The sequence below is a fragment of the Sciurus carolinensis genome, chromosome 19, assembly GCF_902686445.1.
Source record: "Sciurus carolinensis chromosome 19, mSciCar1.2, whole genome shotgun sequence".
Taxonomy (NCBI): Eukaryota; Metazoa; Chordata; class Mammalia; order Rodentia; family Sciuridae; genus Sciurus; species Sciurus carolinensis.
Genome location: NC_062231.1, coordinates 6,116,801 through 6,187,499, shown reverse-complemented (window position 1 = coordinate 6,187,499; position 70,699 = coordinate 6,116,801). Strand labels below are relative to the sequence as shown.

The window sequence follows — 70,699 nt, the reverse complement described above, 5'->3', positions numbered from 1 at the left end:
AGGGGTGTGGGAAGGGGGTCGGCAAGAGGATGCTTCCAGCACCAGTAAAGGACTCGATACAAGTCCGTGCATTGTCCACGCAGCATAGGCCACGAAAACCTAGCCCAGGGCTGGGGTCGGTTACGGGTCCTGTACCTGTAGCCGTTCAGCCAAAGCAGAATCGGAGGGTGTGGAGGGTCTCTTTCTGCAGGATGGGGAGGGAGGTGGGTGAGCAGCCAGTCTAGGGATTCAGCAGTAGCTGCATAGGCCGAGACTGGGGTTCCCCCGACCTCAGAGAGGCTTGGGGGTGCCGGACACCTCATCGGTCACTTCCCAGGTCCCAGGGGAAGCGGACGGGTGAAGGCCAGGGCCCAGCATTTCAGTATGTGTCTTCTCCTCCCTCAGGATCCACGTGGTTGGGAAGGGGTGAGTGTTTGCTTTTGGTGACGATGTTGGGGTGAAGTCTGGTCTTCCCCGCGGGGCCCTGGGAAAGGGGGCACTGGGAGAGGCTTCATGTGTGGTTCAGTCCCCTCTCTCCTCCCCGGTCACCCTGCCCCTTCATTTTTCTTGGGGAGCTGCCTTGTAGGAATATTAATTCCCAGAACCCTTCCATCCCTAAGCCCATGCTTTCTGCGCTGAACCCTCTGCTTTCCGGAAGCCTAAAGGCAGCTCCGCACAGGTCAGGTTCGGAGACCCAACAGGACCACAGCACACGGGAAAGCTGGGCCTGGCTGATTCCATCTGAAGAGCGGAAACTGAAGATCTTCAACTGAGTCTGCGCTTTGTTCTCTCTGGGTTGTTGGGGGTCAGCAAGTAGGAAGTGCTTGGCAGGGGATCTCAGAGAAGCCTCCACCCTGCAGGGATACCCGCCTAGGGAAGTCAGAAGACTGGGGAGGTTCAGAGCCCATGCCTCCGGACAGCGGGACTTTGCAGTGACATGAGGGGGACCTGGGTTACCCTCGAAGCCTGAAGACCCCAGAAACAAGAAATGCCGGTGGAGGAGAGATTTCTCTAGATCCCGGAGCCGGAAGGGGCGGGAATGCCTCTCCCGCATGGAACCACGCGTTCTGGGAGAGGAAATTCCAATGGGTTCCTTCTCCAAACACAAGAAAGCAGAGTTTGGAACAGGCGGCCTCAGAAGGGATAGCCGGGACAGGGCTTCCTCCGCGCTGCTCATGCAGCCAGCACTGGGGACAGGCAGTGTGGAATAAGGGGATCTGTCAGATGGAGGGATGGAGGCCATCTGAGTCTGCAAGCTGGAGAGCGCCCCTGGGAGGCTGGAAGGTCGGCCTCAGCGCCCTGTCTTCACCAGGGTTACCTGCCTAACTGCCCCTGCCAAAAGGCTGCAGGCAGGGAGCGGCTGACCACTGTCCCCTGCCTGAAATCCATGGGCCCTTCCCCTGCCAGCTGCTGCTCCCCTTCCCCCAGTCAGAAGGCAGGAAGGACGAGTCGGGGAGCGGGGAACAAAAGAGACCCTAACCCATAAAAGATGTAGGGTGCGCTCACTTGGGCTTCTAGAACACCAGCCACGGCCCCCTTCTTCCTCCCTCCCTCCCTCCCTGCTTCAGATGCGCTCGCCTCCACCTGCTGCTCCATGTCCAGGCTCCAGCGTGACCGGGAAACGGGGGTATCACACAAGCCCAAGCTGGGCGAACCCCAGGCCTCAGGCGCGCTAGGCAGGAACCACCCAGCCCCTGCCCCAGCCCCTCGGGACTCGCTCCTGGGCTGTTAATGACGGCAGAGTTCAACCCAAACGGCTCCGCGGTGCACAGAGCGCCTCTCCGCACCGCTCCCCACGGGAAGTCCGCGCTTTCTACACCGTGCGTCCTTGAAAATTTTGAGAAAATTTATATATATAATATACAAAATTATACATAGTTATGATTATATGATATACTATTATGTATATTAATTATAATATAATAATAAATTATTATAATAATAAATAATCATAATACATAATAATATAATAATAAATTATTATAATATTATTATGTATATTATTATGTATAATTACATAATATACTATTATGTATAATACTATACTATATTATGTATATACATAATATAGTATATATAGTATATATTATAAATATAATAGTATATAATATTAATATATAGTATGATATCTTATATACAATATAGTATGATATATTGATATATAATATAATATTTATTTTATATATAATTATAATTATATATGATATAGTATATTAATATATAATAATAATAGTATGATATATAGTAATATAATAGTACAATAAGATATACTATATTATGTATAATAATACTATTATGTATAATTATATAATATACTATTTTGTATATTGAGGCCCCTGGGCTCAATCCCAGTAAGTCCCCCCACAAAAAAGTTGTAATTATTACATAATTATATTTATATAATTACATAATAGTAATATAGCATATATTACATAATAGTAATATAGCATATAAATATGATTATATAATTATATGATTATAATATAATATGTAATTATATATATAATTCATATATATATGATTTGTATATATAAGTATGTTATATGTAATCATATATATAAATTACATATAATTTATATATAAATTTATGATTTATCTAATGAATAAATATATAAATATATGATTACCTATAATTATATAAGTATAATATAAATATATATTTATAAATATATATAATTATTATATATTTTATAATTATAATTATATAATCATATATATGATCATAATTATATATTTATAAATCATATAAATATAATTATATTATATATAATTATATGTATAATATATATTTTCTCAAAATTTTTATATAATAAAAATATATATATATATAAACTCTCCTCCCTTCTCTCCATCTCTGTGTGTACATATCGCCCTTTCCCTCCCCCTCCCTCTCTCTATGTACACATACATGCACATACATACATGTAGTGTGTGTCTCTATATTTCCCTTGTCAGACAGGTAAATAAATAAGTGAAAGGGACCAAGCAGGGCACAGAGGGACTGGAGCTCTGGTCCATTGGCATCATGAGTCCCTGTGGCCCCATCTTGCCAAGACTCCTGTTTATGGAAGAGAAAGCAGTAACGTGGAATTTTAGGTAAAACGTCTTGGTTGTAAATGACGGCAACTAAACGCAGGTAAACAAATGCAGGTGGCACATTTGTGTCATCCCAGCGGCTCAAGAGGCTGAGGCAGGAGGATTGCTAGTTGGAGGCCAGCCTCAGCCACTTAGTGAGGCCATCAGCAACTCACTGAGACCCTGTCTCTAAATAAAATGCAAAATAGGGCTGCAGATGTGACTTCGTGGTTGAGGGCCCCTGGGCTCAATCCCAGTGACCCCCACCCAAAAAAGATGTATAGGCTCTTGGACAATTATCCCAGAGAAATAAAAACGAGTGTTCACACAAATCCTGACACATAAGATGATGCATCATGCACACAAACTGGAAGCAGCACAGAGATCCTCATGGATAATGGTCAAATCACATTGTGGTACATTTACACCGTGGAACATTATTCACCAATAAAAAAGAGTGAACTGTTGACATACAACACACGTGAATCCCCAGGAAAGTATGCCCAGTGGCAGGGGGAGTAATCAGAAAAGGTTACTGCTATGGCGTGGTGTGGTTTTGAGTGCCCCCACCGAGACTCCATCGTGAGTACAGGCTTGGTCTCCAGGGTGACAGTATTGGAAAACGTTATGGGAACCTTTAAGAGGCAGGACTCGGTGGGAGGTCACTAGGGGCACACCTTCAGAAGGGACCATCGACCCCACTTTGTCTCCTTCCTGGGTCAAGATGTAACCCCTCCACCTGACTCACACTCCTGCACCTGCCATTGGACATTCACTATGACATCCTCACTAGAACTGAGCCAGTGCAGATGCCGTACCCCTGAACCACCAAAACTGTGAGCTAAATAAACTTTCCTCTTTATAACATTAGCTGCCTTGGGTATTGTGTTGTAGTAACAAAGCTGACTAATGTGAGTACATACTATATAATTGCATTACTATGATATTCTTGAAATGACCAAATGACAGAAAGGGAAACAGGTGAGTAATTGCCAGGGATGAGGGATGGGGTAAGGGGTGGGAGATGATTAGCCTATAAAGAGATAATTTGGAGCAAGGTGGAGTGGTGCACGCCTGTCATCCCAGCAGCTTGGGAGGCTAAGGCAGGAGGATCACAAGGTGGAGGCCAGTCTCAGAAACTTAATGAGGCCCTGAGCAATTCAGTGAGACCCTGTCCCTAAATAAAATATAAAAAGGGCTTGGGGTGTGGCTCAGTGTTCGACTGCTCCTGGGTTCAATCCCTGGTACTCCCCAATGCCCAAAAAAGAATATGGAGAATTCAGTTGGTGACAGACATATTTTGCATCTTGACTACATGTAGGTCAACTGTGTGGCTTCCCATGATGTTAATGCTGGGGGAAGCAAGTACCTGGGATTTCTCTGCATTATTTCTTACAACTGTAGGTGAATCCAGTTATCTCAAAGGAAAAAAAAAAAATACTTGATTGAACAAATTTTAAAAAGCAAAATATAATTAGGCCTCTGGAGAACGTCTGAGTGATCCCAGTTCACTGACTGCCTGCTGGCTTGCTTTAAAGTACTCAGGACTTTTTATTTTATTTTATTTTTTCCCCAGAAGACAGCAAGGGAAAAATAACAAAATAATGGCAAAAACATCCCCCCACCAATTGGAGATTTTTTTCAGTCTTTACATTGTCCTTCAACTTATCTCCCTTCCCTTGGTTCCTTCCGGTCATCAATAAATCTGGTGTCTGGGCCCAGCTGGCGGTCCTTGGTGGCTTCTTTGTGTGACTATTTCCACTCGGGCCCCTGAGCCCCTTTCCCTGGGTATCAGTGCTTTGTCGGAGACGCAGGGAGGCAACCAGGGACAGAGGCCTGGGCAGACCTTCGGGCCCCAGGCACAGAGGCCCTTCGGGACAGAAGAGGCCGCAGATTTGTGCGACACAGTTGTCTATCGAATCCAATATTTCCTGTGACTCCTTATCACTGCCTCCCAAGCTCTGTCATTTCCTAGCACCCTAAAATGTTTGTCTTTATAAATCCAAAATACCACCTGGACTGCTAATACCTCTTCCTCTTCCAATCCGACTGTTTTCGTATGTTTATTGAAGAAGCAAACTTTGCTGCTTCTGTTCGTAGAAAACCAGCATCAGCTGCCAAAACAGAAGTAGGCATAAAATAAATACAAGAGGACCAGGGGATGTCATTTGGTCACAGGGACGCGCTGCTTCCTGCTAAAAGCTCAGGCCTGTTTCTTCTTTAAAAAATTTTTGAGTAGTCGATGGACACAGTGCCTTCATTTTGTTTTATTTATTTTTGTATGTGGTGCTGAGAATCGAACCCAGTGCCTCGCACGTGCTAGGCAAATCTTCTACCTCTGAGACACAACCCCAGCCCTCAAGCCCTGGTCTTAAATGGGAAGATGCCACATCTGTGTCAGCATTAAAGATACAACTACAGTCACTTATGGCTTTCTTTGGAGAGCTGAGGATTGAGAGAGAGTTGTTAAGGCACCCAACTCTCCCTGGGGAGAGCTGTCCTGTTGAAGCTTAGCCACCCTCTTAGTCATTTTAAAGAATCATTTTATGGGCTGGGGTCGTGTGGCTCAGTGGTAGAGTGCTTGCCTAGCATGTGTGAAGCCCTGGGTACGATCCCCAGCACCACATTAAAAAATAAAAATTCAAAAACCTAAATAAAGGTATGGTGTCCATCTACAACTAAAAATATTTTTTAAAAAATCATTTTATAAGGCAGAACCTCAGTCACAAAATAACCTAATGAAGCCAAGCAGCTATCCAGTTCGGTGGCCACCATCTGAGACCAATTCTGTCCCTTCTACAATCAGCTTCCACCACCCTGTCTCATTTTGAAACGGATCTAAGACATCTGATCATCCTCATCTGTGTTGCAGTGTGTATCTCTCAGAGATAAGGACCTCTCTCTATATAATTCACACCACAATGCTATTATCAGGCCTAAAATCTTAATAATTCCTGAGTCGTGAAATACCCAGCTAGAGTTCAAATTTCCCACCGTCTCTCAAATACCCTAATCTCTCTCTCTCTCTCTTTTTTTTTATCATTTATGTTTAAAAATCAGGGTCGCCAGGTGTGGTAGCCCGCACCTCTGGTCCCGCTACTCGAGAGTCTGAAGCAGCAAGTCTGCTGAACCCCAGGAGAGCAAGATCCCATCCCCAAAAGAGTCAGGATGCAAACAAGGTTCCTGCCTTGCGGTTGGTGGAAACGTCTGGTCCGCATCCCCTGCCATTTCTCTTTTCTTTCTGCGACTTCAGGTCGGCCTATTATCTGTGCAATAGAGGGTGCATTTCAGAGCACCCCAAGCTGTAACCTGCCTCCCCTGGGTCCCACCCAAAGGCCCTGACCTGCAGGGAACCTGCTGCACCCGGCGTGGCGATTTCCTCCTTGCAATTCTGTCCTGAAGCGCTTTGTTCCCTTTGGCCTTGGGTCCTGGGGATCACAGCCAGGGAGGGCCTCACCCTGCGCGTGCTAGGCAAGCACTGAGCTGCACCCCAGCCCTGTCCTCAAATTTGGGGTCAGGATCCCCGGGAAGTTAGGAAACGGACACCCACCGCGGACCCACGCACCCTCTCTGAACTGGAATCTCAGCTTTGAGGAAGATACGGAGGCAGAGTCTGGGAGTGCTGGAATGTCCCCCGTCTGCCAGTCATCATGCTTAAAATAATGGCCTTCACTTAATTACAGACATCACCGCTTCTTATCGCTGCCCAGACCTGCTGTCCGCTGGGGGACGCGTTTTCTGTGTTGCACTTACTCCAACCGGAGAGGGTTTTCTTACGCTGACCACGTGCGTCTTCTGCCGGGATCCCTGACCTCCGGCCTCAGCTTCCTGAGAGCCACTCCCTTCGTCCCCACGGCATTGCCAGAGGACAAGAGCAGCGCAGTGAGTGATCTGCAGCCAGCTGGCCACGCCCCGCCGGCCTCCACCTGCGGGTGATTGCAGCTGCCTCCGGCGGACTCTGGCAGCCCAGGCTGGACACAGGAGGTCCTCGGACATCACCAGACGGCCCCTCCTGACCGTCCAGAGCTGCGCCGCCCACCTGGCTGCTCCCACGGTCCGTTCTGTGATGGCTGATCTTGCAGGTCACGTCGACTAGCTGTGGGTGGCCCAGACAGCTGGTCACCCGTTTGTTCTGAGTGTGTGTGCGTGCACATGCGTGGAAGAGCTGAGCATCTGGATCTGCGCACTGCGTGAAGATCCCCGCTCCCTGAGGGGCAGCAGGCAGCACCCAATTCACTAAGGACCCAAGCGGGACAAAATCAAAGATGGAATAAAGGCAAATTCACTCTCTGCTGGAGCTGGGGACACCTGTCTTTTGCCCCGGGACCCTGGAATGCCTGGATTTCAGGCCTCCAAACTCTGAGACGTAGACCAGTCACCCCTGCGCCCCCCGGTCCACCTTTCAGGCCTTCGGGCCAGACTGGGAGTTCCATCTCTGATTCCCTGGGTCTCAGATCTCAGTCTGGGACTGATGTATGCCACCCGCTTCCCTCATTCTCCAGCTTTGCGGATAACAAATTCTGGGACTTCTCAGCCACCGTAATGACACAGGATCCTCCCAATCCTACTCCTGGGTGGGTATCTATCTGGAAGAACCGAAGGCAGGACTTTTGCTCAACTGGGTTCACAGCAGCATCATTCACAATAGCCAAAAGACGGAAGCAACCCAAGTGTCCATCAGCAGACACACAGATGAGCAAAATACACCGTATGCATACAAGGGAACATTATTCAGCCTGGAAAAGGAAGGAAATTTTGTCAGAGGCTGTGACATGGAAGAACCTCTGAAGCACTATGCTAAGTGATATCAGTCAGTGACCAAGGTCAACTATGATATGATTATCGGATGTTTCTTGAGACTCTATAGAGAAATTCATAGGGACAGTTGAATGGCCGTTGTCAGGATCTGGGGTATAGCCTGGGGAGCTATTTTCTCATGGGTACAAAATTTTAGTTTTGTAGGACGAGAAAGTCTGGAAATTGGCTGCAGACCAAGTGAATCTATTTCGTGATCCTTGACTGTACTCTTTAAAATAGTTCAGATGGTAAATTTTGTGTTTTGTGTATTTACAATGATTTTTTTTTTAAAGTCATTTAAAAACCGACAGTAGCCACAGCTGTTCTTTAGAACTGAGACAGAGGTTTCTCCCGGACATTTTTTAATTATGCCGTGCATGGTAATAATACAACCTTCCAAATGCTGGGTGGACAGTGCACCCCCACGGCCTGCAACCACGGCAGACTGCGGCTCCCACAATGCACCGCGGGACACAGCTGACATTGACGTCCCCGCGCGTGCTGGCCAGGTCCCGGCTCCGCTGCTTGTCCACTGTGGCCCTGAGAAAGTTACTTAGTGGTGTTCTCCTCATGGACGCGGAGACCCTCCTGGTACCCAGCGCACGGATGGAACAAGGTTGATCACCATTCATGGACTCTGCCTAGCGGAGTTTCTAGAATAGTCCTTTTTCAAGTTTCAGTTCCTGGGAGATCTCACTCCTGCCATTCATCATCAGACAAAAACACCTCTTCAGATTCCTTTTAATTTGAACTATCTGCCAACATCTAAAGCTCGGGGTATTTCACGTGCAACCTGGTCTTATAACTTCTCTTGAAAAAATCAGAAGCTCTAACAACACTGGGCCCATATTCCCACACAGCCTTGGCAGAGGGCAGATGATTGGCAGCTGCTCTTTTTATTTTTATTTTCGGTACCAGGGATTGAACCCAGGAGCGCTTAACCACTGAGCCACATCCCCAGCCCTTTTTATGTTTTATTTAGAATCTTACTGAGTGGCTTAGGGTCTCACTAAATTGCCGAGGCTGGCCTCTACCTTACCATCCTCCTGCCTCAGCCTCCCCCATAGCTGGGATGACAGGCATGCCCCACTGGCAGCTGCCTTGTAGTGAAGGGTTTGCCATCTTTCCACTTTGCCACAGTCCCCACCATCCTCCAGACTCCCAGTCACCTTAATCATGGTCACGACCTGCCAGTCCAATAGGCCTAGGAGGGTGCAGCCCCTGTTCAAGAACCATCTATAACCTACCTCTCCGCCCTCCCTCGCCCTTACCTTTAGATGAATTAAATAAAAAATCACTTCCTCTCTCAAAGGACTCTCTCTGGACTGCAAAATGAGACCAACAATTTCCATTTCACAGGGGGTGCTGAGCTTACCAAAGGATACATTTAATATAAAAGCAGCTGGTAACCGTAAAAAAAAAAAGCTTGTAGTGGAAGTAATTGCTTATTCTCATGACGACAGAACAGTCGCTGTGCACGGCCCCCGGCAGGCGTCCTGGGGATGCAGCTCAGTTGGCAGAGTGCTTGCCTAGCATGCCCAGGGCATTAATCCCCAGCACCACCAAACCCCTCCCTCGCGCCAAAAAAAAAAAAAAAAAAAAAAAAGACAAAAAACAGAGAGGGGAGGGGGATGGAAGGAGGGGCCTGGGGCGTGGCTTCCGTCTCCCTCCCCCACACAATATGCAGCTGTTACTGCCTTGGCGGGTTCTTGTGCCCCATCAGATGACTCGGATAAAGGCCCCGTGCTTTGCAGGCGGGGACACATCTCTGCATGTCATCGCGTGTGGCAAGGGACTTCCAGTCGCTCCTGGCTCCTCCCCATCCGGTCACCACCCTGGGATGAGCTTTTTACCATGCTAATGAAGGTCACCTGCTGATGCTTAGTGACCATCCCTCACATGCACGTGCCCCTCTGCTGTCTAGAATTTACCCCCATCATCTGGAAGAGTCCCTAATATTATTCGCAGAACAGGGCAGACTCGTATGCTAAGTGGGTCTGAGGGAATGGCCTTGTTTTTCCTGGTTCTGGCTTCCGTCTGTCTCTGCTGATCACATGATCTTTGACGCCTCAGCTGACTTCCCAGCCTCCAATCTTCCATCTCCATGTTTGCTAGTTTTATTTTTTTAACCCAGAGGTGCTTAAACCATGGAGCCACCTCCCCAGCCCTTTTTCTATTTTATTTAGAGACAGGGTCTCACTGAGTTGCTTAGGGCCTCATTAAGTGGCTGAGGCTGGCCTCCAACTTGTGATCCTCCTGCCTCAGCCTCCCGAGTGGCTACAATTATAGGTTGGTGCCACCATGCCCAATTCAAGTGTGCTATCTTGATTCCATAGGCTTGGAAGTCTGATTTCCTTTTTGACTCCCAGTTTGGGCTATGTTTGTTAATCCCGTAGGCTGAGGGCTGGCTTAGCTGTCTCAGGACCAGCATCCTCTACGACTTCATTCTTCTGAGTGTAGTCCTTCCATCCCAAATGAGTAAGTGGAGCCCAGAGTGGACATGACACCTAAGTAAGAACTCACCCCGGGGACAAAGGACACGCTGGGAAGAGTCCATTTCCCACAGCACCACCCACACGACAATTAAGAGGAACTTCAGGTTTTCCATAATTTTCCATGATGGAAAGGAGGAAAGAAAGTCACAGTTTTCTTCTGCTAACCTCACACTTTCAGGTTGTTTTTCTTCCACCTGAGACTTCCTGTCAGCGGACAAGTGACTTCCGGTGAGAGACAGTAACTTCCTGTGAGATGCTCCAAGCTCCCTGGCAGCCAGAGAAGCAGGCTCACTTAACCCTTTCAATGGTCAGCCAGTTAAATGAATCTCAATATTCACCCATCAAGTCGTGAGCAACTGGAATGTTCTGTTCTTTCCGTTATTTTTTTTTTTTTTTTAAAAAGGGTCTTGCTAAGTTGCCCGGGCTGGCCTCAAACTTCAGATCTTCCTGCCTCAGCTTTCTGGTGTGGTTGGAATTCCACGCCTGGTTTGGAATGTCTTTTCAGACAGAACCTGACTTGGCTGAATAATTCGGGTTTGGGGGTTTTGCATCCATTTGAAACTTTGATGACCATAAATTTTAATCAGTTGGTGAAAGAGGAGGAGAACCCTTTTTCTGCCATTTTTATACTATGGGTGCTGATTGATTCTTGTGTTGAGAAAGGCAGGAATCATCCTTACTAGTAATTCCTTAGTTTCCCTCTTACTAATATTATCTCAAGAAAAAAAGGGACATTTTGGAGTACAACCTCTCGGCTGAAATTTGTCAGATTACTTGAGCTGGGTGAGGCGGTGCATGCCCATAATTGCATTACATTACAGGCTAAAACAGGAGGTTGCAAGTTGGAGGCCAACCTGAGCAATTTAGCAAGACACTGTCTCAGAAACAAAATGGCGGAGGAGAGGGGGTTGCCAGGTGTGCAGCTCAGTGGTACTTGAGCCAGTATGAGCAAGGAGGAAAAAGAAAATTAAGATGACTTGAACAGAGCTGGCATTGTGGCTCAATGGTAGAGTGCTTGCCTAGCATGTGTGAGGTTCCGGGTTCGAGTCTTGGCACCGCATATAAATAAAATAAAGGTCCACTGACACTAAAAAAAAAATAAATATTAAAAAAAAAAGAGTATGGTGTGAGATCTGTTGTGTTGTGTGGGGGCACAGGAAACGCCTCCAAATCCACCACCAGCATCACCATGAAAAGTTCCCTAGCTTAAACTGGCAAAGACTAAAGAGGAGAACAGGCATGCGCATTTATTAACGTGCAAAAGGGGGTAAATTACAGTGTGGGGGAGAATCCTCCACAAGCGTGCAGAATGCACAGTGGCCTGGGACAAGGTCAGCTGAGTGGCAGAACAGCAACGGCTTCTAGATGCTTCTCCAGGAGGCAGCCTGGCAGGGTACGCTGGGGAAACTAGCTCACATGGCGGAGGCGCAGAAGCAAACTGCAAGGGGAAGGGGCGGGGTCCCGATATCCCCTCCAAGGACACGCCCCCTTGACCTGACTTCCTTCCACTTGGCTCCACCTCTTAAAGGTCCAACCACTCCCAACAGTTCCGCCACTGTCCAAGTAGCCTTCTTACACACTGGCCTTTGGGTGACATTCCTAATCTAGACTGATAGCTCCTGAGGTGGCGTGGGATGTTCGCTTGTCACAGAACTGAGGGCCTTTCAGCAAAAAATGGGCTATATTTGAAAGCTGCAGAGTTGAGACCCCGAAAAGCAAAGACTTTAAAGAGCGGGTCCTTTAACAGGGTGGGGCGACTCAGGAGGCCGAGACCGGAGGATAGCAAGTTCAAAACCAGCCTCAGCAACTTAGGGAGGACCTAAGCAACTCAGTGAGCCCCTGTGTCTAAATAAAAAAAATAAAAAGGGCTAGGGATGTGGTTCAGTGGTTAAAGGTCCCTGGGTTCAATCCCCAGTACCAAGAAAAGGAAAACAAAAACAAAATATCAGGTCCCTTCCAGGTGCACCCCCTCCGAGTGCATTCAGCTTTATTTTATTTTTATTTTTATTTTTTAGTCGTAGATGGACAGAAGACCTTTATTTTATTTATTGATTATTGCTCGGTGCTGAGGATGGAACCCAGTGCCTCACACGTGCCAGGCGAGCGCTCTGCCACTGAGCCCCAGCTCCAGACCTGCGTTCAGCTTTTAATGGCTCAAGTGCTGTTTGCCTTTGTGATTTTTCCCCCCAGTGTGGAACCCGGGTCCTCATGCATCTCACACACACTAGGCAAGCCTGTGTCTGATCTTTAATCCTCATTAAAATACAAAGCAAAAGACGCAGCCACCGTGAAAGCCCTCTGATGACCCCCAGCAAATGCACACATTATTATTTCCACCTTCCAGAGGAGGACATTGACGACAGGGAGGTGGAGTCACGTGCTTTTGAACCCACAGAGCCTCATCCAGAATTTGGACCCCATGTATTTTCCTGTGCTTGGGGGCTGGTATCAGGGGTAAAGTTAGAATTCCCTTCATCCCCCAAAGGATGACAAAAAGGGTTTTTCTTGCCAGTTCATTCAATCATTTATGTTTCAGACAGGGAAATAGGTCGGATTCTTATTGAAAATATCTTCATGGTTTTTAGGTCTATGACCAGAAAAGTATGACTTGCGAAAAATAATCATTTTTTAAAAACATGATCTATTGGGATGACCATGAGTGTTTCCGGTCCACTAAATACCTGGTTTGAACATAAAGTGAGTTATAGGTTTTGACCGTGAGTAAAGTTATTGCCTGATTTCAATGTTGAACATCAGGGACAAGAGGATTCCTCACTGTCAGCAGAAAAAACAAACTCACACACAGTTTTAACCTCTATACCACTGGTGTCAGAAGTGGGTGTGGGTGTGTGCAAGTGTGTGTGTGTGTGTATTTGTGTGTGTAGGGTTTTTTTCCCATCCAGCAGGTAAGCAATGCTGCGTCAGGCGACACCATCCGGGAATTTGCTAACTGGGTTCTACTCTGACCTGGATACTAGGAAGAGACCAGAGGTTGATGGTTCAGTCCCCACCACCCTTCCGATGTGAATTGCAAATTCCAGACTGATTTACCTGTGCTTCTGACCCACTGAGTATAATTCATGGTTCCTGTGACATCCTTCTCAGATTCAAAGAATTTGCTAGAAGGCCTTTCAGAACTCAAGGAAACACTTTGTTTACTGCAAGAGTCTTACAAGTTCTGGCCCAGCAACTCAGGAGGAGAGCACTTTCTTAGCATACCTGAAGCTTAGCATCCCCTGTCCTGCAAAAATGAATAGATGATAGATAGATAGATAGATAGAGGATATTGCAAAGGATACAGATGAAGAGATGAATCTGGACAGCTATATCAGAGAAGCGCACACACACACACACACACACACACACATACACACACACATTTCTGACACCAGAAGCATAGATGTTAACACTGTGCGGAGTTCCCATGCCCTCCCCAGGCGTTCTACCTTCCAGAAACTTCCATGCGTTCTGCTCTCTGCCAGCACTCCCAACCCAATCATGTTGGGTTTTTATGGAGGCTTCCTTATCCAGTCACGATTGATCACCTCATCGGCTACTGGTGAGCCACTCAACTTTCGGTTAGCCAGTGGGTGGACAGTCGCCACCTTCCAATCTGACCTGGCTATTTTCCATGACCACACCCATCCCAGAGCCACCCCAGGGGCGGCCAGCCATTGATCCACTCATTAGCAGAACAAAAAGATGCATGCTTCTTTGCAGGTCTCAAGGGTCTTGGAAGTCATACGCCAGGGAGGGAGGGAAAAGTTGTATTCCAAGCTGAGACCCAGTGTGCATTTCCCAGTGTCCCCCCATCCCGGCCAGCCTGTCCTCTCAGTCTGCCTTCCGTGCACCCCACACCATCACCTTCCTCTACCCTCCCTCCATCCGCTGGTTTGAAGCCTACCCTCAGTGTGCCAGTCCGCCTGGTCCCCACCCTCTCCTCTCCTTGTCCTGTGTAGTCCCACAGAGACCCGTGGCCCCGGGACACAGCACAGCAGGAGAATCTGCAGCCCCTTTTACATTGACAGCCTTGCGCTGTCACTTACAAACCAGGAGACGTCGAGCCAGTGATTTGAACTCCCTTCTTGTCCTTGGAGAGTTGATTAGACCCTTTGAACCTTTTCCGATGCAAGCGTTTAGATGATTTGAGACGGGGTTACGTCCCAATGCCGAAGCAGCCCGGGATACATTGAAAATATCATAAGTGAAAAATGCATTTTAATAGACCTCTTCCTGAACATCAGAGCTGAGCAACACGGAGCGCTGGGGAATATGGTTTGATTCCCCTTGGGTTTCTTGCCTAACGGTGGCTCAGGGCTGCCATTGCCCTGCATCGTGTGAGAGTATAGTGCAGACAGCTCACCTGGGAAAAGATCAAAACACAAAGTATAAATTTTGCTGAATGCATGCCACTTTCTCACCGGCCTAAAGTAGAAAAATCACAGGTTGAACCATGACTAAGTCAGGGACCATCAGTATGGGGGTAGCTGGGGAGACGTGGGTAGGGAGGGTAGGGGGTAGATTGAATTTTTTTATTATTATTTTTAACTTTTTTGGTACCAGGGATTGAACCCAGGAGTGCTTAACCACTGAGCCACATCCCCAGCTCTTTTTTACTTTTCTATTTGGAGACAGGGTCTTGCTGAGTTTCTCAAGGCCTTGCTATGTGGCTGAGGCTGGCCTCCAACTTGCGATCCTCCTGCCTCAGCCTCCTGAATGCTGGGACTACGGGTGTGTGCCACTATACCCAGTTGAGATGGAGATTTAATATACAGAACAGACTCACCTGACTATGGAAGCTGAGAAGTCTCAAGATGTGTAATCAATAACCTGGAGACTGAGAAGAACCGGTACTGTGCTTCCACTCTGAGTCTAAAGGTCTGAGAACTTGGAGTCAATGGTGGAAGTTTCTATTGGAGGGCAAAAGACAAATGTCCCAGTTCAGACAGTCATTTAGGAAGAGTTCCCCTTCATTAATTTTGTTCTGGTCAGACCCTCAACTGATTGGACAAGGCTCACCCTCCTTACGGAGGGCAATCTGCTTTGTTCAAATCTATGGACTCAAATGTGCATCTCAACCAGAAACACCCTCCGGACACACCCACAATAATGCTTGACCCAATGTCTGGGCACCCCGTGGTCTGTGCTGAGAAGCAAGAGCAGAGTGACAGACTGGCAGCTGGGTGGATTGGATTGCGGGTAACAAGCACCACCCATAGCCATACAGGTGCAGCGGGTTTAAGGCATGGCAGGCCAGTGCCAAGGAGAGCCTATGCAAGCCTATCTGTCACCCTGTGGCAACCAGGCTTGCACACAGTAGGGATCCCCACTGCAAAAGCACAATCCAGAAAACCCTGCAGCCTAGACGACCCACCGCGCATGCGCCATTAATGACTTCAGCCTCCCGCTTGCTGAACTGCAGAGAAAATAGCAAACCAAATGGGACTCAAGAATTGAGCAAGAGACACTTCACAGAAGAAGATCTACAAGCAATCAACAACATATGAAAAAATGTTCACCATCTTTAGTAATAAGAGAAATGCAAATCAAAACTACACTAAGATTCCATCTCACCCCAATTAGAATGGCGATTATCAAGAACACAAGCAACAACAGGTGATGGCGAGGATGTGGGGAGAAAGGTACACTCATACATTGCTGGTGGGGCTGCAAATTAGTGCAGCCACTCTGGAAAGCAGTGTGGAGATTCCTCAGAAAGCTTGGAATGGAACCACCATTTGACCCAGCTATCCCACTCCTTGGCCTATACCCAAAGGACTTAAAATCAGCATACTACAGAGATGCAGCCACATCAATGCTCATAGCTGCTAAATTCACAATAGCCAGACTGTGGAACCAACCTAGATGCCCTTCAATAGATGAATGGATAAAGAAACTGTGTGTATATATATATATATATATACACACACACACACGATGGAATATTACTCAGTCATAAAGAATGATAAAATTATGGCATTTGCAGGCAAATGGATGAAATTGTAGAATATCATGCTAAGTGAGATAAGCCAATCTCAAAAATCCGAAAGACGAATGATCTCACTAATGAGTGGATGATGACACATAATGGGGGGTGGGGGGGCAAGAATGGAGGAAGGAGGGACTGTGTAGAGGGAAAAGAGAGGTGGGAGGTGTGGGGGGGAAGGAAAAATAATGGAATGAATCAAACATCATTACTCTATGTAAATGTATGAATATGCAAATGGTATGCTGTTACTCCATGTACAAAGAGAAACAACATGTATCCCATTTGTTTACAATAAAAATAAATTAAAAAAAAGAATTGAGCAAGAGCGTTAGGACACTTTCAAACCCTAATTAACATAAATCTGAACCAAGAGTTTTAGTACTTTTCCAAACCCTAATTAGCATAAGTTTGGACCATTTCCAGTGAAACCCCTCAGCCTAGTTCACTGCCCCTGAGAAAATCGACTGGATCGACTCTTGCAGCCCAAGCCTTCTGTTCCTGTTCAATGAACTCTGCTAAATCCACACTCATCCGGGTCTGTGGATTTCATTCTTTAAATTCATAAGACAAAAAAACCGGGAAGAAGAAATTCCTTGTCATTTGCTGGGATCTGCTGGATCACCAGGGGGTGAGCGTGACACCCTCAGGGGCCGCGGGCACCTCCTGAGCTGCACATGTCACTGCCTGTAGAATCGGAGACACTTTAGTCTCATCTGCCAGCAGCTATGGAGAATCCAGTTTAACCTCAAAACTCGGGTTTCAGCAAGACCTTGTCTCAAAAAATTTTGAAAAAGGTTGGAGATGTAGCTCAGGGGTACATCCATCCCCTGAGTTCAGCCCTTGGTATTGGGGACAGGAGGGGAAAAATATTAAAACTGTAAACAGCCCCTTTGCTGTTAAAAAGATTAAATTTGTAACAAAGTACTTCCCCAGAAAGAAAACTCCAGTTCAGGACAATTTATGCAGGGGACGCTATCAAATGATTACAAAATAAGTAATACAAATTTGCACAATCTCTTCCTGAGCATACATGGGGTAGAAATGTTTTCGCCCAGTGTCCCTGAGTTCAGGTCTCAGCACAAAAAAGGGTGTGTCCTAAAAAACTCACCATATAAGATTTACAAATGACTAATGGTCTTTTCCCAGTTTCTTTATAAAGCTCCAACAAATTAATACTGGAAAGTCTGATTTAAAAAAAAAATGAATTGTGAATGCATCAAAGAGTCATTAAATACACAAAAAAAGTACCCACCATCGCTCGGTGTATGGAGGAAATCAGGCACAGTCAGGCATAGGGATACACGTCTATAATCCCAGCGACTGGGGAGGATCACAAGTTCAAGGTCAGCAACTTAGTGAAGCCCTGAGCAACTTAGCAAGATACTGTGTCTAAATAAAAAATAATTTTAAAAAGGGTTGGGGTTGTGGCTCAGTGGTTAAGTGCCCCTGGGTTCAATCCCTGAAACAAGGAAGAACAGAATGAATGAATGAAGAAATGAAGAAATCAGGCATTTAAAGAATGTGGACGGGGTTGGGGCTGTAGCTCAGTGGCAGAGTGCTTTCCTAGCATGTGTGAGGGACTGGGTCTGATCATCGGCACCACATAAAAATAAATAAAGTAAAGGCATTGTGTCCATATACAACTAAAAAGTTTTTTTTTTTTTTTTTTTTAAAAAGAATGTGAACTGCCTTGGATGAGACAAAGGGGTATGAAGGGAAGGGAGGGGGGTGGGAATGGGAAAGACAGTGGAATGGATAGGACAGAACTTTCCTGTGTTCATCTATGAACACACAACCAGGGCAACTCCACGTCATGTCCCACCACAAGAACGGGGAGTGATACTCCATGTGTGTGTCCATGTGTGTGTGACAGGTCAGAATGCACTCTGCCGTCAAGGAGAGGTAAGAAGACCACACACACCTCCGACAGAGCACTAATCTCCAGGACACAGAAAGAACTCAAAAAACTTAACACCAAGAATACAAATAGCCCAATCAATAAATGGGTTAAGGGACTGAACAGACACTTTGCAGATTTACAATCGATCAACAAATATATGAAAAAAATGTTCATCATCTCTTGCAATTAGAGAAATGCAAATCAAAACTACTCTAAGATTTCATCTCACTCCAGTTAGAATGGCAAATATAAAGAATACAAGTAACAATCAATGTTGGCAAGGATGTGGGCAAAAAGGTCCACTCATACATTGTTGGTGGGACTGCAGCTTGGTTCAACCACTTTGGAAAGCAGAATGGAGATTCCTAAGAAAAATTGGAATGGAACCACCATTTGATCCAGCTATCTCACACCTGGGTTTATACCCAAAGGACTTAAAATCAGCATACTACAGTGACACAGCAACATTAATGTTTACAGCAGCTGAAGTCACAAGAGCAAAACTATGGCACCAACCTGGATGCACTTCAACAGATGAATGAATAAAGAAAATGTAGTATATATACACAATGGAATATTACTCAGCCTTAAAGAAGAATGAAATGATGGCATTTGCAGGTAAATGGATGGGACTGGAGAATATCATGCTAAGCCAAATAAGCCAATCCCAAATAACCAAAGGCTGAATGTTTTCCCTGATAAGTGGATACTGATCCATAGTGGGGGTGGGTAGGGAAGAACGAAGGAACTTTGTACAGAGTGGAAGGAAGGGAGGGGTGGGGAGATTGAGACAGACATTATTACCCTACATACATGTATGAAAAATTTTTTTTCATTATTTATCACTGTCAAAAAAAGTTAATAAAAAATACATAAAAGTTAAAATAAAATTAAATTTTAAAATATAGCTGAAAAGAACAAATGAAAAAATTTAAGAAAGAAAAGAATGTGGATTGTGTGATAACTAGTATTTGAATTTCCAGAGCAGTCCTGATGAATCCATCCCTTTAGCAGATACAGCGGCAGTGGCCTCTAGTGGAAAGGTAACTGCATTGAAAAGGGACTCACTTCTGAAATCACGGACAGATTCTGTATCTTAATTTGCATCCGAACACAGGCCATGCATCCTGAAGATCGCCATAGAATACCTCCATAGAAGTAAAATGGTTTTGCATTGAAATTTTATTTTTTCCTCCATGACTTTAGGAGTTTCATTTTTTAAAAAAATAAAGCCTAGCTATCACATAGCTCTCAAATTCCCAGATTAATTGCTTTTTGAACAAAGATGCTACCCCAAAAGTAGTAACGGAGGGTTCTCATTTTATCCCAAATCAGTTTCACTTAACCCAGCCCCACCCCTCAAACATCTTCCTTAGGTGTTTCTGGGTTTTGATGGGTCCTTCATTTGTTCCCACTCTGGTTCCACTGAGGCTCAATCATTGCTCCGGGAGGAGGTCCGAACCTGGGCCAAGCTTGCTATCCCGGCGTGCTCCGCGGCTGATCTTCATGGCTCTGGGTTCGCCCTAGGAGAGGGACAATGTTTCCCCCAAACTTTGTCTTCTTGGTCCCTGATGCAGCCTTTCTCTTGTAGGATGCATTGCAATTTTAAAACTTATCAACTAAAAGCATTTGAATACCCAACATGCTCCGATCTCCTGAGCATGGATATTAGGGAAATGCCAATCAAAACCACAGTGAGAGATTACCTCATGCCTTCTGGGTACCATTAAAAACAGGAAATCAGTCTGTTGAAGGAGTAGGAGAAATTGGAACTTGTCTGCCTCACTGGCCGAAGTAAAAATGCAGCCAATTTGGAAAGCAGTATGGGGTTCCTTAAAAATCGAATTACCATCCTATCCACCAAGTATCTACCCCAAAGAACTGACAGTTTCAAGAGCTGTTTGCACACCCAGGTTTAGAGCAGCATTATTCGCAATTATTCATAATAACAAAAGCTTCTGTTTTAATAAACCTGAAAACTTTACAGCACACTTTGCAATTCATGAAAGGATTTTAACTATGCCCTTCCTGTTGTGCAGCGGTGGGGATTGAACCCAGCGCCTTGTGCTTGACAGGCAAGCACCCCATGAACTGAGCTATATCCCCAGCCTCCTTCCCCTTGTTTGGAGAGATCAGTAATGAGGGATTCACTTACTCATTTTCTTTTCTTCTTTTTCAGGGACCGAGTGGATTCTTGATAAGTACTCTATCACTGAGATTCATCACCAGCTCCATTTATTTTGAAACAAGGTGTAAATGGCAGAGGCCGGCCTCAAATTCGCAATCCTCCCAACTGCAGCCCCGGAATAGCTGGGATTACAAGCATATGCCACCATCTCCAACTGGCATGCATTTTGTAATTTGCAAAACTGAGGCTCAGAGGTGAACTGGCTGACCCAGATGGTTCCTTACCCAGGGCTGCATATTCCCCAGCCCCCACTCCGTATGCTTCCCCAGGCTCTCTTCATCAGGCAGAATGGAATTTTCCCATTTCAGTTAAAGTTGTTAGATAAAACACAAGTTAGCTAGTGGAACGTAAATTTCTAATTTTTTTTTTTTTTTTGCATAAGTATATTCCAAATATGGCCAGAGACATACTAAAACCAGAGATTTTGAGGTGAATCTCGATCCTCTCTTCCTACTAATGAGCAACACTAAAGGTGCAGGTCTCTGTAGCCTGGAAATGCGATTCTCAATGGTGGGCATACCCTCTAATGTTGGTGTGGCCCACCCTCGCAGCTCACTGTCGCTTTCTTCTTTGAGGGTTCTTGTCTCCTGAGTTTATATAGCACTTAGGTCCGTGCTATTGCTCCAAATTTATGCTAACTAGGGTTTGAGAAAAGTATCAATGCCATTGGTCCAGATTTATACTAATCAGGGTTTGGAAACGTACTGACGCTCTTGGTAATTCTTGAGTCTCAACTGTCATTCAATCTGCCCCATTTTCATTTTCTCATGGAGGGTCAGGAAGCGGGAGGTTGAGGTCGTGGATGGGGCTATGGCGCATGCGTGAAGGGGGCTTCTGCAGCAGGTGTTCACACCTTGCCCAGACCTGGCCCAGGAAGGATGACTGGTAGGTGCAGCTGGGCGCCGGCCTGCTGCGCATGCGTCTGGTAGGTGCGCCCGACCACCTGCCTGCAGCGCATGCGTCGTGGGTTCCATGCAACCTCAGGTAGTGCTTGCGAGCATGCGCGCGCACCTACCCACCGGGTGACCACTGCAGGGCTCTGCAGCTGCTTCTCAGCAGGGACCAGTAGGCCAGCTGCATGGCTTGGCCGCCGGGGAGCCTTGTCAAGACTTATACTAATAAAAAGGACAAATTAAAAATATTTAAAAAATACTTATGCTATAACAATTATTTGTTGCTTTCTAAACTTGAAATGTTACAGTATCTTGCAATTTTATTTGCTAAACCCGGTAACCCTAACTTGGGTGGGGGCACTTTTAGGGGTCACTGAGATCCAGAGAGGGATCTCTTTAGAGATTTTGCTGTGGTGACGTGGGGAGTTAGTGGTTCATCCTGGGTCCCACCCCGTCTGCCTGTTTCCCGGTCCTGACACCCCTCCCCGCCGTGTGTGGCCCTAAGTCCCTGGAACGGCGGGTGGTGATGAGAACAGCTGCTTGCTTTCTGCCAAGGCGGTCTGCATGTCCCCGTCCCCTCCCCAGCTGTCCTACTGGGTAAAAACCATGACGCGAATTGCCTTGTGGAGAAGATGAGAAGAGTGAGGTCGCAGCAATTTAGAGATGATCGTGTTGATTGAGATTTCGAAGCGTGGAGCACGGGCTGCTCAGGAAGCACTAATTAGGCAGGAGACTCCAATTAAGAAACAATTTGAATGTTTGCAGCAAACCCCCGCAGTCACCCGGTGGAGCAGACAGAACAGGGACTCCGATTCTTAACTCGTTGCCTTAGCTTGCTGTGTCACCTCCAAGGAGTCGTTTAACCTCTCTGGGCTGCTGTTTCCTGGGCCATGAAATGAGGACATTAGTCTGGTTGATATTTAACGACCTTGCCGGCCTCAAAGTGGCTGACTGCAGGAATATTCCTTCCCTGCTACAAAAACTCCCTGTGAATTCTGATGTCTTTTTTTGCCCTCTCTGCCACCCACCAAAGTCCAATTATTCTCAGTTCTTGTGGATTTGAACTCTAGTCTGTAAACCCAGCTGTGCATGAGTCGTATCTTTCTTTGATTTTTATAGCCCAACGTAAGTTTTTCTTAAATCCCACGCATCCAGGGTGGCAATCCGAGGACTCCCCTCTTCCTTTCCCTGAGACTTACATTTCACAGGGGATTAAATGTGGTGCCAAGTCATATGTGGACAGAGGTCAGCCACCTCCACCAAGATATCCGTGGTACCATCTGGGGCTCAGGAGTGGTCCTTGTTGGTTGCCATGGAGACCGTGCTCCCATCTGCTGAGGATGCAGCTTCTGGTAGATGATTGCAGTAATGGTCCCAATTATTCTTGCTTCCCCATGTTTATGTCCCCTGGTAGTACCTTCCCTTCTATCTACACTGGGTGTGGCTACATGCCTTGCTTTGAAAAGTGGCAGAGAGGTACAGTTAATCCAAGCAAGGGTTGAGAAAGCCGCCCATGGTTATGACTTTTTTTCCTTTTTCTTTCTTTTTTTTTTTTTTTTTTTTTTTGGTTCTAGAGATTGAACTCAGGGGCCCTCGACCACTGAGTTCACACCCCTAGTCCTTTTTATGTTTTATGTAGAGACAGGGTCTCACTGAGTTGCTTAGGGCCTCGCTAAGTGGCTGAGGCTGGCCTCCAACTTGCGATCCTCCTCTCTCAGCCTCCTGAGCGGCTGGAATTGGAGGCATGCACTACTATGCCCAGTGATGGTTCTGATTTTATCTCTTAGAATCCTGCTTCTGCCATGAGGATACACCTGGGGGAGCAGGTTGGAACAACATAAGGGATATTCATTATTGCACCACTAACTCAAAAGGTAGAGTTGTCCCTGCTCAGGCTGAACCACCAACTGACCACAGCCAAGATCAGTCAAGAATCACCCCCTCCCCAGATTAATAGAATCACCCAACAGACTGATGGTTTCATAAGAATCAATGAATGTTTTGTTTTAAACCTTTAAGTTTTGGGATTATTTGTTATGCAGCAATAGCTAACTGATACATGGATTTTTTCCTACACTCTTAAGCTTGCCCCCTTCTTCCTAGACCCTGCTGGGCTACTGAAAATGTATAGTATGCACAGGAGAAGCCATGCTTCCACTTAAAAACCTTTATAAGCCAAGACACAGGATGTCCCCAACATGTAATGGTGACCGAAACCCTCTCATGATGTTCAGGGAAATACAAATAGATTTCATATTCATAAAATGTTATTTGATAAGATGCATCAAAGGCATTTCCATTGTTCTCACTGTCGGTTCAGTTTAAGGATATAATCTGAAATTCTGGAGAAAGAAAAATTTTTTTAAAGAGACAGGATCTCTTAAATGTTCTTTCTATTCTTCTGTAATTTAATTGTTTATTCAGTGAATATGTATGTTCTTCTTTCTACTTTTCTGTAATTTCTAATTTTCCTTCAGCAAATATATAGTGCTATTTACTTTCTTTAAAAAATATATTTAGTTGTAGATGAACACAGTACCTTTATTTTATTTATTTACTTTTATGTGGTGCTGAGGGTCAAACCCAGTTCTAAATAAATTAAAAACAGCAATTTGGAGGAGGAGAAAGAGACTCTGATGATTTCTTACAATTAGAGACCAAATAGGATTTTTAAAAGAATATATCTAATATGTGGAAATAATTCAATTTTTAACTTATTGGATATTCATGATAACTGGGATCATTCAAATCTTTCTAAAAATAAAAACTTCATGATCAGTAATGCTCACTGGCTTCTTGTGTTAGTATCCTTTATACAAAATGGTAGGGATTCTTTAGTACACACAAGAGAAAAATCTACACATGTGTTTCAATTAGTGTGCCACAGAAAAAGTTTTAAGAAAATTGTCAGACAAAAGGTAACTAAGGCGGGGCTGGGACTGTGGCTTAGTGGTAGAGCACTTGCCTGGCATGTGTGAGGCACTGGGTTTGATCCTCAGTACCACATATAAATAAATATATAAAGGTCCATTGACACCTAAAGAAAATATTTTTAAAAAATAACTAAGGTACGTGTGGTAGCACACTTCTGGGGCTGGAGAGGCTGAGGCAGGAGGATCCCAAGGTGGCAACCTCAGCAACTTAGAGAGACTAAGCAACTCACTGAGACTCAGTCTCTAAATAAAATATAAAAAGGGCTGGGGATGTGGCTCAGGGTTAAGTGCCCCTGGGTTCAATCCCTGAAAAGAGAAAAGTAACTAAGCAATTGAGGATACAAAGTCTTTATTATTAAATCCATCCTGATGGATTTAATATCATCTTATGGGATGAGAGAGAATGAATTGATAAATTACCCAAACCTACCTTGAGTTCAAGTGACCCTCCTACCTCATATCTGGAAGTACAGGCATATGTCATTGTGCCTGCCTCAGGAAATTTTTTTTAAAACCAAATCTTCATACACAAAGATTTTAATCATGGTGTTCTTTATAATAGCAAATAAATTTATAAAACATCTACATGTCCAACTGCATAGTTAAGTAAGTTATGATACATTCAGTTTATGATATATATTATATGGCTTTTTAAAACAATGTTTATGAGAAATTTGTAAACAACCTAGAAAATGTTCTTCTCTCTTTTTAGGTGAAAAAGCATATTATAAAATTATATGGGATGCAGTCTCATGTATTAAAAATGGGGAATGTTAACTGTAATGGAATTTGGCAGCAGATTATGGCTGGATTTTATTTTATTTATATGTTTCTGAATTTTCCACATTTTTTTTTTAGACAAAGGAAAAAGAAGAGAAACACAAGGTTTCCTGTCCCAGAGGCTGTGGTTCTGCCCATCAGCAGGAACAGGGAGCTTTTAAAGAGGTGACTCAAAGGCTACATTCCACATGTTCGCTGTTGGAGTTGACATTCACTTTTTTGAAAAATGGTTTTAGCTGTAGATGGACACAATCTCTTTATTTATTTTTTGGGTGGTGCTGAGACTTGAACCCAGGGCCTTACACACGCTAGGCGAGTGTTCTACCACTGAGCCACAACCCCAGCCCGCCATTCATGTGTTCATCTGGGAGATGGTCATTGCTGAGATCCTCCGAGCCGTCCCCAAAGTCCGCATGACGGCTCCTGGGGTGGGTGAGGACTCAGGGACAGAGAGCTGTGACCAGGAGGGGGAAGAAAGGGGACCCCGTTTCCCCTGCGATGGGGGAGGGGGAGAGAGGAGGGAGGAGCAGGGAGAGAGGAAGAGACAGAGACGTGTCTTTAAAAAATAAGTCTCCGTGGCAGAGCAGCAAGGGCCATATTCAAAGCATAAAGTGAACCACAGTTACGTTTCCCACTGTTGATTTCTACATTTCATTTCTCTGGAAAAATGGGAAACGACATCTTCAAGCTGCTTCCTGCTGAAAGGGGGCAAAATTGGGGGAAGTGACCCAAGTCCTTGTTCCCTGTGAGGTGGGACGTGGATAGTTAAGGACATTCAGCATCAGAGAAGTCCAGAGGTCCACAGCAGCAGATGGCAGGTGACTGGACAAGGCACACATAGGGCGGGGATCCTGCTCAGACAACAGTAAACAAGACAGCAAAGCATTACTTGTTTTGTAAACAATTAGCACAAAAGCAATGAGTATTTCAGTCAGTCTCTGAAAACCACGAGGACAGTCACTCATAATCTTAATCAGTTAAAAACAGATCAAGTTTATCAATGTAGGGGGTTAGGGAGATTTGTAGGTCTGAGATCAGACCCAATTCACAACAAACTTGCAACTCTAGAGTCCTTTTTTTATATTTTTATTTTGTTAAATATCTTGTTCTCGTTGTCTGTGGACACAATACCTTTATTTTATTTTTAGGTGGTGCTGAGGATTGAACCCAGGGTCTTACACATGCTAGGCAAGTGCTCTACCACTGAGCTACAGCCCAGCCCAAGAGTCCTTTGCAATTGTTATTATTAGGCACTCCCACACAAAGACGCTTCCTTTATAGCTTTACTTATTTTTGGTCAGGCTGACACAACTCTCCATCTTAAGTTGCATTTAAAAAAAACATTGTTTTTCCTTTTAAATGTCCATGTAGGACTGTGCTCAGGCTATACCCTCCTGCCAGGTGTTTAAGACCAAACTGGTCAAAACTGACCTTGTTCTTATCTGCTATTAAGAGTCAGCTGAGATTTCCCAGAGATCACTCTTGGGGACGTGTGCAAAGCTTCCTGGCTCCTTTAGGTTTTCTCAACCAGTGGTGCCACTTGCCAGCATGGGTCAGAGTCTGCCTGACCACATGTGGCTTCTCTTGGCAGACTCAGGGACATTTTTGTCTCTGATGACCCTCCACTTGGCAGGATGTGCACTGGTTGACTTCTTGGCTTCCTGTTCTCTAGGGTCCTCTGGATCTCCCTGATCAGTAGATTGGGTGACTTACCAGAGCTTCAGGTCCCAGAGAGGGTTCCCATTATTCTCTGGATCCTGGCTGACCTTAGAGGGCAGGGGCCAAAATGTTGACTGCTTTTTCCTTGGCCCTTTGACTTCTTTGACTTTGGACTCCAAGTTTTTTGTTTTAAATGCCCAGCAAGCCAGTTTCACCAGTCTTAAAGAGGGAGTAACAGGTTATAACTTCAATATCTATAATTTTACAGTTAGCCCTTTCATTTACTTGGGGTCAATATTAGTACTGGAAGTCAGCATGACATACTACCTGTCCCATGGGTGATGGCTTATTGATTTTCCACATTTTGTATGAGTATTTTTCATTTTTAAGATCTGGAAAAAAAAAACTTCTTATTTTTATCTATTAGTGTAGGTATAAGCCTGGAACTACTCAGGAAAACACAAAGTTTTCATATAGAATTTAATATAGGAATTTGGTTACTCACATGGTGGAGGAGGTTGAAAGCCACATACGTGACAGTGAAGTAAGAAATATTTGCTAGTAGGAAGCTCCTATATCCCTCAGAACAAAACCTTTTCAGTTTTTAAGTCAATTATCATCCGGTATTTTGTTACAGCAACAGAAAGCAGACTAACACATATACAAATGTCACAAAATACCATATGCTGAGTCAAAAGACAAATGACAAAATGGAAGAAAAACACACATCAGACAATGAACTGAATTTTCTTCAGTAACAAAGAGCTCAAGAGGACACAGTTAAACCACTCAATGGCAAAATAGGCAATGGATTTGAAAAAGTAATTCAAATGCTCAGAATTAAAGGAAATGCCTACTGAAACAAGACTGGGCCAGGGGTGGTGGCAGACACCTCTAATACCACTGGCTCAGGAGGCTGAGGCAGGAGAATTGCAAGTTCAAAGCCAGTCTCAGCAAATTAGCAAGGCCCTAAGGAACCAGTGAGACCCTGTCTCTAAAGAAATTATAAAAAAGGGCTGGGGTTGTGGCTCAGTGGTAGAGCACTTACCTAACATGTGTGAGGCACTGAGTTCGATCCTCAGCACCACATCTAAATAAGTGAATCAAATAAAGGCATTGTGTCCATCTACAACTAAAAATATTTTTAAAACTATGCACAGAGGATTACAATCATATGATGGAAATAAGCACAGTCCTTCAAATGTGGTTTGTAGATAAGGTCGTGTGGAGATGGAAAGATCTGCAAACGTGTGTTTTTGATGAAAAAAAAATGGCAAGATACAAAATAAGAGGCAGACTGATTTGTGAGTGTGTGTGTGTGTGTGTGTGTGTGTGTGTGTGTGTGTGTGTTGCTGGGGATGGGACCCAGGGTCTCACCCAGGCTAGGCAAGCGCTCCATTCCTGAGCCACATCCCCAACCCTGATTCTCTTTTTATAGATAAAAATGCGAGTATACCAATGTATTCAGGAAGGAAGTGCAAAGATTGATCATCTCTGGAGAGAGCGACTGTAATAGGAAAGAAGGTTCTCGTTTTCGTTTTGTAATCCCTCGGAGCCGTTTGGCTCTCCTCCGCGTATGCATTCATTAACTTTATTTTTTAAATGCCACAGGGATTATCCATGTAGCAGCCTTACCAACCGTTTTCTTTACACTTTTCTGTATCAGCAAAAGAAAACCTTTTAAAGTCTCAGACATTCCGGAAAAAGAAGAGCTGGTTCTCTGTGTGCCTGAGATGGTGATGTATGGCAGTTCTCCAGGGAACCTGAACCCTCCCCTTCTGAACCCCAGTCTCCCCTCCTTGGGCTGGGGGTGTGCATGCAGGGGGCGTTTCTAGCTTTGAGGAACAGAGGCTGCCTGCTGCTCCCTGCCTGTTTCTGGAGGCGGGTTCACCTCTTCCTGCTCCTCCTCATCTTATCTTAGGGATGCGGGACTGGATGAGGAGGGTGGAGGCAGAACAGGGGATTGTCTCCTTTGAAATAGCAAAGTGCATGATGGGTAATTGGTCCGGAGGATGCTCTGCAGGTGTAGAAGCAGCTACACCCGCTAAAGCTTAACTTCTTTTCTTTTTTCTTTTTGGTTCCAGAGATCGAACCCAGGGGCGCTTAACCCCTGAGTCACATCCCCAGCTCTTTTTTTTATTTCAACACAGGATCTCACTAAAGTTGCTTAGGACCTTGCTAAGTGGCTGAGGCTGGCCTCCAACTTGCCATCCTCCTGCCTCAGCCTCCTGAGCCGCTGGGATTACAGGTATGCCCTACTTCATCCAGCATTGTATCATTAATCTATTTTGAAATGATCCCTCCAAACCCTAATCTACTTTTGGCATGTGTGTAGCTAGAGGCTGGTGTATATCTTTGCTCCTTGTTTTCTTCTTTTCTGCAATATTTGTGTGCTAGTGAGACAGGGATCGCCACAGGGACAAAGGGCAGATGTATCTCTCAGCCTTGGCTCATGACCTGCCAGTAGAACCCAGGAAGCTTGGTGTGTGCCACTCTCAACCAATATCAGTTTTATGTTATTGAGGTCAGGGTGCCCTGTATTATTCTCTCTCTCTCTCTCTCTCTCTCTCTCTCTCACCAGGGATTGAACCCAGGGGCGCTCAACCCCTGAGCCACATCCCCAGCCCTTTTTATATTTTATTTAGAGACAGGGTCTCGCTGAGTCGCTCAGGGCCTTGCTAAGTGGCTGAGGCTGGCCTCCACCTTGTGATCCTCCTGCCTCAGCCTCCTGAGCTGCTGAGATCACAGACGTGCACCACAGTATTCGTTCTTTTAAATTACTGCAGTAATTCATTTTTAGTGTAAGGCAAAATGTTTGAATTGAATTACATTTAAGGCTAATTCATGTTCCCAAACTTGCAAGTAACCAATACACGTTTTTTTTCTTTTGTTCAGGGAGCCATCTTCTTGTCAGAGCTGTGTCTCCCTTTCTAAATAAAAGTCCCAAGAAAAGCCCTGCCTGGGTGCTCACTTGCCTGACTCCATTTCCTTCCCATCGTCACTGGGTCAAAGGATCCCGGTGTCTGGAACCACTCGGAACTTTCTTTTCTACAGGAGGGGCACAGCAATGAAGACATTCAGTATTGGGGGGCATCCCGTTCTTGGGTTGAGACACTCAGAGACACAGAGACTGGAAGATGGGCAGGCGCAATGGTTGTGGCACTGGGTCATGGTGGCATTTGTGTGTGTGTGTGACCTTGGATGTGTGTCTCAGAGGGAGGGACAAGCTGAGCGCGTGGGTGCTGTTCGTCATTGGTAGCAGTGTGGCTAATGAGTTCCCATTGCCCTGGAATTCCTTGGGGGCTGATCCTTGGTGGTGGAGTAAACAAACCTCTTGCTGCCACCAGCCCAGAGCAGGGAGAGGTGATTTCACCTGGAAACACCTGCCTATCTCCCGAGATCCCGTTGCCCCTGCCTGGCTGAGGCTGAGACTGGGGTCTCTAAAAGTTGTACCCAGGAGCTCCAAAAGATGTAGTGATTTCTTCTCCCTTTGGACCGTCACCAGGTCACGGGGGCGGTCTGGGGTATAAATAGTAACAGATATGGCCAAGACTGTGTATCAGGTTTCCATGGTGACAGGCCCGGTCATTGCTCCAAACCCACAAGACCTTTGCAGACAATGCTGGGGACAACATTAAACCCAATCCACTCCTGTTACCAACCAGGTTCGTTCAGAGGTCGCCCAGAACGGCAGCTGTTATTCTCTGCTCACCTTCCCCCCACTCCACAAACCCACCCACCACGTTTGTGAGTCAACTTTCTGTGACTATAACAAATAGCTGGGATTATTCACTTATAAAGAGAAAAAGTATATTCTGGTTTCAGTCTATAATCAGTTGGCTCTGTGATTTTGGGTCTGTGGTGACACAGTGGGAATGTGTGGCCAAGCAAAACTGCTCGCCTTGTGACCAGAAAATATAAAAGAGAATAAGAAAGGGGCCTCCTGGTACCCTTCAAGGGCATGTCCTGGATGACCTAAAGTCCTCCCACTAGGCCCCACCTCTTAAAGGAATCCCCACCTTACACTATTGCTTCTCTGTTTTACTTGATTTTCCATTACTGTGACAAAAAGCCTGAGGTAATCAACTTACAAGGAGGAAAAATTTATTTTTGTTCATGGTTTTAGAGATTTCAGTCCACGGTTGTTTGGCTCTGTTGCCTTTGGACCTGTGACAGTTCAGTACATCATGGTGGGAGTGTGTGGGAGAACAAGCTGCTCATCTCATGGTGCCTGGGAAGCAGAGAGAGAGAAAGAGGAGGAGAAAAGGTCCTAATATTCCCTTCAAGGGCACACCCCCAATGACCTAATTTCCTCTCGCTAGGCCCTGCCTCTTAAAGGTTCCACTACCTCTTAATAGCACCACCAGGTGGTGACCAAGTCTTTAACAAATATTGGGTCTAGCTCATTATTATTCATATTTGGTGCATTTTGATAGTTAATATTGCACAGTTATATCTTTCAAGAGAAGTATTCTCTTTCTTTCGCTTTTTATTTGTTGTTCTGAGGAGGAAACCCAGGGTCTTGTGCATGCTAGGCAAGAGCTCTACTGCTGAGGTACATCCCCAACCCTCTTTATAACCTGAGATTATAGGAAAGGGAAAAAATATTAAGTATAGAATGTTCAGTAAACTTGTGTCTTGTTTTAACACAGTAATATTTTAACATGATTAAAAATGAAAAAGAAACAATTTCTCACCTCATTTTTAAAATTTAAAAAATTTTTAAAATTTTTATAGTACTGGGAATTGAGCCCAGGGGCACTCTACCATGGAGCTACACCCCTGGCCTCTTTTTTAATTTGATATTTTATTTTATTTTTTAAAATATTTTTTAGTTGGCAATGAACCTTTAATTTATTTATTTATATGCGGTGCTGAGAATTGAACCCAGTGCCTCACACATGCTAAGCAAGCGTTCCACCACTGAGCCACAACCTCAGCCCCTGATATTTTATTTTGAGATAGGGTCTCATTAAGTTCGGGCCTCGAACTTGTGATCCTCCTGCCTCAGCCTCCCACATCACTGGATTGTGAATCCGGGCACCACCATGCCCAGCAGATACAAATCATCTCTTCAAAGGGGGCTTCCCTGACTACTGTTTAAATCGGTGGCACTTCTCTCTCTGTCTCTAATTATCTCAACTTGTGTCTTTCACAGCATTACCACATTTAGTAATTATGATTTTTGTTTGTTCCCTTTGCATTAAACTGTGGGCTTGACATAAGCTCTTAGACTTCATCTGCTGTGTGGAGCTATAATCCCTGTGCAGCCTCTTAGTAAGCATACCTGTTAGAATGCTATTTTTAAGACTCCCAAATACAACAGCTTATATAACATAGATTATTTCTTAAACATGTGATAGGCAGTGCAGGCTGGCTCAGTGGTTTGTTTGAAGATGTCCCCAAGCCTCTGGAGCTCCCCAGATCCCCTTCCTTCTCAACCATCAAGACAAAACTTCTAATACCCTGTTACCCAGACCAGTCTTTCTCTCCTTGACCTCAGCTCCTGGGGTCACCTTCCCCAGACCATGTTCTCCCTGTCAGAGGCTCATCTTTGGTTTCCCAAATGCCAGAGCAAGTTCTCTCTGCGATTCATCTTTGGTCAGCATCTCGAACAGGACCTAGGGTCCCTGTATACACTTTCTCACTTATACTCTTATTAATTTTTTTTTCTGCCAGACATGGTTGCGTATACCTGTAATCCCAGCAGCTTGGGAGGCTGAGACAGGAGGATGGAAGTTCAAGGCCAGCCTCAGCAATTTAGTGAGGACTTAAGCAACCTAGTAAGATCCTGTCTCAAAATAAAATAATAATAATGATAATAATAATATTAATAATAATAATAAAATGGCTGGGGGGGTAGCTCCATGGTACATTGCCCCTGGGTTAAATCCCTAGTACCTCTCCTCCGATTACTACTTTCCTCTGTTGCTATAGTTTATCTGTAACCCTGACCTTTGAGCAAATTACCCTTTGGTACCTCCATTTCTTCTATGAAATGGTGATAACCGTAGTTTGCCTTTTCGGGTGATTATAAGAATATTCCCGGGGTATTAACTGTTTAGACTTGAAGCTAGCACACGATAGGTACTCTCTTAATAACTGACATTATTATCTCTTGGGTCTTTCAACTTCTCCATGAGGTGGGCCGGCAGACAATCAGCTTATCTTCAGATGCAGAAATGAAGGACCGGAGAGCTGAAGTCACTTGCCCCGGGCGACTATTGTGGCAGATCGCCGAATCCGAGTTTAATTCGGGTCTGCACGTCATGGTAAAATTAGGGCGATGACGGTACCCATCAGTCAAATGCCACCCTGCAGTCAAGCGGCAAGCACGCTTCAAATGTCTCTGCCCTTTCCCTTTAGTGTTCCACCCTGTCACCCCCACAACCCAGAGCCACCGGGGCTCCCAGCTGCCCGGCTCCTGGCAGCCCCCTGGTCAGCTGCTTCTGTTTGGTTGGTGGAAACAGCCAGGCGAACAGAGAGGCCCATTGTCTGTGTTCTCGAGCTCTATTGTTGGGTCCTCCTCGCAGGTTCCAATCCCACGGGCACCCCCAGCTGTCGCTAGGGCTTGTCCCAGCTTCCTGAGTCGTCATGGGGGATGGGGACAGGGGTTGTGCATAGTCAGCCTGGCGTGCCCTGAAGGTCGGATCGCCGGGCCTGTTCTACAAAGAAGAAACCAAGGTTCAGAGAGGACGTGGGACTTGGGCGGGGAGGTCAGAGCTGCCAAAAAGGGAACGGGGTGGGGGGCGTCTGTGTGGCCTCAGAGCAAGAGAGATCATGTTTTTTTCTAGGTAAGACCAGGGCAACCCTCTCCGTCCCCACATTTCACTAATGGAAGCAAAGCTCCAGGAAGCGCAGACGCTTGCCCGGAGTCCCACAGCGAGTCCGCGGCACCGCCCCCTGGGGAAGCAGGTGCTTCCAACTCCCAGCCTCCGGGTTTCCACCCAACTTGGGAGAGCGCCCAAAGCGTGGCGGGCACGGGGGCGGGGCAAGGGTGGCCACGCCCCCTGGGCGGGCCACCGCCGCCGCGTGTCCCGCCCCTCTTCAACGCGCAGAGGTGAAGTCCCACGCGGCCCTCCCACTGAGGGCGTGGTTTTCCAAACCATGTGCAATTCTACTGGGTGTTTGTCTGCTGCGGGCGGGGCTTTGAGCTTGACGGGCGTTAGGGGCGTGGCCTTCTTTCGGCGTTCCAGCTCGGCGCGGGCATCCATTCCTCTGTGACGCAGGCGCAGGCGCGGAAGGGGCGGAGTCTCCCGGAGCTCCGCCTCCGCAGTCGAGGAGGCCGAGGCCAGGGGCGTGTCCTGGGAGGGGCCCCGCCCCGCCCGCGCCCGCGCCCCGCCCTGCCCGGTCGCGGAGCGGCGGCCAGCGCAGGGAGGGCCCGGCCCCGGGATGTGAGTGAGGCGGGCGTGGGGGTGCGGGTCGGGGCTCCGAGCCCGGCCCAGGGGGGTCCCCAGAGGTCCCTGTGGGCGGGGGCGCGAGTGCTCGGGCTGCCCCGCCGGCCAGCCAGGTGCGGGCCTAAGTATGGCGGGCGAGGGGTCGCTCGGGCCGGGTGCTCCCAGGCCCGCCCGTGCGCAGGGCCAGCCCCGCGCCCCTTCTCCTGGTTCGCAGCGACGGTCGCCCGATCTGGCGGGGGCTGGCTTCGTGCGCGGGTCCTGCTCCTGCCCTACCCCAGGCCCCAGCAGCTGTGCAGACGCCCCCAGAGTGGCGGCGGCTGGAGCAGGTTTCTGATCCCTGTGTGGCGGGGGTTATGATGAGGGGGACAGCTGCGTGGCCCTAAGTGACCCCACCCCTGCCTCCGGGTTGGGCCACAGCTCCCTTGAATACTGACTTGGCGTTTGCGGTGCCCAGCTCCTTAGATGCATTAATTCGTTCCTTGCAACAGCCGCGCATTTTACAGCCCAGTAACCGAGGCCTAGGGCCACCGGGTTGTTGGGTGTAATTGTTCGGGCATTGAGGTGAGATGCCGAGGCCTTGCAGCCAGACACACCTGAGTGCACCATCGGCTTCTCTACAGACCTGTGTGACCTTGGCACACCTGGTCCCCTGGAGAGCCTCTGGTGCAATTGTGGTGCCTGTCCCCCAGGGCTGTTGTCAGAACTGGGTTGGAATCTGGTTCAGGGCAAGCCGGCCACGGGCTCAGTACAGACCTGTTCTGATTCTTCTTAGTTCTGTTAAGTGGCCCTTTTCTGTGCACAGGAGGTTAGTGGTGCTGGGTCAGGGGACGGGGAGGCTGCTCTCCACACTCAGGCTGACCCAGCTCTGTGTCTGTCCTTATGTGTCCGGAAGGCCACACTCAACTCAGCTCTACCAGCATGTGCCAGAAACACACTGGCCCATTGTGTACTCGCCGCGATACAACATCACCTTCATGGGCCTGGAGAAGCTGCACCCTTTCGATGCCGGGAAATGGGGCAAGGTGGTCAATTACCTAAAAGGTAGGGAAGGCATTCCTCAGACCCTACGGTGGCTTCCTCCACCCCACCTGTCCTCCCCATCCTCATCCCCAGCATAAGCATCAGACTCTCTTACCTTTGGATTCAACCCTCAAATTCCCTTGCATCTTTCCAAAACAGACTCCCAAGCATGATATGTTCCTGTCCCACACTCTCTGTGGCTCCCTATTGCTGTGGACTGAAATTCTCCCTCTGTGCCCAGAGGCCCAGGATGGGAGCTGGTTAATGCAAGACATAGGGAAGCTGAAGTTTGAAGGAGTCTAATATCCACTCAGAGAACCTGGGAAGAGGAGTGCTTTTGCTTCAGTGCTTGTTGATTACAGATGGGGGGAATCTGGGCTCAGAATGGTTGCAAACATGCCCAAGTCACACAGCTACCAAAAGCCGGGTGGGAGTCTGCAGGGTCCACCTATTCCTGGCTTATCCTTGGATGCTTCTCCTTCAGAGCATCCAGAGGCATGCTCTGGGAACTCATTGTTTTAACTGTGGCTCATGATCCAGGGTTCTGATGTAGTTGGGAAACTCATGCATCACAGGAGAGAGAGGGAGAAAGAGAGAGAGAGAGAGAGAGAGAGAGAGAGAGAGAGAGAGAGAGAGAGAGAGAGAGAGAGACTATTTTCCTTGTTCCCTGTATCAGGGATTCCTTAATTGAGAGAAGTGGGAAACATTACCTGGCATAGGATGAAGCAATGAATATTTTAAAATCATTTCCCCAATCTACCCTGTGCCTTCTGATCACACCATAGAGAAAGTTTTGCTTTGGGGCTAGCCTGTCTTTAACACCTAAGCCCAGTTCCCTTTACAACAGATCTAGAGCAAGTCTCAGGCTCGGAGTCTTGTGGAAAATAGGATCCAATTAGAGATTAATAGCACTGCTTCGTTCCATTGTATATTTAAAGAATTTCTGGTTGATTTCTCTCTATGGCAAGCAATACTGACTTTCCATTTGTAGTAGTAACCGGAGTGAGCTTTCAAAGGAAAATAGGAAGTATAAGGAACACAGATGACGCCGTGTGTGGTGGTGCATGCTTGTCACCCAGAAGCTCGGAGGCTGAGGCAGGAGGATCACAAGTTGGAGGCCAGCCTCAGAAACTTAGCAAGGCCCTAAGCAACAAAGTGAGACCCTGTCTCTAATAAAATACAAAGTAGGACAGGGGATGTGGCTTCCCTTGGGGTGCTCTACCTTCCTCAGTGATGGCCCTCCCACACTGTCCACTTGGCCCCTGCTAGGGCTTCTGTATCACCCTGTAGCTCAACAGAAGAGTTCCCATCTTCTTCCCCTAGGAGACAATACTCAGGCCACTTCCTCCTGTCTCCTGAGGAAGAGAATGTGAGGCAGGTAGCATGCCACGGCAAGAAAGGAGCTAGAAGCCGTGACACTGTTGCTGGAAGCAGTGGACCCCATGGAATATTCTGGAAGGGAGTCCCTGCTTGGAGCTGTATGTAGAAAATGTATGGAACTAGTTGGTCACTACCAGGGTGGATTTCTAAGGAGGACTCATTGAAATCAGCTGACGAGCTGACTTCTCCAGAACCCAGAGCCTTATGTGTTGTGGTCTGTCTTACGTCGCTCAGTCTTACGTTTTCTATTGTTTGTTTTTTTGGACTTGGGATTGAACCCAGGGGTGCTTAACCACTGAGCCACATCCCCAGCCCTTGTATTTATTTAGAGACAGGTCTCACTGAGTTGCTCAGGGCCTTGCTAAGTTGCTGAGGCTGGCCTCCAACTTGCAATCCTCCTGTTTCAGCCTCCCAAGTTGCTGGGATGACAGGCGTGCACAGTGGCTGCACGTTCTTCTTTTGCAAAACGGAGCAAATCTTGCCTCCATCAGGGGGATGGAAATAATAATGCAGGGTTGCCCAAGCGCCAGTCATTTGCAAACCACTCTTGGCATCCTGCCATCTCTTCGTACCACCTGTTCCATTATTTACTGCATATTTTTAATGACTTTGCCTCTGGGGTTTTTTTTTTTTTTTTTTTTTTTTTTTTTTTTTTTTTTTAAACAAGCCTAAATTTGATATAGGAGGAAACATTATGTCATCGAAATGGGAAAAGGCAGTTGTACTTGCCATAAATAGAAGGGTCCCAGTAAAAAAGCAACGCAGCAAGAACAACAGTGTAATTCAATCCCGATTGGTCGCCGCTGCCTGTGGGCTGTGGTTTAATTGCCGCTCACTCTTGGTGGAGGAGAGATGGGAGCTGAGATCAGGCGGGTGTTAAGGAGAGGCCGCGCTCTCCTGAGTCGCCCAGATGTCATCAGGAGGCGGGTGAACTCCCACCTCCAGAATTGACTCGGTTGACCCTGTGCCTCCTGCCTCAGAGGTCATCTTGGGGCTGTCAGTAGTGGCCCGGGAAACACGGGCTTGCTGTGAGCACGGTGTTCAGTGACTGCTGTGGCGGTCACCCACGAGGCCAGCAGTGCCCAGCTCCTCCCCGGGCAGGGGCGGCCGCAGGTCCAGTCCGCTGCCTAGGGAGGGCCTGGGGGTGGACCTGCCTCAGGTGGGCGGGGAAAGACGCAGGAACTCCCTCTGTGGTTGCAGAAGAGAAGCTGCTGACGGATGGCATGCTGGTGGAGGCGCGGGAGGCCTCGGAGGAGGACCTGCTGGTGGTGCACACGAGACGCTATCTCAACGAACTGAAGGTACAGGGCAGGGGTCCCGGGGGGCTCTGGCCAGGGGCCGTGGCCAGAGCAGGGCATGCAGTCTGGGAATGCACGGCCTCAGGCCTAATGAAGGAGGAACATGGGAGTCATTGGTTCCTAAGAGACAGTCATAAAAAGCCAGCTTTGTGTGTAGTGAGCTCCCCATCTTCAGGAGGTATGAAAACAGGGTCGTCAGCCAGGTGTGGGGGCGCATACCTGTAGTCCTAGCAGCTCAGGAGGCTGAGGCAGGAGGATCGCAAGTAGGAGGCCAGCCTCAGCAACGCGGCAAGGCTCTGACGAACTGAACGAGACCCTGTCTCTAAATAAATAAAAAGAGCTGGGGATGTGGCTCAATGGTAGCGCACTTGCTTAGCATGTACCAGGTCCTAACTTCAAACCCTCAATACTACCACAAAGCAAAACAAAATGCAAAAGAATCTTTTCAATTAGCTGAGCGTGGTGGCGCACACCTGTCATCCCAGCAGCTCGGGAGGCTGAGGCAGGAGGATTGCAAGTTGGAGGCCAGCCTCAGCCACTTAGCAAGGCCCTGTCTCTAAACAAAAAATAAAAAAAGGGCTGGGGAGGTGGCTCAGTGGCTAAGCACCCCTGGGTTCAATCCCTGGTACAAAAGGGGGAAAAAAAAAAAAAGAAAGAAAGAAAGAAAAAGAAAAGAATTTGCCCCTGAGCCTTCTGCGTCTTGGAATGCAGTCACTTCTACATTAGTGACTCTCAGTCTGTGCTGTGTGGACAGATCTCAGAGACCAGCTGGGGAGAGGAGACCCCAGCCCCTTCTCCCTGTCCAACTAAGGCTGTTTCGCTTCTGCATGTTTTCCTGTTGGGCTGAACTTTAACATTCTGATCCCGGGACTTCTTGTAAAGACTTGTTGAAACCCGTTGGGCTAAAAACGGGTTAGAAATTCCCCCAGGGCCCAGCAGGGGACATAAAGAAGTCGGTGGGCAGGCGAGGGTGGCTGGGGTGAACCGGAGGACTCTTGGCTTTCCTGGCATGGGTGGTCGCTGTGCAGGTCCACGGTGGGTCCTCGGTAGGCCCAGTGTGGCCAGAGCACCTTCGAGCACCTTCTAAGAGAAGCCGGAAACTCAGGTTATTAAGTGATACTTTCTCATTTCTTAATGTGGCAACTCATTATGATCATTTTCTCTTCTTTTTGGGTGCCAGGGATTGAACCCAGGGGTGCTTACCCACTGAGCCACATCCCCAGCCCTTTTTATATTTTATTTAGAGACAGGGTCTTGCTGAGTTGCTTAGGGCCTCGCTAAGTGGCTGAGGCTGGCCTCCAATTTGCCATCCTCCTGCCTCAGCCTCCCCAGTCATAGGGATTTTAAAATTCCATGTGGGACCACTGTTTGCACCAGCTGCCTACTTATGACCCCTCTCTAGAGGAGACCACTCAACTCCTGTTGGTGGCTGAGGTTCTGAGGGCCCAGGAGTGTAGATCCCCTGAGTAGGAGCAGAGAGGAGGCTGGAGTGTATGGTGGCATCAGAATCTGCCCCTGCCGCCTGCCTCCCAGGGTCGGGTGGTGTCAGGGATGCCCAGTTTCGCTGCCTCCTGAGTGTGGGAGCCCCGACCCTCGGCTTCTCAGCTAGACTCAAGTGGACTCAGTCACAGCAGAGGCCAGAGGTGAGCAGGCCCCTCTAAAGTATGGGTAGAAAACCCCGGAAAGAGGCCGTGGCTGCTCAAGATCACCCAGGAAGTCGGTCGGGCCTGGGGAGACCCCGGCAGGACCAGCCTTCCAGGTTTCCGGTCATGACAGCCTCTCCCTCCTCCCTCCCCTTGCCGAGCTGTGAGAACCACAGAGGAGACCAGGAGCTCATGAAAGATTACCAGGAAGAGGCTGAGCCTTGGCTCCTGGGACAGGGAGGTGTGTGAGGCTTTGGCAGGAAGCCCGGCGCTTGGCTGCCCTGGTTTCCTGGGGCCCAGGCATGTGTGGTCACATGGGTAACCCAGGGGCTGGACCAGGAGGACATGCCTGTCCAAGTCCAGAGGAAGCGGGGAGGTTAGGGACGGGAGGCCCCGAGTTGGCGCAGGGAGAGATCAGATCAGAATGGAACCCGAGGCAAGACGGGGGGTGGGGGGCCAGGCCCCAGGGCTGCACCCACTTGAGGAACTCCTAGGGAACTCTGCGTGCCGGGCCGCGGTCTTCCCCAAACCCACAGGCAGCTTACTATGTGATAAAGAATAATAATTCAAAAAGTATTAGCAGGCCGAGTCCTAAGTAGAAAATTCAGATCAAGCACAGGAGGAGAAGCAGGTATGTCACCTGAAAGGGTTAATCAAGATGGCGCTTGAGCCGCACATTTAGCTTGGAGCTCCCTGGCAGCCAGAGCAAAAGGAGCAATGTGATGATTTTCCACAGTAAGACAAAACAATAGGCCACAGAGAAGTGGGACTCGGAAGGAAGAATGTGCCAGGGTCGCGACCCGGAAGGGGAGGGGTCTTGGTTTCCCATAGAGAGGAAGGACACTCTGGTGAGAAGAGAGAAGGTAAGGAAACTCTGTGCTGGCCGGGCCACACAGGGTCCTGCAGGCCGCCGGAGGAGCATGAGTCTTGTCCCAGGGACCGTGGGCAGTCAGGAGTGGGTTGCTGGGGGTGACCCGGAGCCAGGTTGCCTTCAGTGAGGCCATGGCCGTTTCCGGCCACAGCTGGGGACATCCCCACCCACCCTCCCCTCTGCGGTTTCTTTTCCCTGTTTTCTGTTGTGAGCACTGAGCCGCTGCAGGGCTCCCAGGGCCGAGCTCTGTGGCTGTCCTCTGCGTGTTACATAAGGCCATCTTCTCCCCTGCTCTGTCCCCCGCTGTCCCTACCCCCGTTCTGGGCTTCATGCCCGCCCCTGCCTGAGTGTGGCCTGCAGAGCTGACCAGCAAGGCACGGGGGGGACAGCCGTCTGGTGTTGGCAACGTAACATCAATGGGGAATTGCTGTTTATTGAGCACCTACTATGTGCAAGGTCCAGAGCTGACCCCATGGAGGGTGGCAGTTGGGCTCGGCCAGTGCCGGGCTCTTGCCTTCTGCTGACTTCCGGGACAGTTTGCCTTGGGCCGGGGGTCAGTGCTGTGCAGCATTGACATGCTTCCTTGAGCTCTCTGTGCTAGGCAGTGCTCGGCACATATCGGACCAGCAAATACCTAAAGAGAACAACACTGTTCTGGGTGTTGCTGGACCAGGATGGAACATAAGAGGCCACTCCGTTTCCTTCTAGAGCTGACATTTAGGTGGAAGAGTCAGACAACAAACAAAATTACTAAGTAGCGGAGTCACAGACCTGAGCTCCTGGAGGGCAGAAGGCCCTGGTAGAGACAGCGGAATGAGAACTTGGAGTCTCTCTCCCTCTCTCTCTCCCCGCTCCCTTCCCCTCCCTCTTCCTCTCCGTCTCCTCTTTCCTCTCTCCTTTTTAAAAATATTCTGGTAAAATTCATTGCTGGATCAAATGTCAATTCCATTGCCAAATTCAAGGTCATAAAGATCTACCTAGGGCTGGGGTTGTGGCTCAGTGGTGGAGCGCTTGCCTAGCATGCGTGAAGCCCTGGGCTTGATTCTCAGCACTGCCTATTAAGAATAAATAAAATACAAGTCCATTGACCACCAAAAAATATATTTAAAAGATTTACCCCTATGTGTTTTTCTCTCAGACTTTTAGAGTTTTAGCTTATAGTACATATGGTGTGAGGTAGGAGTCCAACTTCATTCTTTTGCATTGGATATCTAGTTCTCTCAACATCATTTGTCAAAGAGAGTATTTTTTTTCCCTTAATTGAATGGTCTTAATACCCTTGTAGAAAATGCCATCGATAGATGGGTTTATTTCTAGACCCCCAATTCTATGCCTTTGATCTACATGTCTGCTCTTCTGTTACCTCCACCTGTTTTGATTGATGTATCTTTGTAATAAGTTTTGAAATATGAACTTGCAAATCCAACTCTTTTCTTCTTCTTCAAGATTGTTTTGGGAATCGGGGGTCCTTTGAGATTTCGTACGACTTATGGGATGCACCTCTCCTCTTTTTTGCAAAAAAGGCTGTATTTTAATGGAGGAAGGGTGGATTGTATAAAGGAAAAAGAGGGGTGGGGGGAAGGAAAAATAACGGAACGAGACAGACATCGTTACCCTGTGTACATGTATGATTACACAAATGACGTGACTACTTCATGTACAACCAGAGAAACAACAGTTGTACCCCATTTGTGTACAATGAATAAAAAATATTGCATAGATTTTTTTTTAAAGGCCATATTTTGACAGGAATTGCACCAAATCTTTAGGTCTCTCTGGGGAGTTGTGCCATCTTTGTAATATTTGGTCTTCCAATCCATGAACATGGGATGTCTTTCCATTTGCCTATGTTTTCTTTCATTTCCTTCAGGAATATTTTATAGCCTCCTGTCCATAAGTCTTACACCTCTTGGTTAAATTCATTCCCAAGCATTTTAATTCTTCTTGATGCTATTAGTAATGGAATTGCCTCCTTAATTTCCTTTTCGGATGGTTCATTTCCAGGGCACAGAAATGCAACTGATTATTGCGCATTGATCTTACGTGCTGCAACTTTGCTGTGTTTGTTTTTTAGCTTTAATATTTGTTTGTTATTTCCACAATCCCAGAGTACTGGGGACTCAAACCCGGGCCTCCAGCATGAGAGGCAGGCACTCTACGAGGTGGGCTATACGGGCTGTGCTAGCTTTAATATTTGTGTGTGTATATTCTTTAGGATCTTCTAGGTATGACATCATGCCTTTTGTGAATAGAGCAAGTTTTACTTCTTTCTTTCTCATTTAGATGCATTTTTATTTGTTTTTCTTGCTTAAATGCTTGGGCTTGATCTTCTAATACTGTGGTGAGTACAAGTGGCAAAGCCGGCAACTTTTGTCTTATCACTGACCTTAGGTGGGAAGTCTTTAGCTATTATGATGTTCACTGTGGGTGTTTTTGATTTGTTTTGTTTCATTTAAAAAATAAATGCCCTTTAGTCAGGCACTGCGGCACTAGGCCTCAATCCCAGCAACTCGGGAGGCTGAGACAGGAGGATCGCAAGTTGGAGAACAGCCTCCACAATTTCACGAGACCCTAAAAGGACTGGGGACATGGCTCCATGATAGCGTGCTCCTTTGTTCTCTCCTCTGAGTGAAGGCATAAATAAATAAATGCCCTTTCCCGCCATGAGGGAGTTACCTTGTATTCCTAGTTTGTTGAGTGATTTTTATCCTGCCAGGTTGTTGGATTTTTGTCAAAGTTTTTTTCTCCGTCAACCGAGATGTCCGTGTGATCCTGTGTCCTGTACTGTCCCCTGGGTAGGAAGCCAGCAGTGGGACCTTCGAGTGGGGTGCGGCTGGTCTCTCCTCCGGGAGCTCCTGGGTCTGAACCTCTGGGTGGTCTGCGGAGCACCGCGCCTTGTGGAGCCGAGTGGGGGGCAGCAGGTTCCAGAGTCCCTGCCTCCCACCGTGGCTGGCTGGGGTGGAGGCCCTGACACCTGGCCAGGCCCCGGGCTGGTCCAGCTCACAGGCCACAACGGTGACGGAGGGCGGCCTCAGTCTGGCCCAGAGCTCCGCGGGGACCTGCGCAGCACAGCCGAGGTCCAGTTCTCAACCCCCCACGAAGGTCCTAACCACCCGGGTGGCCCTTGCCTGCCCCTGTGACTGCTGGGTGCCACTCCAGGGTGCCTGCCTCCGGATGGCGGGGGGTGGCCTTGGGCCACTGCAGTCCTGGATGCGGAGCTGGAGTGGGACCCAGGCAGGCACTTTCAGGAGGAGCCTGGGGGCAGAGGGTGAGGAGGTGCCTCGCTCTCGGGGGCCCAGGCCGATCGGGAGGTTAGCGCCCTCAATTGTGCTAGTCTGTCACCGGTGAAGCCCTCCTCGATTGGGCGCAGGACAGGTGGCCCTCCTCCAGAGGACGCAGGCAGGACCTGGGGTCGCCAGCTGGAAACGGGGTGCACAGCACGTGCCCTAAGCAGGTCCCACGGGCGGCCTCATCTTGAGCAGTGTCTACACAGCAGTGAGCAGAGCCACCTGCCTGCCCTCGAGGACACACGGTACCTCAGAGCCAGGTGCCGTGTGGAAAGGTGAAACGGAGGCAGGGCTCAAGTGCGTGCTCAGACTGTGCCAACGACAGGCCTCTGGGGCCGGTTTCTACGTCTAGGGCCTCATTGGAGACCCTGGTTTGCAGATGAGGCAGAAGCACAGAGAAGGTAAGGCTGTGTCCAAAGTCACACAGCCCATGGCGCAGCCCAGAGAGGAAGACTGGGAGCCTCACCCCACTTCCATCCAGCCAGGCCCCAGAGCCCTTGCTAGGGTGGGGTGTAGAGGGCTTCCCGTCTCACGCAGGCAACTGCCCGTTACCACGCTCGGTTGATACTGTCCCCTCTTCTCGCTCCCAGATCCTCATCATCTCTCACTTCACATTAGAGAGCTTGGAACAGCACCATCTATGGCTCCCTAGTGCTCTAATGACAGTGTGTGAACCCGAGCAGCACCCATAGGATAAGAAGCTCACTCACCCCGTCCCTCTCTGCTGGCTGCTTCTTTTTCTTTCTCTCTTCTTTTATTTTTTTTTTTTGGAACTGAAGATTGAACCCAGGGGTGCTTCACCACTGAGCCACATCCCCAGCCCTTCTTATATTTTATTTAGAGACAGGGTCTCACTGAGTTGCTCAGGACCTCGCTGAGTTGCTGAGGCTGGCCTCCACCTTGCGATTCTCCTGCCTCAGCCTCCTGAGCTGCTGGGATGACAGGTTTGTGCCACTGTGCCCAGCTCCTGGCTTCTCTTGATCTTTTATTTGCTTCTCTGCCCAAAGTTGCTTTTTGACCTTGACCCAGGCTTCTGCACAACTGCTGTCCACTGTCCACCTTTGTGGATGACCCCTCCTCCAGAGAGCCTCTCTGTCCCCCACCCAACATAGACCGACCTGCCTCTATCACGTCACTCTGCATAGAAGCTCCCACTGACTGACAACCCCGCTAGCCTGAGACCCGCTTGCCACGAGAATAGGTGCCCCTACCAGGCCCCCCAGGCTCTCGCTGGGATTGAAGGACAGGGGAGATGGCCCAGACGTGTCTCAGCAGGCAGGGTTTGGGGTGACTGAGCAGTCAGGGCGGTATGCAGGTTTCCCCGGGGGACGTGGCGGTCACAGGTGGTCCTGATGCACGTACCTTTGGGTGCCCTCGATGCGCTTGCCTCAGCAGCTGGAGACGCATCTGGGCCGTTTTGCCTGAATGCTGGTTCATGTAGAGGGAGGTCTGATTCCCAGAGGAGGAAGAGGCTGAAGGTCCCCACCACTCTCCCAAAGCCACCTGGGTCTGCCCAGCTGCGACTGGGAGCCCTCTGCAGTTCTCGCTGTGGACACAAGAGGGCAGCCAAGGGCTTCGAGGCGCCAAGGAATGGGGCTGACCTTGCTCTAAGAAAGGCCTGGCTCAACTTCATGGAATCTGAAGCCTGGTGCAGGACAGGGGTTGTTGTAGCTATTCCTTCCCCGCCTCCCTCCCTCCATTCCTTCCTGGAGATTGAATCCAGGGGCTCTTCACCCCTGAGCCACACCCCCAGCCCTTTTTATATTTTATTTAGAGACAGGGTCTCGCTGAGTTGCTTAGGGCCTCGCTGAGTTGCTGAGGCTGGCCTCCAACTTGCGATCCTCCAGCCTCAGCCTCCCGAGCTGCTGGGATTATAGGCAAGGGCACTGTACCCGGCCGTGCCTCTCATTGATCACCAGAGGAAGTGCACTTGAGCAGGGAGCTGGTCCAAGGGTCCCGGAAAGCCATCCCGGCATCCAGAGGAATTCTGATTTCCTGTGACCCTCATCTCTCTCCACAGTGGTCCTTTGCTGTTGCTACCATCACAGAAATCCCTCCCGTCATCTTCCTCCCCAACTTCCTCGTGCAGAGGAAAGTGCTGCGGCCCCTTCGGACACAGACCGGAGGAACCATCATGGTAGGTGGGCGGCCGCGTCCCCAGATCCTCCGCACCTCTTCTGCCCCGCAGCGCCTCCCCCACTGTGAGCTGAACAAAACCCTGACTGTTCCTCAAACCCCAGCAACAATGACCCTTTCTCCAAAACCCGTGCCCATCTGGGGACATCAGAATTCATTGTCCCTTCCCTTCCTATTCCAGTTACCGTATTTGCTGCTATATAGGATGCGTCTCCACCCCCAAAGAGTGTATTCTGCCAGGTGCAGTGGCCCACGCCTGTCATCTCAGCTCTTGGGAGGCTGAGGCAGGAGGATCCCAAGTTGGAGGCCAGCCTCGGCAACTTAGCAAGACCCTGTCACAAATAAAATAAAATTAAGGCTGGGGGTGTAGTTTAGTGTATAGCGTCCCTGGTTTCAATCCCTAGTACCAACCCCCCCCATATATGTGTGTATTAAATGCATATATTTTAATATATATATATATATATATTAAAAATGACAATTTAATCAAGTCCTGGATCAGTCCCTACTGATCCCTACAGTTTTCTTTATTATCATCTACCCCCAAATTATGAATTCCTACAAGATTTCAGTAATTAGCCTACTGTATCTCCGTGAGCAAAATGTTCTTATTTCCTTTTGGAAACCATGTTAAAATCATTCCCTTAGCTGGGTGAGGTAGCACACGCCTGTCATCCCAGCAGCTTGGGAGGCTGAGGCAGGAGGATTGCAAGTTGGAGGCCAGCCTCAGCCACTTAGTGAGACCCTGAGCAACTCAGCGAGACCCTGTCTCTAAATAAAATATAAAAAGGGCTGAGGGTGTGGCTCAGGGGTTAAGCACCCCTGGGCTCAATCCCTGGGACCAAAACAAATAAAACGGTTCCTTCATAGTGATAAGCACCTAGTTTACCTTTCCTGCCTCCCTCACGTGGTTGCAGATGGGCACACACCCCGTGCGACTCCGAAGCTGGCCAGCCTGGTGTTTGCCCCAGGAAGGGCTGTGTGGGCTGGGGGCGGTGGCTCCTGTGTCCTCGCCTTGGAAGGAACCAATGGCGGGTTCCTCTTACCCTCTTACCCTCTGCTTGTCTCCGCAGGCGGGGAAGCTGGCCATGGAGCGAGGCTGGGCCATCAACATAGGTGAGTCCCTGGGCTTGCCATGGCTAGCCTGGCCTGGTGGCCCTGCCCAGAACAGGGTCTGCGGGACAGGAAGGGGCGGGAGGAGCCTGGAGGAAGCAGCCCCAGAGCCACCCGAAACCCTTTATGTCGGGCTGTGGGGTGAGATGTGCAGCCTCCGGGTATCTGGAAAGTAGGATCTTGACCTCCAATTCCCCAGCCTCCAATGATGGATGGCTCCCTCCCTCCCTCCAGAGCGCCTGTGCTGTCCTCCTAGGCAGGTCGCTAGGACCCCTGCCTCCCTGTGGCTTCTCTGAAAGACTCCATCTTCTGAGCAGCTCGGGAGGCTGAGGCAGGAGGATCGCGAGTTCAAAGCCAGCCTCAGCCAAAGGGAGGCCCTCAGCAACTCGGCGAGACCCTGTCTCTAAATAAGATACAAAATAGGGCTGGGGAGGTGGCTCAGGGGTTAAGCACCCCTGGGTTCAAGCCCTGGGACCATCTCCAATAAAAAATTGAAAGGCTCCCTCTGTCCCCAAGGTCAGGCTGGCCCACAGGCTTGGTCACACACTGGTGGGCAGACACAGCCGTGGTCACTACCTCCTCCTCAGGGGTCCAGCACTTCCCAGCCCCTGGACTCTCGCACAAGACTGGCTCCTGGGAGGGCTCCGTAGGTCACTGTCCCCCTTGGGGGCACAGCGCTTGACCGTGTGCCAATCCCTTCCTCGTTTGTCCTCTTATTTGAATCGGCAGTTATTTTCGGGCCCAGTTCATTCACAAGGCCCACGGACGTGCTCAGAGCCCCAGCAGGACCCTCCAAGGCCAGGGCTGCTCTCGTCCCTCTGGCATTTCCAGATGCCCAGCCGTAGCTCTGGTGTAGCCGGGAGGTGATGGCACCCCACTGCTGTGGGAGCCATTGATGCCCTTCAGTGGGTTCCCTGGGGCTCTTGTGGAAGTATTATGGTCTGGTTGAAGAGTCCGGGTCCTGATCCAGTCCGGGTTTGAACCCTGGTTCTGCCATGACCCAGCTGTGTGACCCCGGGCAAACTGCCGACCCTCTCTGTGCCTGAGCGGCCTCTCTATAATGGGCCTTGGTGAAGATGGTGCCCTCTTCTGGGCTGTTGGGATGCTTCAGCTGGCCTGGTGCCCTGTGAGGAGCCCAGCGTTGCGGTCACATGATTAGGACCAGCCACAGCCTCAGGCTTGGTGGAGGAGCCCAGCCCCTCGGGTGCAGGCCCAGTTCCGCGCTGGCCGCGGGTGCAGGTGTCAGGCCCGGTTCCTAGCATCCCTGCCCCTCAGGGACCCTCTGAGCACGTGCCTTCCCTGTCCTCCCACCACCCGCCGTCCCCCAGGTGGGAGCCACTTGGGAAGCCCAGCTCCACGGGACAGGCTGAGCGCCCCGTCACGGGTGTGTGTGAGGGGCCCTCGGGCTGGCCTCCCAGGACCCCTGAGAGGTGGGTGGCCGTGGGGCTGTCCAGCCTGGGCTCGGGGACCTGCCGTCCATCCCCTGACAGCCTGGGGTTGGAGGAGCCCTCCCAGGGGCTGGGACCCTGGGGACACGGAGGGGCCGAGCCCCGTGGTGGCCCTGACCAGCGCCTGTCTGCCCTTCTGCAGGGGGCGGCTTCCACCACTGCTCTAGCGACCGAGGCGGGGGCTTCTGTGCCTACGCCGACATCACGCTGGCCATCAAGGTGAGTTCACAGGCCCAGGGTGGGCGCTGGGCCTGCAGGAGCCTCCCCAGGAGCCCGTCCGCTGCCCAGGCCTAGGGTTCCCACCACCGTTATAGAGAAGGGACGAGGCCTGGAGCCGAGGGCCTGGCCGGGGGCGCTCAGCCGCTTCCTCCCCCTCGGCTCAGCTCAGGAAGACGCCCGGCACTGGTGGAGGGAGTTAGGACAGCGGCCCCAGCCGGGGCTGGCTGGGGACTCAGCAGATCAAGGTCTGGACGTCACTAGAAAACCAGGGAGGACGGAGGGTAGAAGAGATCAACAAAAGCATCATAGCATGATGGAAATGAAAACAGCCGGCGCTCACCCCGCACTCGGCCCCGTGCCAGCTCTTCTCCCCAGCTGGACCCGCACATGTGAATGACAAGGGAACCCAGCCCTAGAGAGGCTTGTCACAGGCGTTGGCCTGCAGGGCTGTCGGACCCAGAGCCTCCCAGCCACCTGCAGCTGGCCTCATGCCGGGCATTGGGACGGGCTGGTGCGTCCTCAGAGTTTGCCCTCAGGAGAGGGGGATGCACAGAGACCTTGGAGGGGAAGAAGAGGGAAGGAAGACTTCCCAGAGGAGGCTTTAGGGTCAGCCTTGCGGGAGGAGGCCAAGATTGGGGAAGCTGGGCACGGTGGTGCACACCTGTAATCCCAGCAGCTCGGGAGGCTGAGGCAGGAGGATCGCAAGTTGGAGGCCAGCCTCAGCAACTTAGTCTAAGCAACTCAGTGAGACCCTGTCTCTAAATAAAAAATAAAAAGGGCTGGGGAGGTGGCTCAGTGGCTTAGTAGCCCTGGGTTCAATCCCTGGTCCAAAAAAAAAAAAAAATTGGGAAGTGAAGTTCAAGGGTAACCTCTGCATTTCCAAGGGGATGCGGGGAGACCCGGGCCCTGACCACTGCCTGCCCAGCTCTCCCAGGCAATGACGGGCACGAGGGCCTGCACCTGGTGTGCCCTCCCACCCTTCCACCCTGGGACCTGAAGGGCTGGGCCCCTGGCCCGGCTGCTCCTCACGCCTGCCCCCTCCTCACCTTGTAGTTCCTGTTTGAGCGCGTGGAGGGCGTCTCCAAGGCCACCATCATCGACCTCGACGCCCATCAGGTGAGTGAGGACCCAGCATCACCCCCTCGTCCCTAGCAGCCCTCATCCATCACAGCCCCACTGGAGCGCTCTCTGCCTACCAGGAACGTCCCTGTGCCAGGCCTCTGCCACCCCCTCTGCTTCTCAGGCTGGAAGGGAGGGACTCCCTCTGTGGGGCCTACTCAGGGTGACAGGTCCTCCCCACCTCCTTACCGTCCCGCATGATGGCTCCTCCCGAAACCCAGTCTGGTGGTGCTCTGAACTCTGCTGTGGCTCCCTATTGCTGACCCTTTGGGGTGGCGCCTCCTGACAGAGCAGATGAGCTCTGTGGACACCTGTCCCCGAGGCAGGTGCTCACACACAATTTTGGGCTCCCCTGGGCCCTCCGAGGCGGGCGTTGAAGACCCCAGTTCATGGGGGCACCTTCTCCCCAGGACTGAAGGCGGCAGACGCCCCTGATCAGGGGAGGAGGTGAAATGGGCCCCTCCCTCGCCCGCCTCGGTGGGTGGCCTGGGGTGCGGCCAGCCTGCTAGTTGGCTTTCTTACCCTGACCCCACCTGACACCTGCCAGCCTAGAGCACAAGCAGGGCCAGGGCTTTGCCTCATGCCACAGAGAAGGAGACCGAGAGGGCGGGGGCTCCTTGGGGTCCTCCCGGAAGGTCACAGGGCCGGGTTCTGAGGTTGGACCCCAGCTCTGCCGTTGGGTAGCCTGGAGACCTCTGTCCCCAAGGGCAAGCTGGCCCAGGCGTGTGGCCGTGTCCTGGGGGAGAAGGCGTGGGGGAGTCCGGCATTCCCCAGGACACCTGCCTCTGAGCGGCTTCCGTGTCCTCCCCCAGGGCAATGGGCACGAGCGGGACTTCATGGACGACAAGCGTGTGTACATCATGGATGTCTACAACCGCCACATCTACCCCGGGGACCGCTTTGCCAAGCGTAAGCTGCCGCCCCTCCGTCCGAGTGCGCTCTTGCTGGGACAGGATGCCTCCCTGGGTTCCCTGCAGTCTCTGGGGTGCCCCAGAGATGTCTCCTCCCTTTTCCTCGGTATCCCCGTAAGGTGGGTTTTCCCCCTTGGACACACAAGGACACTGAGACCTGCAGAAGTTACAAGCCCCACCAGAGACCAGTGTCCTTAAATCAGGAGGAACCACTAGACGAGCGAAAAAAAGAGGAGCAGCAGAAAAATACAAACGAAGATGCAGAAATAAGTTCAAACAGGAGTTAGTTAAAAATAAATGAAAGCGGGTTAGACTCACCAATCAAAAGGCAGAGATTCCCAGATGAGGCTAGAAAGCAGAACTGCCCATTCTGCAGGTGGGGTGCCTGTGTGAGTCAGCTTTTCAGCTCTGTGACAAAATACTTAAGGAAATCAACCTATGGGAAAGAAAGGTTGGTTTGGATCGTGTTTTGGAGGTTCAGGTCTAGGGTTGATGGTCCATAGCTTTGGGCCTGTGGCAGGGCAGCATATCATGGCAGGGAGCACATGGGAACCAAAGAAAGAGGAAGGGGTGGAGCCCTGGGGTCCCCTTTGAGGACACACTCCAGTGACATCACTTCCGTTAGCTTCCTTCTACCTCTTAAAGGTCCAGCCATGCCCTCCGTGACATCACTTCCTTCCATTTGGCTCCGCCTCTTAAAGGTCCAGTCACACCGTCAGTGACTTCACTTTCTTCTGCTTGGCTCCGCCTCTTAAAGGTCCAGCCATGCCTTCCGTGACATCACTTCCTCCCATTTGGCTCCACCTCTTAAAGGTCCAGGCACCTCCGTACTTCCACAGGCTGTCCACCAAGCCTTTCTCACAAGGGCCTTTGGGTGATACTCCAGATCCAAACCATAACAGGGCCATTTATGCATGAGGTGCTGGCGACTCTGGTGTGGGTGAGTCTGCCACTGTTTGGGTCCAAGTGACTTAAATCCTGAACTGAATCTCGGATGTCTAGACCTGGCCCTGAGAGTAGGACGGCGTGTCCGCGTGTCTGGGCGGGGCTCAGGGAGACGTGGAGTCAGCGCCGGCCCGCGGGGTGTCGTCCTCAGACCTCTCTCCCGGGTCCCCCTCTGCAGGGCTGAGTGCTCTCTTCAGCTTGGTTTGGGCGAAACCAGAGGCACGACTGCTGCAGCCCAGCAGCCTGTGTCCAGCCCTGCCTGGGCGGCGCCGGCCCTCGGTCTTCCCCACCCCGGGCCTCTGTTCCCTTCCCCTGCACATCGGCGCTCTGGCGTCCCTCTCGCAGAGGCCATCAGGCGGAAGGTGGAGTTGGACTGGGGCACCGAAGATGACGAGTACCTGAGCAAAGTGGAGAGGAACATGGAGAAGGCCCTGCAGGAGCACTTCCCGGACGTGGTGGTCTACAATGCCGGCACCGACGTCCTCGAGGGGGACCGCCTCGGGGGACTGGCCATCAGCCCTGGGGTACGTCCTGGCGCGGGGGGAGCGGGGGAGCACGGCCGCCAGGAGGTTCAGCAGCAGCGGGAAAGGCGAGAGCCACAGCAGCCCAGAGCAAGGCTAGATCTGCAGCAGGACTTCCGGACGCCACAGGGGTCCAGCCAGCTGAGCTCCCCGCCCCTCCCCACACAGGGCATCGTGAAGCGGGACGAACTGGTGTTCCGGGTGGTCCGAGGCCGGCAGATCCCCATCCTCATGGTGACCTCGGGGGGGTACCAGAAGCGCACGGCCCGCATCATCGCCGACTCCATCCTCAACCTGCACAGCCTGGACCTCATCGGGCCCGAGTCGCCCAACGTCTCCTCGCAGAGCTCGGACACGCCGCTGCTCTCGTCCTCGGGGCCCTGACGGTGCTGCCCTGCTAGGTGACACCCAGCTGCCTCCGGGCCCCGCCCGCCACCTGCCTCTAGTGCCGTTTTCCACCCTCGCGGGGCTGTGGGCCCCAGCGACCCGGCGGGGCAGGAAGGAAGGGCGACCGGCCCTGCCTGGGCGCGTCCCCACCGGGTGCCGGGGTCTCGAGTCCTCGCGGGCAGGGCAGAAGGCAGACAGGAAGCCCGGGGGACCCGCGGGGTCCCGGGCCCATCGGGCCGAGGAGGAGCAGGCGGTCGAGAGGGAGAGAGGGCAGAGGAGCGGGGAGGCCGGCCCGCGAGGCCCACGGAGGAGCCGGCCAGCCACCCGTGGGCTCTCTCCCCTGCAGTCGCGGAGGCCGCGCCGGCCCCTCGCTCCCAGGCGTCAGGAGCCGCGGAGGAGAGTCGCGCCCAGGCGTCCAGGTGGGCCCGCGTCCCGCCAGCAGGCGGAGCCCCTGGGCTGGACGTGGGGCCTGGGGAAGGGACGAGGCGGGGTCTCCAGGCTGGGGTCCCCCTCAATAAATAAGGTCTGGACCTGCTTTTCCAGGGTCCCTGTGTGGTGAGGAGGTGGGGGCGGCCGAGGACACCCGCCTCCACTTGGGCCAGCGTCCCACCCGCCCAGCAGCAGGGCCAGGTTGGCACGGCAGGCGAGGCCCCCGCGCGGAAGCCAGGGAACCGAGGCCCTGGCCAGGTGTCCTGGGGGAGGGAGGCAGGGGGTCCCCAGCCCAGCCCGAGGTGGCAGGAGGGGCCGGGGCGGGTCCTGGGGCTGCAGTCTCCACTGTCCTCGCCCAGAGTCCCCAGTCCCCGTCTGTGCCTGCCCCTGGCCCTCCTCCTCTCCCTGAAGGGGCTGCTCAGGGCACCCCAGGAAGTGGGGCGAGGGGCCCGTTCACCCTGCGAGCCAGTGACTGCCACCTGTCCAGAGCACAGGGGGCGGAGGGAGGTTGGCCAGCGGCCCCGCCAGCCTGCTGAGGGACACGCGTGTCACCCTCTGGGCTCCCACGGGGGTGGCCCCGCGCCCCGTGTTGGGGGTGGGATTGTCCCCCGCGCGACCTCCTGCGTCCACCCCAGGCCCTTGCCCTGGATTCCCTGGTGTGACTCGGGGGACCTGATGGCCGCCTGTGTCCAACACGTGACGGCCTCGCTTGGTCACCGTGGGGCTTCTGTGCCGGAGTCGCAAAGGCTCGAGATCGGACTGGCCGCGCTGCTCCTGGGGGTGAGCGATCCCGGCCTTCCGAGGACCAAAGGAAACGAAGGCGGACACTCCCGGAGCCGGCACCCGACGCGGGTGGCGTCAGTCATGGTCCCTTCTGTTCCACCCCAGGGTCCTGGGGACAGGGCGACGTCCCATCTGGAAGATCCGTGAACCGAGGCTGGGCGGGATGGGGAGTGGGTCCCGGTCCGCACCTGGAGCCGGGTTTGGATCGGGTCCCCGCGTCCCGGGCTGTGTGCACAGGGGCCCGTCGGCGCTGCTCTCCAGACAGAAGGCCAGCGTCCTGGGGCTGAGGTCCCTGGGCTTGGGGTCTGGGGAGGTGGGGAGCAAGCGGAGCTGGCTGAGACGTGGCTCTGCCCCGAGGGGACGCAGTCCAGGGTCCCTGGCGGGCAGTGAGGGGCTGGTGGCCTTCTAGCCCGGGGTCCGTGGAGCCCACTGGGAGGCTGGTGGGGAATACAGACCCCGTCCTCGGCCCACAGAGTGACTGGGGCATTCCCAGTGGCTCCGCCTGGTGGGGACAGTGTGACCCCTTGAGAACCAGACACGGTTCCAGGGACAAGGACACCCAGGGCTGGGCAGGGACAGGTCAGTTGTGGGCTCTGTGAGGAGAGAAGGGTGGCATAACGGGCCTGGTCCTGAGCAGACTCTCCACAAATCACCCAGTGAGCCTCATGACCCTCTGCCACCAGAGCAGTGTGTGTCCATCTTACAGATGCAGAAACTGAGTCACCAAAGATGTAAACCCGCAACTCCTAAGTGGAGGAGCGAGGGTTTGAACCAGAGTCTCGGTCCCAGAATCTGGGAGCCATTTCCTCCTCCTTCAAACGGGGCTCTAAAGATGCTTATGGGAAAGGGTCGTTCCAGGAACAAAACCTCCGTACTTGGAATGAATGCAGGGTGTGTGGCTCCCTGTTGTACCCAGTAACTGTTAGCCTTGACGATGAGGAGCGTCCTGGAGGCGGGCAGAAGCACCAAGGCCGGGTGAAGCTCAGATCTGTGCACAGGCTGCGCACGCCTGCCATTCCAGCCACCAGGAGGCTGAGGCAGGAGGATTGCAAGTTCGAGGCCAGCCTCAGCAACTTAGCAACATCCTGCCTGTGCCTTAAAAGTTAATCAGACTGGGGCTGTGGCTCAGTGACAGAGCACAAGAAGCCCAGGACTTAGTCCGCAGTGCAAAAAAAAAAGATCAACGGGCGCCAACTTCGTGGGGGCCGGAAGCCTGGCATGGCAGCCCTGGCCACCCGGGTGGAGGGCGGGGACAGGCTGGAGGAGGAACGTGAGCAGATCTGAAAAGACCTCACCAAATAGGAGCCCATGATTGACAGCCTCAGCTCAGAGCAGCCCCTGGTGCCCGGCCCCTGTGGGATTCCTGCGGAAGCCCCGTAGGAAGGGGCCGACCCCGCCAGACCTCTGCGGGGTGGGTGAGAGTGGGCGCCGCCCAGGCCTGGCCGGGGTCTGGGCGCAGGGACTTGGCCTCTCTCTCCGCAGCTGCCCTTCCTCAGGATCCCGAGCTGCAGGGCTGGGGGTGCAGGTGCTTCCTGGAGGCAGTGTCCCCACCCTTGCGCCTGGGCCCCAGCTCCATGTCGGCTGCGGCTCGCACGGAAGGGCGTTCTAGCCGCTTCCCACGTGGGGGGCTGGCGGAGGGGCTCTCCAGTGGGAAGCTGCAGGACCCAAGCTGTCACAGTGCCCCCAACGGGGACCCCCTGAGGCTGGGCCAATAGGGCCCCACTCAGGGGTGGGGAGCAGACTGGAATGAGCGAACCCCCCGGCCGCCTGGGGCATAAACAAAGGGAGTCCCTCCCCGCCTAGCGGGTCTCCCGGGCAGATCTGAAGGAAGGCTGGCAGCCTCCTCCTGGGGCCTCTGCCAGGCTTTCGGGGTTTGGGGCCAGGGCAGCCTGCCCGGGAGCTGGCTCCATTCAGCTCCGCCGGCACTGGCGGGGGATGCCCTGCTGCGGGCTCAGGGCCACCCTGGAAGTGCGACTCTCACAGGATTGTCAGGGTACCTAGGTGAACCCACGGCCTCCGGTCCCTTTCCTGCCGCCTCTCGAGTCCCCAACTCCCTTTCATGAGCTGACACATTAGTTTCCTCATGGGTGAAATGGAGAATGGAGATGAAATGAACTATCAGTATTTGTAAAATGCTTACAACATGAAGAGTCCAATCAAGTTCTCCATCATTACCATCACACTCATCTCCATCAGTGTATAGATAAGGAAACAGAGGCTCAGAGAGGTGAAGTGACTCGCCCAAGATCACACAGCCCACAATAGCAAAGCTAGTAGGAAACAGAGACTCAGAGAGGTGAAGCGACTGGCCCAAGGTCACACAGCCCACAATAGCAAAGCTAGGAGGAAACAGAGACTCAGAGAGGTGAAGTGACTCGCCCAAGGTCACACAGCCAACCAATGACAAAGCCGGGGAGTGAACAGGCATCCCTCTGACTCCAGACAAGTGCTCTTTTTCCACGACCACCCTGCTGGCAAAAAATAACCATGGTGAGGTCATAACCCACACCGGGGGTTAGGGTGTGGGTGTGGGTGTCCCCAGAAGCCCCCGTGGAGACACTGCAGGAAGGTTCAGAGGGGACACGATCGGGTCCTGAGAGCCTCAACCTGGTCAGTGCCTGGCTCCCTGGGGGATCCGCTGGGGGCACCTGGAGGCAGGTGGTGTGGTGAGGAGGTGGCACTGGGGCCTGGCTGTGGGGACACGTGTGCATCTGGGAGTGGAGTCTCTCTGCCTCCTGGTCCCCAGGGGAGCTGCTTCCCTGCACCACACTCTTCCTCCATGATGTTCAGCCTCCCCTCAGGCCTGAGGAACGGAGCCAGCCTGAGCCCTCTGCCACCGTGAGCCCCAAATCCACTCCTCCTCCTCCACAGCTGTGCTGGTGGGTCCTGTAGTCACAGCAGCGACCAAGCCGACTCAGACACTGCCTTGCACTCCTGAGACCTTCCCTGGGTCACCTCAGTGGCAAAAGTAGAGCTCAGCACCCCCTCGTCCAGACCAGACGGGGGACCCAGAGGGGTGGTCACCAGAGGTGGTGGCGGGCCCGGGGCTGGGTCTCCATACTGGAAAAATCTTAAAAAGTCGTGACCGTCTCCTGGGCTGGGGCTGCGGAGCCAGGAGGGACCCAGGCTTGTCTCTGAAACAGCTTTTCAGCTGCAAAATCCACACTGGGCTTTCTGCGAAGGGCTGCGTGCTTTTCGCTTGCACTTTTCTCCTACAGAATGTGTTTCGTTTTGAAAGAGAGCAGAGCGGGCAGCTGTGAGACTCTGGGTGGGCACATTCGGAGCTGAGGCATCTGAAGACCCCCTATTCTATGGCTCACGCGGCTGAGGTCACAGGGACCCCAGCTCGGCCACTGCAGCTGGATCAGAAGGAACTCTGTTCTTCCTGGACACTCAGGGCTCTGGGCTGGCGGTCATCGCTGCCCCTTCCGTATGCCCAGGAAATGCTTTCAGAGCCTGATGGCCCTGTCAAGCAAACTGGGATCAGAGGCTGAGCCTCCTGGCCTCCCTTCTGGAGGTCATGCCAAGCCAGACCTAGATGTGCTCAATGGGAGGACCACGGAAGCTCCCCCCAGCGGGTGCCCCCAGAGTCCTCGTTGCAGAGAGGGCAGGTGGGAGCCGCAAGCTCTATCTGGAGGTCACTGGAGAAAGATCGCGGAGCCTGAAGTTCCAACCCTACTTCTGCCACCTATGTGCTGTGTGACCCCAGGCAGGTGGTATTCCCTCTCTGAGCCTCAATTCCTCCTTCTCTAGAGAACCGTGTGAGATGGTGGAAGTGGAGCCAGCATACAGCAGGTGCATAATGAATGTGACACTGGCCACATTCTCCCGCATCCTTTTTGGACTCATCGCCTCTGAGGCCTGGAAATGGGCAAAGTCGTCATTTCTCAAGCGTGTGGTCTGGGGCATCTCAGTGGGCGGTTGGCGCGGGTCCTTTTAGGGAAGGTCTGCAGGACCAGGGCTGCCCCGCCCCTTGCGCCCTGGGCCCTGAACGCCACCCCGGCTTCTCCGAGGCTCTGAGGGACTGGCTACCGGTCTGCTGGGCTCTCAGGGTTTGGGACACGCCAGGCCTGGCATTGGGGTACTGGGAACCTCCCTGGAGCCTGCTGTGGGTCCCCCCACTCTGCCCCAACCTGGGGATGGGCCGGGTGGGTCACTGTCCTCCAGATTGTGGAAGGACAGCTTGCTTCCCTTAGGGACGATGGTCTCATCCGGGAACGTTCGGGCTAGACTCAGCCCTGTGTGCGAATCTGGCTGTTCCACGGCCGTGGGCCTCAGCGTACCGGCTCTGTAAATGGGCATGTGAGTCCCTCCCCGTCCAGCGCAGCTTTGAGGGAAAGGTGAGGCTGGCGCCCCCCACCCCAGACCCGGCTGGAGATGCCACCCAGAATCTGCAGGCTGTCCCCGCTTGCCCTGAGATGGTGACCCCCTTTCGGAAGCAGGCGGGTACAGGGACAGGAACCTGATCAGCGAGTGCGTCCAGGTCCTACTCCTGCCCCCGTTTTCCGTGTGACCTCGGGCAAGTGACAACTTTCAGTGCCTCCGTTTCCCCATCTGTAAATTGGGGATCACAGGAGTGGCAGCCTCATAGCGATTGTGGGGGTCAATGAACTAATGAAGCGCCAGAAGAGCACCTAATGGACACCAGATATTTTTGGGGGGGGGTACCTGGGATGGAACCCAGGGGCGCTTAAGCACGGAGCCACATCCCCAGCCCTTTTTATATTTTATTTAGAGTCAGGGTCTCGCTGAGTTGCTTATGGATTTGCTCAGTGGCTGAGGCTGGCCTCCAACTTGCCATCCTCCTGCCTCGGCCTCCGGAGCCGCGGGGATGACAGGTGTGCGCCACCATGCCGGCCTCCTTGATTTCATTTATGTATTTTTCTGCAGTGCTGAGGATGGAGCCTCACACGTGATAGGCAAGTGCTGCACAACCCCAGCCACCTTCTGGAACTTTCTCATCCCCTTTCCAACTCTGGGAGCGTGAACTGCTCAGAGTGTGGCATTACAAACCTGGGGAAGGGCTGGGGGGCGGTCCTGCTGGGGCGAGGGGGCGGGGCCACCAGGGGCGGGGCCCCTGGCTCCTCCTGCAGTGGGCGGGGTCCCGGGAACTGATACCCAGGCCTCCAGACCCAGTTTGGCCCGCGCCTGGGAGGCCGTTTTGTGGAATATGCTGAAAGGCTTTTGGAAGTTCCCGAAGCCATCTGGTCCTAGTTACCCCAGAATATGGCTTGCTGTCTCTTGGGCGGCAGACCAGCTCAGGAATGTGCCTCCGACCCACGCCTGCAGCCCCGGGGCGCCCGCCACGCCCTGCATCCTTTCAAGGACCGGCTCTCTCCTGGCTGCCTCCAGCCCCAGCCTCTGCCCCCGCCCTGTCACCCCAGAGCGGTCCCCAGGGCGGGGCTCTCCGCCGTGCCGCGCACCCGACCTCCCTGCTCTCTGGGCTGCGTGCTGGGGACCCGCGTAGCCAGAATGCGATCTGGCTTGTGGCCCCGGCAGGTTTCTCAATGGGCCTCAGGAATTCCAGCAGGTCCCTGGTCTGGTCCAAGCTCCTGTTCTGTAAAACACGGCTGGAAAATGTGACCAGGGAGCTTTGGAAGAGCCAGCCGCACTAAGGGCTGCTCAGGACCCGTTTCTCCCTCCCTGGTCCCTCTGCCCACCAGACTGGGCCACCTGGACTTGTAGCACCCAGGCCGGGTCACTCGGATCTTGTTCTCTGGGCTGGTAGGTGTCTGTTTCTTCCCTGGATTTTTGTCTGGGGGCTGCGGTTCTTGCTGGCTGCTGGGGCCAGGGCTTGGGTGTGGCTGCTCTGGGCTGTCGCCCCACCCCCCTGCCTGACTCCTGGCTGCTGCCCTGAACAGTCATTTGAGGCCAGCTGGCACCTCGTCCCTTCTTTGAGGAACTTCCACTCCCCCACCCCAGACCGGAACAGACATGGTACCCTACCCACCCCCAGCATACTAGGGTGCCGCAGGGAAAAAGCGTAGGATCCAAGTTCAGACCCGCCTGGTGCCGGCTCCTCCTTCCAGGCTGGGCCTCTGAAGTGAGAGGTGCCAGGCACTTGTTCAGGGACCACGTCTGTGTGCCCCCGGGTGGCAGCTTTGAGAGTCGGTGCTCAAACTAGGTGCAGTGGTGCACGCCTGTCGTCCCAGCAACTGGGGAGGCTGAGGCAGGAGGATCGCAAGGTGGAGGCCAGCCTCAGTCACTTAGTGAGGCCCTAAGCAACTCAGTGAGACCCTGTCTCTAAATAAAATATAAAAAGGGCTGGGGATGTGACTCGGGGGTTAAGCACTCCTGGGTTGGTCCCCAGTGAAAAAAAACAGTCAGTGCTTGATTCTCTGGATCCCTTTGGCAGAAGCACCTTTCATTCTATCTAACCTTCTGGGTCCCTGAGACCCAAGATGAGTTGGGCTCCCAGTTAAACTGGAGTCCATGACCAGGATCATCAAGGAGTAAGCCTGTTGCCTGTGCTACTGGCGCATAGGGGTCGCTTGTTACTGAAGCCTACCCTTGTCCAACCTGACTGACGCACACTCCATTTCCTTGCTCACAGGGATGGTTTAGTGAGGCAATGTGATTCAAGCTGGACCAGAGTTCTTACCTATACATTTTCATTTGGAAATGGAATGAGGAGAAGGGACCTCATCTTTTGAGCTACTGAATTACAGGGCAACCAAATGTCTCACCACAAAGAGAAAGTCTGTCTTTAGTATGAACAAGTCAAACAGAAGAAGAAAAAGATAATAAAAAAAAAGTGATGGAAAAAGAGGGAATCCTGGTGATATTAAGAACAGAGCTGTTCAGGTTGCGCACTGCACAACGCTGGAGGCTGCTGTTACACAGAAATCACAGTAGATTGGTGTAGTGATGTGTCTTGAGGACAAGGGGGTCCTCACCAGAGCCAAGCAGAAACTGGCACTAGGCCCTTGAACCTGTAGAACTGTGACCTTCATAAATCTTTTTTCTTTATAAAGGGACCCAGCCTGGGGTATTTTATTATAGTAACAGAAAACTGACTAACATTGGGGCCATTTGTGTGGGTGCCAGGAACCTTTCGAATCTCTCTGAGCACCAAGACCCTTCTTGGACTTCACTATGGTCTGAAAAGTATTTGCCGTGATCATTTTCCTTCCAGACCACAGAAAAGACATCGCACAGACTTCATTTCCTCTTCAAATGGTTAAATTACAACTGTGTTGTTGCTTTAAAGGAGAGGCCAAAATTATCTAGGGAGTTCACGTATGTGTGGCTGAAGCTAAGATTAAAAAACATGTCCTGGTAAAAGACAGGATGGTGCTGGACAAGATCCAGTTCCCAACTGTCCCCAGTACGGGAGGAGGCAGGTTCACGAGCAGGGCTCTGCGCCCACTCTTGTATGTCAGGAAGGCTGTCTCCTACCATCTAAGTAAATCGAGAGAGAGTTCAAGGGAAGGCTGAGTGTCCTGGGGGCGGATGACCGGGGGTCAGGTCCTGAGGACATTGCCTTTTAAAGCCAGCTGGGTGACCTTGGATAAATGACTTCCCTCAGTTGTTGCTTCTGTGAAATGGGAACACCAACACCCACCCGAGGGACCATGAAGAGGCCCGGGCGGGTGTGGGAAAGACCCAGCACATAGTAGATGCTCAGCGAGCACCATCCATCACCAGCGTGTTCACTGGGCAAGTTTAGAGCATGTCCTGAGAGCCCAGGCCCAGGGTTCGAAGCTCGGTATCTCGTCAAGTGTCTGTGGCAACTCTCTTCACCACTTGGACCCTCGGTTTCCTCATCTGTCCGGTGGGGATTCCCACAATGGCAGAAATAAACAAGAACATTCTTGTTTGCGGGTTTGGCTGCTGGCTCTCCCTCCCAGACAGTAAGAGGGCAGAGGCTGGGTCTGTTCTGCTGCCCGTTGGCACTTAGCAGGTGCGAGGTGAACACTCTGTCCTTTGCTCCAGTTGGGTGGGGAAATCGGGCCGGTCTCTCCCGGGGCTCTCTCCTCCCTCCAGACTGTGGGGAAGGAGCCAGGGACAGTCTTTGATAAGCCAGAATGGAGACCTGCCTCCTCTCTCCTCCACCTGCGGGGACCCACCTGCTCCTCAGCAGGCAGGGCTGACCCTGGCCCCTGAAGCTCCCTTCCCGGGTTTCCCGGTTGGGCTGCTTGGCCTCCATGGGACATGCAGCAGGGGGGACTCGGGTGAGTCTCCAGCAGGCGAGGGAAGAAGTTCCACCCGCTCTGTCCATCCCGGCACCTGTGCTGCGGTGAACGGGACGTGGCGCCTCAGGGTCCCCCTTCCTTCGAACTCGGGTGAGTGATTTGCCTTTCTTGGCCTCCATTGCTCCATCTGTAAAATGGGGATTGTCTCAGCAGCTATTTCTCAGGGTCCTGAGAGAAGGCAGTCGATGGTTCCATAGAAAGAACTAGAACAGCGCTGGCCACACGGTAAATACTCCCGAAATGAGCGATTCTGATGACTGTTTCTGTTGGAAGTCACTCTAGCCCGGGATCCAGTCTTACCTCTGACCCCAGGGCAGCTGCAGAAAGCAGGTCTCAGCCTGTGTGTCCCCGTGTGTCATCCCCGCACGGACAAGGGCCTCCTTCCCTTCCTCTAACCTGGGAGGTGCCCTCAGAGGCAGGGTCCCCTGACCCTCCGAGGAGACCTCCCGGCCATCTTGGCTGCAGGAGAAAAACTAAGCAGGGACAGGGCCAGTCAGGGTCACCGGCTACAGCTGGACACAGGTCAGGCCCAGTGTAGCCAAGGCGGGGTCAAGCCGGGCTCCCCAGAGTCCAGCTGTGGGAACAGGCTGTCCTAACATCTGGCTGCCGTTCCTGGCTGTTGGTTTTTAGAAGTAAGTTCCAGCCTCCGGCCCCACCTTCCCCTGGACCACTGGGCTGGGACAGCTCCTGGCGGACCCAAGTTGTGTGCTGGGTGACCTGGGATGGGCCCCAAAGCTCTGTGTTCTGCCATCTTCCACCTCCGCCTAAAAGCCAGGGGGAGGCAGGTGGTAGCTCACCCTGTCATCTCAGCGGCTCGGGAGGCTGAGGCAGGAGGATGGCAAGTTGGAGGCCAGCCTCAGCACTTAGCGAGGCCATAAGCAACTCAGTGAGACCCTGTCTCTAAATACAATATAAAAAGGGCTGGGGATGTGGCTCAGGGGGTAAGCGACCCTGGGTTCAAAACAGGGTGGGGGGGATCTGTCAGTATTTGGTGCCTTTCCAACTCAAGGTCTGCAGGGGACAGAGGACAGGAGGCGCCCCCTGGGGGGATGGGCCAGGGTGCTGACGTTGGTTTAGCCCCCACCAGGCACCCAGGGCCACCTCGGGACTGTTCAGCCCTGGTGGCATCAGGGGGACAGAAACGGTGGTCACTTTATAGAAGACGATGCCCAGGTCCCTGGGGCTCGCCTGGCCACGCCCCCACCCTGGGAGGACCCCGCAGCCCCCAGGAGAAACCAAGGCAAGGTCCTAGTACAGGCCGGAATGGTGACCAGGACACCTGGGGGCTCCTACACGGAGAGTCAGGGTCATTGTCAATCTGGACCCAAGGCCACCAGCCTCCAGACCTACCTGGTCCAGGAAGGCCCTGGCCCTCAGCAGGAGGCTCCCTTCAGGGGCACGGGGCCGGGGCCTGGTTCAGACCCCCGCGTCCCCGCCTCTCCGTGTGATCTTGGATACCACCCTTCTCTCTTTTCTCCATTGGTTTTTTGGCTTGAGAGGGAAAGTAATGCCACCAATGTGGTGACGCAGAGGTGGGACCTGGCTGTCACGTGAACAGTCAGTGCTGGTCAGGGGCCCCAGGGAAGCAGACCCGGGAGACCTGGGTCGGTCCCGGGAAGGCAGGCCAGACGGCGGGCAGGAGGCTGGCCCGGCTCTGCCAGGGGCTCTCGGGCACAAGAGGGAACATGGGCATCCTCTGCAGAGGCACTGCCAGGGGCTGGTGGCCAGCCCGATTCCGCTGAAGGCTGGCCGTGGGTGGCCCGCGGCGCGATGTCTGCAGGTGGGGAATGGCTGTATTCCCAAAGGATGCTGGGAATAAAGTCAACTCAGGGGGCCCATGGATGACTGGGGAGTCCCCAGGCAGGGGCAGGGTGGTGGCCCCCGCTCAGCATTGGCAGTCAGAGTCCAGAGCCAGAGAGCTGAGACCAGGCATCTGGCCCAGGACCAATGACACAGGGGACAGAGCTTATCGCTAGGAGGCTGGCCAGACCCAGGTAGGCCCCACCCCACTGTAGACTCACCTGTCCTGTGTCCTCAGTCATCCTCGGGGCTCCTTGTGGGGGAAGCTGGGACATCTGCCTCCAGAACCTTTGTCTCTGAGTCCCCCCCCCCTCCCTCACCAGTGACTTCGGGCCTCATCCTGCTCCCGAAATCCTAGGGCACTCAGGGTTGCCCTGTTTAGAAAACTTAGTGAAGAGCTGGGAGCAGTGGTCACACCTGTCATCCCAGCGGCTGGGGAGGCTGAGACAGGAGGATCGCAGGTTGGAGGTCAGCCTCAGCAGCTCAGCGAGACCCTGTCTTTAAATAAAAAGTAAAAAGGGCTGGGGATGTGGTTCAGTGGTTAAGCACCCCTGGGTTCACTCCCTGATACAAAAAAAAAAAAAAAAATGAACTCTGAAAGGACAAGAGGGAAATAAAGATGGAGTGTCAGGGCACTGGCCCATGCCAGTGACCTCCTATGGTGGGTGGGGCTCCATCCCAGGCATCAGGCTGAGAACTTCCCTGTCCCCATCCCTCCCCTGACTCCGCCTCCCCTGACTCCGCCTCCCCTGACTCCGCCTCCCCTGACTCCGCCTCCAGTCTCCTCTGGCTCCGCCTCCCTGGCTCCGCCTCCCCTGGCTCCCCCTCCACCCTCCCCTAGCTCCGCCTCCCTTGGCTCCACCTATGCCACCCGCTGGCTCCTCCCCCTTCCCTGTCTCTGCCTCCGCCGGCCCCTGGCGAAGCGTGCTGGGACTGGGGACAGCAGACCTTAGATCGGACTGCCCACCCTGGTGTGACCTCAGAGAGTTGCGGTTCTTCTCTTAGCTGTACGAAAATCAAGAGTAACGGTCAAAACCGGGATGAGCCCATTTCTAGAAGAATTGCACACAGCCATTTAATCTGCAAATCGTCCAGCTCGGGGAGAATTTATCAGTTTCTTCTAGAAAGATTTGTTGGCTAGAGACCTTCAGAGTCCAGGGCCCCAGAAGCATCTCAGCTCACCCCCGAGCAGCCCAGCAGCATCAGGGCTCCCAAAGAGAGAGACACAGGCAGGTAGGGCCCTGGGGGGACATTCCAGCCCAGGAGGGCTTCCTGGAGGGAGAGACATTTGAGCTAGGCACTTGAAAAGTAAGGTACAGTCATCTAGATGGAAGGAATAGCAGGTTAAAAAACAAATCCCAGGGAGTCAAATGGTGCTTAGAACTTTCCAGAAATGGTGGGTGGGTAGTAGCCAGAAGCTAGGGAGCACAGAGGTCAGGGCGGGGAAGTCCAGTTTTCCTGATGCCTTCTCCCTTTTCCAGACTCCTTTTTAAAAAAAATTTTTTTTTTTTTTTTTTTTTTTTTTGGTCTTGGGCATTGAACTCAGGGGCACTTAACCACTGAGCCACCTCCCCAGCCCTTTTTATATTTTATTTAGAGACAGGGTCTCACTGAGTTGCTTAGGGCCTCGCTAAGTGGCTGAGGCTGGCCTTGCGATCCTCCAGCCTCAGCCTCCCGAGTCACTGGGATGACAGACGTGCACCACCGTGCCGGGCTCCAGGCTCCTTCCTCTGGCAGCCTTTCCTTCCCCACTGCCTCCCAGCCACCTTCTCTCTCAGGCAGTAGGACCGGCATGGACTGAGGGGTCAGGCTGACCTGGGGCCCTGCCCCGGCTCTGCCACTCACTTGCTATGTAGCTTAGAGCCAGTTGCTTTTCTCTCTGCGACTCAGTTTCCCTGTCTGTAAAATGGGCTTAAACCTCCTCCCTCCCCACCCCACAGCTGTTGTGAGTTAAAAATGGCCGACTCCCAGCTAAACGCTCTTCCAGAGTCTGGCACAGAGTAGAGGCTGAAAATGGAAAAAACAAAGAACCAAACAGCAGCATCAAAATAACATGAGTTTCTTTTTCCCCTCTGGCTTCCTGAGGGACCCTCTGGCCTCCAGAAACCCTCGTCCCCAGTCCAGGGAAGAGCAGTGATCCGCAGACCCGAGACCGTGGCTGCTATGGCCTCCCCGTCTGATCTCAAAGGATCCCCGATTCCTTCCTGAGTCTCGGTTTTCTCATCTGTCAAATGGGTACTGCCGGGAACAGCCCTCCAGAGGCTGTTTGCAGAGGCCAGCTCAGCCCCTTCCCCACCGTGGCCCTCTTTTCAGTCCTGGGGACCACACGCTGGGTTGTCTGCAGTCCGTGAGGGAACCGAGGCCCGGGAAGGGACAGGATAGAGTTCCCAGCCCTGTGTGGCCCTAAATAAGTTCCCAGCTCTTTCTGGGCCTCTGTCTCCCCAACTCCAGGTCTTGCCAGGCTCTTTCTGGAACTTTCTATTGGATGGAGGCAGGAGCAGGGAAGGCTGAGCGGGAGGAACGGATTTGTGCTCTCCCTGGGAGTCTTAGGGGGACAGTACTGCTCCTTGCCCCAGGGACACCCATCCTGGCCTGGGGACCCAGCTCTCCTTCCCGTCCGTGGCTGTGGTCGTTCCCACCTCTCCGGCTCCACAAGGAAGGGATCGGTCCCAAGCTGACGCTGCCCGAGCGGAGGCCAGCGTGGCAGGAGGCTGCACTGTGGCCGGGACCATCTGAGCAGGCTTGGACCGGCATCCCTTTTGACAGCCCCATAGGACCCCGGGCCCTCAGCCTGGAACCCCCACGCCCTGCAGGGTGACCGCAGACTGTCCCCAGGCCCTGCAGGAACCTCGAGGGCGACGTGGTACAGACGGAGGCCTAGGGAAGGTCATTCTACCATGTTGCTAGAAATTGCCCGTAACCACCCGAAACATGTCCTCCATGTTTAGCTCACTGTTTGATTCCCTGAAGAGAGTGAGGAAGTCGTCTCTTTCTGCGGGTGTCGATGTGGAAATACGGTTTGTGATTTTGTGCAAAGTACCTGTCATGTAAAAAGACATCCGGATGTCTCTCCACAAACAGATGTGATTGGTTCATACAATGGAATATTATTTAGCTATAAAAAAGAATGAAAAGCCCAGTGCAGTGGTGCAGGACTGGTCATCCCAGCAGCTTGGAGGCTGAGGCAGGAGGATCACAAGTTGGAGGCCAGTCTCAACCACTTAGCGAGGCCCTCAGCAACTCAGCGAGACCCTGTCTCTAAATAAAATATAAAAGGGCTGGGGAGGTGGCTCAGGGCTTAAGCACCCCTGGGTTCAATCCCTGGTGCCAAAAATAAATAAATAAGAGTTGAGGCCTTGAAGTTGCTATACTGTGTATGAGGCATCCTCACAGAGCCTCAGATTCCCTGTCTATAAAATGGGGATCATGGCAGGACCTCTCTCACAGGGTACTTGGGAGGACTCAGTGCGGAGTACTTGGGAGGACTCAGTGTGCAGCACTTGGGAGAACTCAGTGTGGAGCACTTGGGAGGACTCAGTGTGGAGTACTTGGGAGGACTCAGTGTGCAGTACTTGGGAGGGCTCAGTGTGAAGTACTTGGGAGGACTCAGTGTGCAGTACTTGGGACGGCATTCGCTCTTGTCACATTGCTGCAGTGGACCCCACGGTCCTGCTGTGCCCCAGACCCTGCCTGACTCCAGCAGGCTCCACTCTGACTTCGGGGCCCCGGAGGACAGCATGGGAGGTGACTCAGGTTGGCACCTGTGAGCCTTGGGTCCCTTCCCACTCCATCCTGCACAGCCCTGTGCCCTTCTGGAAGCCCAGCTTCCCTGCCTGTGAAGTGGGAGGGAAATCAGCAAGGCTCCCACAACCCCTTCCTCAGGTCACATGCTGAGAGGGACCAATCTCTGTCACCCGCCATCTTCTTTCTTCATATTATAGTTTTCCACTTGTGATGTCAGACACATCCTGTATGGATTTGTGGAATGTGATCATATTAATCATCTATCTCCTCTCCAGGGTCTTGGACGGGGCCTGGTGCTTACACCATGCTTAGGACATACTTGAGGGGTGTCGGCTGATCCAGAAAAGGTCATCTTCCACCTCTGGGCCTTTGCACTGTTTTTTGTTTGTTTGTTTGTTTGTTTGTTTTCCCCTAAATATTCCTGTGGCTTACTCCTTCATTTTATCAGGTTTTTTTTTTTTGGTCCCAGGGATTGAACTCAGGGCTGCTTAACCCCTGAGCCACATCCCCAACCCTTTTTCTATTTTATTTAGAGACAGGGTCTTGCTGAGTTGCTTAGGCTTTGGCTGAGGCTGGCCTCCAACTTGTGATCCTCCTGCCTCAGCCTCCTGAGCCGCTGGGATGACAGGCATGCCCCACCACATGCGGCAGCCATCTTATATTTTAAGGAAAAGTATTCTAGTAATTCTAGAATGTTATTGAGCACCAACTAGGCACCAGTTCCTGTCTGAGAAGCTGAACTACAGTAGGAAACAGAAATCAAAGACCCTCAAGTCATGACAATAACAGTCCAGTGGCAGAGACAGATAAATGCATATAACACTGAGCTTCTCAAAGTGGTCCCCAGACCCCTGGCATTTCCCAAGAGTCTTTTAGAACATTTACAAGGTCAAAACTATTTTCAGAATCATCTTCAAAGGATAGTTGCCTTTTTTGTCTTGCTAACATCTGTGGTGATCAAACAAGGGACAGTAGGTGAGGCTGGGGCTGGGACTCCAAGACAGAGCTGGCCTCACGTGCATGAGGCACTGGGCCCGATCCTCAGCACCACATAAAAATAAATAAAGGTGTTGTGTCCATCTACAACTAAATCAGATTTTTAAAAAACAAAACCTGAACAGGGGCCACAGCACAACTGTACTTGTGGTGATTGGATTCTTCACCTAACCTGATAGGTTGCCAATGGTAAAAAAATTACGAGTTGTATTGATCGTGTTCCTTGAATACATAACTTTTTAATATTCTAGATGAGAGGACTTGAACATAAAGCAAATCCAAGTACAAATAGTTATCTAAGGAAAATACCCATGTGCTGTTTGAGTTACCAGCTCAACTATCCACTTTTTTATGAACACTTTTTTTTTTTTTTTAATTTGAAAGAACAATAGAAAACTGTGGTTATGCAGACTTGGGTGTTTGGCAGATGTTTTCTTGAAAATGAATGAAATGAGCTAGGCACAGTGGCACATGCCTGTCATCCCAGTGGCTTGGGAGGCTGAGGAAGGAGGATCACAAGGTGGAGGCCAGCCTCAGCCACTTAGCGAGGCCCTGAGCAACTCAGGGAGAACCTGTCTCTAAATAAAATATAAAAAGGGCTGGGGGTGTGGCTCAGAGGTTGAGTGTCTCTGAGTTCAATCCCTGGTACCAAAGAAAAATGAAAATGAATGAAATGAAATGTCATTTAAAGGAAAACAAGGGATAGGAATGGTTGCCAAAACTAAAATTCCAGCCTTCAAGTGAAATTTGCATATTGGAAAACTTCTATCAGTACCAAGAGCCAATACTTAAAAGATTTTTCTGATGAGGTAGGTTGTGATATCAGTATATTTGATGTTCAACTATTGAATAATGAAATATATTAACGTTTGGAAGACTGGTGAATGAATATTCTCCAAATGATCAATGTATATTTTTACAAAATCTTGCCTAGGGAAGACAGCAATTTGAAGAACAAGATAGATCTGTGGATTTTCACATAATTGAGTTTGAGAAGTTCATTCATATTGTTGTAGATTCCACAAGGTAACTGAAGTTGAAGAAATGATCATTTGTTGAGTTTTGGTATTTTAACAAAGAAAAATATTCATAATGATCTAACAAGGTTACTAAAGCACTATACCACTGAGTGAGGTGGCACACGCCTGTCATCCCAGTGGCTCGGGAGGCTGAGGTAGGAGGATCCCAAGGTGGAGGCCAGCCTCAGCAAAAGCGAGGCACTAAGCAACTCAGCAAGATCCTGTCTCTAAATAAAATAGAAAATAGGATTGGGGATGTGGCTCAGTGGTTGAGTGCCCCTGAGTTTAACTGGTTCCAAAAAAATAAAAGGCAGTATAACCTTTTCTGACTCAATATCTGTGTAAGGTCAGAATTTCTTCACGTAGTTCAATGAAAATCACATATTGTAACAGAGTGAAGAAACGGCTACGAGAATCCAGCTGTTTTCAATTAAGCCAGACACTAAAGAGATTTGCAAAACTGGGAAGCAGTATCACTCCTCTCGTTGATTTTTTTTTGTTTTGAAAAAAATAGTAATTTTTCATAAACATGTTTTTATGTGAACATGTAATGTTTCTCATTTTTTAAAGATAAATAGATAAAGATATTTAAATAAATTTTCTGTTTTCATTTCTTTTTTTTGGAGGGGGGTTACTGGGGATTGAACCCAGGGGTGCTTACCCACTGAGCCACCTCCCAAGCCCTGTTTATATTTTATTTAGAGACAGGGTCTCACTGAGTCGCTCAGGGCCTTGCTAAGTGGCTGAGGCTGGCCTCCACCTTGGGATCCTCCTGCCTCAGCCTCCCGAGTCCCTTGGATGACAGGCATGTGCTACCGGCACCTGGCGTCTAATGCAGTAAATATTAATATTCATAACCCATGTTGACCAAAGTTATTTGAGGTCCTCAGTAGTTTCTGGAAGTGGAAAGGGTAAGGTTGCCAGATAAAACGGATGTCCTGTCTGATATTTGGGACAGACTTACAGATCATATTAAACAAAATCATACTAAACAAATGATTCACCATTCATCTGAAATTCGTGTTGACCTGGGCAATCTGTATTTTTATTTATCTAGTTAATCTCGCTTCCCTCACAAAAGCACCCTATGAGTAAAATGTGTCTTCGTTGTCAGGTACTGATAGGCGTTAGGAGGGAGAATGATGAAGATTTGGATTCAGAGAGTCAGGGGATTGCTGCTTTGTCAGGTATGTGGTCACAGCCACGGTGACATCGGGGTGAGCCACGTGGGCAGCAGGACTCAGGCCCAGGCCTGTTGAGGAAATGGGCTCAGAGCTAGGCACAGTGGCCCATGCCTGTCATCCCAGCAGCCCGGGAGGCTGAGGCAGGAGGATGGCAAGGTGGAGGCCA

General features: G+C 51.3%; 1 protein-coding gene across 4 annotated transcripts; it reads left to right on the top strand.

Moving 5' to 3' along the window:
• The first annotated feature begins 33,957 nt into the window (after positions 1-33,957).
• Positions 33,958-52,918, top strand: Hdac11 (histone deacetylase 11). Of its 4 annotated transcripts, XM_047534753.1 has the most exons (11): positions 33,958-34,082; positions 34,978-35,126; positions 37,686-37,786; positions 45,605-45,721; positions 46,794-46,836; positions 48,424-48,500; positions 49,554-49,616; positions 50,432-50,528; positions 51,821-51,999; positions 52,165-52,397; positions 52,730-52,918. In XM_047534753.1, coding segments are annotated over exons 1-10 (1,044 nt in total). In that variant the 5' UTR covers positions 33,958-34,080; the 3' UTR covers positions 52,381-52,397; positions 52,730-52,918. The 4 variants fall into 4 exon arrangements, with proteins under 4 accessions (XP_047390709.1, XP_047390708.1, XP_047390710.1 ...); XM_047534752.1 differs by having other exon boundaries at positions 52,165-52,918; XM_047534754.1 differs by lacking the exon at positions 33,958-34,082 and adding an exon at positions 34,087-34,198 and having other exon boundaries at positions 52,165-52,918.
• The last annotated feature ends 17,781 nt before the right edge of the window (positions 52,919-70,699 follow it).

Excerpts from the sequence above, each read along its gene's own strand:
- Hdac11 (XM_047534753.1), top strand. Across the intron at positions 35,127-37,685 it reads GGTGGTCAATTACCTAAAAG|AAGAGAAGCTGCTGACGGAT; the intron begins GTAGGGAAGGCA and ends CTGTGGTTGCAG. Across the intron at positions 50,529-51,820 it reads CGGGGACCGCTTTGCCAAGC|AGGCCATCAGGCGGAAGGTG; the intron begins GTAAGCTGCCGC and ends TCCCTCTCGCAG.